The sequence below is a fragment of the Triticum urartu genome, chromosome 2A, assembly GCF_056163025.1.
Source record: "Triticum urartu cultivar PI428250 chromosome 2A, HENAU_Tu73, whole genome shotgun sequence".
NCBI classification, from domain to species: Eukaryota; Viridiplantae; Streptophyta; class Magnoliopsida; order Poales; family Poaceae; genus Triticum; species Triticum urartu.
In genome coordinates, this window is record NC_141874.1 from 619,439,137 (window position 1) to 619,510,656 (window position 71,520).

Below are 71,520 nucleotides of genomic sequence, written 5' to 3' on the forward strand. Positions count from 1 at the left end.
TACACATCAACAATCATACCATAGGCTAGCTTCTAGGGTTTAGCCTCCTCGATCTCGTGGTAGATCTACTCTTGTACTACCCATATCATCAATATTAATCAAGCAGGACGTAGGGTTTTACCTCCATCGAGAGGGCCCGAACCTGGGTAAAACTTCGTGTCCCTTGCCTCCTGTTACCATCTGGCCTAGACGCAAAGTTCGGGACCCCCTACCCGAGATCCGCCGGTTTTGACACCGACAAACGGTCTATATGTGATTAACTTTTCAGAGCGACCCACTAAGACCGCGACATGCCTAATGGCTAAAGTTGATGTGGGATGGCTTTGGCATCGCCGTTTAGCCCATGTCAATATGAGATCTTTGCAAAGTCTTCTCAAGGGGGACCATGTCCGTGGACTAACGAATGCTAGTTTTGCTAAAGATCGTGCTTGCAGTGCTTGTATCGAAGGAAGGCTACATGAGAAGGCTCACCCCCCCCACGACTATCATTTACTCAAAGAGGCCTTTGGAGCTCCTTCACTTGGATCTCTTTGGGCCTCCATCCTTTGATAGTCTTGGGGGTAGGAAGTGTTGCATGGTGATTGTGGATGACTACTCAAGATACACTTGGGTGTATTTCTTCAAGAGGAAGAGCGAGACCCAACAAACCGTCATTGACTTTGCAAATGAAGCACAACGTCAACACAATGCAAAGATCTTGACAATAAGAAGTGACAACGGCACCAAGTTCAAGAACTACACCTTGGATGAGTTTCTTAGTGATGAGGGGATCAAGCATCAATATTCCGCACCTTACACCCCTCAACAAAACGGTGTTGCGGAGAGGAAGAACCGGACGTTGATGGATGCGGCAAGGACCATGATGGCGGAGTTCAAGTCTCCATACAACTTTTGGGCCGAAGCCATCAAGACCGCGTGTCATGTGTACAATCGGCTCTACCTCTGCAAGGGCTTGAACAAGACTCCATATGAGATACTCACAGGTAACAAGCCCAACCTTAAGTACTTTCGGGTGTTCGGGTGTAACTGTTTCATTCTCAAGAAAGGTGTTCGGTTGTCTAAATTTGAGGCTAGAGCTTATGAGGGCATATTTGTTGGTTATGCTACAAACTCTCATGCTTCCCGTGTCCTCAATAAATCCACGAGACTTATTGAGGAGACGTGTAACGTGGAGTTTGATGAGAATAACGGCTCCCAAGTGGAGCAAAGTGGCACTTGTGATGTAGGTGATGAAATTTCTCCTCAAGCCATAAGAAGAATGGGTGTTGGTTTTATCCTACCCATTGAGGAACCCCTTGTGGCCGAAGGAGAAGGACAATGCTCCACTCAAGTGGAGCCATCACCAACCCAAGGCCCACACGCTTCCGAAGAACAACGTGAAGGCCCTCACCCTCAAGAACAAGACCAAGGGCAAGATCATGCTCAAGACGGTGTTGACACACCAAGTGATGCCCAAGGTCAAGTTCTCTCCTCCGAGCAAGTTCAAGAACGAGAACATGCTCAAGACGACGCTCAAGATGATCAAGTGACCACTCCTCGTCTCACCCCTAAGGAGGAAATGGAGCATCGTGCCACCAAGGTTGCTTCCAAGCTCTCCACCAAGGATCAACTCATGACGAATGTGCTTGGAAGATTAAGAAAGGGGGTAAGCACTCGTAGACAATTAGCAAACTATTGTGAACATCACGTGTTTGTCTCTTGTGTCGAACCCCACAAGGTCTATGAGGCGCTCGAAGATCCGGATTGGCTCAATGCCATGCATGAAGAACTCAACAACTTCGAGCGCAACAAAGTGTGGAGATTGGTGCCAAGACCGACGGGGAACCACAATGTCATTGGAACCAAGTGGATATTTAAGAACAAGCAAGATGCCCATGGGATTATCATTCGCAACAAGGCTCGTTTGGTAGCACAAGGCTACTCCCAAGTCGAGGGTATCGACTACGGTGAAACCTTTGCTCCCGTTGCTCGTCTTGAATCCATTTGCATGTTGATTGCATATACTTCTCATCATAACTTTAAGTTACAACAAATGGATGTGAAGAGTGCTTTTCTTAATGGTCCTATTAATGAATTTGTTTATGTCAAGCAACCCCCCGGGTTCGAGGATCCCTACTTTCCCGATCATGTGTATCAACTCGATAAGGCACTCTATGGCCTTAAACAAGCCCCACGTGCGTGGTATGACCACCTTACCGAGTTGTTACAAGACCATGGTTTTGAAGTTGGGCTAATCGACCCCACTCTTTTTACTAAGAAGGTCAAAGGGGAGTTTTTTGTGTGCCAATTATATGTTGATGATATTATCTTTGGTTCCCCTAACAAAGCTTTCAATGAGGAATTTGCCGCTCTCATGACCTCAAAGTTCGAGATGTCTTCCATGGGAGAGTTGAAGTTCTTTCTAGGGTTCGAAGTGAAGCAAAGAAGAGAAGGAACCTTAATCAACCAAGCCAAATACACTCAAGACATGCTCCAGAGATTCAAACTAAGTGATGTCAAGCCGGCTTCCACTCCAATGCCCACCAAGTGCCAACTTGACATAGATCCCAATGGTAAAGCGGTGGATCAAAAGGTATATCGCTCCATGATTGGCTCCTTGCTTTACCTTTGTGCATCTAGACCGGATATCATGTTGAGTGTGGGAATTTGTGCACGGTTTCAAGCCGCACCTAAGGAAAGTCACTATGTGGCGGTCAAACGAATCTTTCGATATTTGGCTCATACCCCAAACTTTGGCTTATGGTACCCAAGAGGAGCAAACTTCAAGCTTGTAGGGTATTCGGATTCCTATTGGGCGGGAGACAAAGTGGATAGGAAGTCCACTTCCGGAGGGTGCCAATTCCTTGGTTGCTCTTTGGTAAGTTGGTCTTCCAAAAAGCAAAGTTGTGTGTCTCTCTCGTCCACCGAAGCGGAGTATGTAGCGGCTGGTAGTTGTTGTGCACAACTCTTATGGATGAGGCAAACTTTAAAGGATTACGGTGTCATTTGTGACAAAGTGCCTCTTTGATGTGATAATGAAAGTGCCATCAAGATCTCTCCCAACCCGGTGCAACACTTCAAGACGAAGCATATTGAGATTTGGTATCACTTCATCCGGGATCACATTAGGCGAGGAGAGATCAAGCTCAACTATGTCAACACTCATGATAACCTTGCAGATATTTTCATGAAGCCCTTGGATGAAGCAAGATTTCGCGAGTTCAAGCATGAGCTAAATATCATTGATTCGATCAATGTGACTTGAACCCTTGCACACCCCACCACACTCAATTTGTTGTCTAGTTTAGATGTAGGCATGGACATAGGGGGAGTGTTGTTCTCTCAATGAACTCTCCCTCCCCCCTTTATGCATAAATTGATCAAGTCTCTCACATTAGCCATTGTTGATGGTACTTGTGCTTCAAAGACGAGTTTTGGTCATGGGCCCAAGGTTAAAATCTTCGCGGCGCCATACCTCTTGACTCAAACATAGGTGGCCTCGGCCACCGCCCTCTCTTGAAGAGGTGTGTCTTGGCCTCTTGCTGGTGTGTTCTCTCTTTTTCTTGCCTTTTGTTCTTTTTTTCTCGAGCTAAGCCATGTTGTTTAGTTGTCGTGGCGTGCTGGGCGGTACTACCGCCCCCCAGCATGGTACTACTGCTGCGGGATGGGACCAGGGGGTTATATCAGGGCAGGGGGAGGTTTCTTCTCCCCCATACCCATTCGCTTCGCCCCCTCGTTCTTCTTCCTCTCTCCAGCCACGCATCACCGTGGGAGGGCTCTGGCGGATCTTCGTCTCCGGGGCGTCCCTCTCCATTTCCTTCGGTGGAGTCGATCCCCACCTCGTTCTCTTGCCATGGATTCCGGTATTGCCCCCGTTCCTTCTCTCCTTTCGTCTCGTTTTCAGATCTTGCGTCTTAGGGGCAATGGTGGTTGCATCTCTAGATTTTTGGCTAAATCTAGGCTTGAGTAGGTTGGAGAAGGCAACTAGACTTTCTAGATTAGAGTTTGGTAGGAATATTTTTGAATTTGGCAGGCCGGTAGTGCCGGATCTGACCACGGTAGTAGGGAACTGCGGTTTCCCCGCCTCGAGCGGCACTACTGCTCTCTTTGGAGCGGTACTACCGCTTGGGCGGTACTGCCGCGTGCATGTCGCGGTACTACCGCTGCCTGCCAAGTTCCATCATGTTCCTGCCATACCTTGATCCTTTTTGTTGTGTTTGTTGGCTTATGCTCGTTCTTTCTAGTTGTTTTGCGTGTTCTTGTGTTTGGTTCCAGGTGATGAACATCCTGAGCCTCAAGCTCGCCGTGTCAACCCCGGGCGTGCAATGTCAAAGCACTACCGCACCTCTGAGCCAGCAGGTGGTTCCTCTAGTACTCAACCGCCACCAGCAGGCGCATCCGCAAGTGCTCCACCACCACCTCAGCAGTCGAAGAGATCCGCCAACAAGTCAAAGGGAAAGACTGTGACTGAGATGACTGCCAAGGAGTTTTGGGAAAAGCGTCGCCGCAACCCCTATGAAGCAGACCAAGATCCCACTTTGTTCAACCGCCCGTTCTGGAACCGCTTTCAGTTTGCCATCTATTTTGATGTGATCAAGGCCAAGAAAAATCTCTATGTTGATGTTCGCTCCATCGACACAGATGCCATGGAGAAGGACCCTGAGTACTTTGGCGAAGCCTTTCAGATGTGTTCTCAGCTGAACATCCTCAGGATCATGCAGTTCAACAAGGATTTCGATGCAGATTTGGTGGCTCAATTCTTTGCCACCGTTCATCTTGGAACTGATGCCGACAGGACTCTGACTTGGATGACCAATGGCAAGTTGCTTTTCGTCAAGTGGAAGGCCTTCATGGAGTTACTTGATGTGGAAGATCAAGGGCTTGAGACTCAAGTAGGCTTCCGCCCTCACCGCAATGCTACATCCACTCACAAGCAAGCCCTTTGGGCCTACTGCACTGTGAAGGTTCACCCAGTGACTAAGAAGGAAACCTATGAGCTGTCTACGTATCTAGACATTCTTCATCGTGTCTTCCGTGAGACTCTCTTCCCTCGCATCGGGAATCTGGATATGGTCCACTCCTATCTCGTGGACATGCTTCTTTTCTGCCAGCATGAGAAGGAAGCAAGAGCCTGGACATTTCTCATGTTATGTGGTCTGAACTTCTCTCCGCTGTTTCTGAGCGCAAGTGCCCGATATATGGTCCATTCATCATGAGGCTCATTGAGAAGGCCTGGGCTTGTGTCTATCCCAGAGTGCTGTTGGAAACTGGAGACTTGGTTTCTCATGAGATCAAGCATCTGAGGAAGAAGGACAATTGGGGCACCCCAGCGCCCAAACCCGGGGGTCCATCTACTGCTACTACTGCCATGGAGACCGAGGGTGAGGCTGCAACTGATGATCACGAGGAGGACTTTGGGCCCGCTAGTGGAGAACCTTCTTGGGCAAAGAAGCTTAAATGCAAGATGAAGAAGCTTTTCTGCATGGAGTCTCATGGTCAGTACATGACTCATGTGGCTGAGAAGCAGGCCAGGGTGCGCCACAAGGAGCTCATGCGTCACCTGGGTGCGACCGTTGCCAGCGGTTCTGAGGGACAGATCACTGAAGAGGAGGAATGGATTCACCAGCATTGCCCTTGGACTGATTCAGACGCCGAGCAGTTTCCGACCAACGACGGAGATGCAGATGATCACACTGAGATGTGATGTTCGAGATCCTCAGCTTGCCATCACCTGGAGCCGTAGCAACGCTCTTTGCCCTTTTGGTGTCTCGATGCCAAAGGGGGAGAGAGTTTAGGGATTTGTGTTGTTGCTGTGTTGCGAGTGTGTCTTTGTGTCTTGTGTTTTCTCGTGTGTTTTCTAGTTGTCTTTGCTTGGTTTGGTTTGGTGCCAGTGAGACCTAAGTTCTAGACATATGGTGTGAGACATATGCTCCCTATCACTACCTTATTACTTATGTCTATTCAGTACTGTAGTATCTTATGAGTTGCATGCTTATCCTGTTTTATACCCTTCTCTCATATATCCTGTGCTTAGAATTGTTGGACTATAAAATATAGGGGGAGTGTTGATCCGAATGTGTGTGTCTTGCATTCCAAAGGCTCCACTAACTAGGTGCACACATTCAGGGGGAGCCTGTCTATATTTTGTAGTTCTAAGTATCCTTACTTTTATATTTTTCCTTGTGCAAATCCCTAGTTATCATCAATCCACCAAAAAGGGGGAGATTGTTGAGGCATATCTCTCTCGATGTGGTTTTGGTGATTGATGACAACGTGCTTGCGGACTAATCGTGTGCTTTAAGCATTTCAGAGATTCATCCTTGGCACGAGACGATTTCTTCCCCTCGGAGTGTCATTCAAGACGGTGTAGCTTTTTCGTTTCTCTTTCGGTGGACTAGTTGTGTAGAGGGCACCGTACTATCAAGAGGGGGTCCGCTTTGGTATTGTTTGGGTGGAATCAACACGTACACATCCGCTTCTCACCCTTCGAGCCCTTCCGCTTCGATGGAGAGATCTTCTCTCTGCTTGTGGGCTTTGTCTGGGTCCCAGCGGTAGTACCGTGGTACCCAGTGGTAGTACTGCTGAGGGGTCACAAGCAACAGTACCGCCCCACAGCGGTAGTATCGCCGGTGACTCCGCAGCAGTACTACCGCTGGCTTGCCAGGTTCCTACCGCCTCGACTCGAGGGCTATTTTTCTCGTGTCGGGTTTTGCGGCAGTAGAGGCGGTAGTACCGCTTCTCAGCGATAGTACCGCCCTTACCACCGCGGTAGTACCGCTCTGGGTCCAGGTCCCTGATACGTCTCGAACGTATCTATAATTTTTGATTGCTCCATGCTACTTTATCTACTGTTTTGGACTATATTGGGCTTTATTTTCCACTTTTATATTATTTTTGGGACTAACCTATTAACCGGAGGCCCAGCCCAGAATTGCTGTTTTTTGCCTATTTCAGTATTTCGAGGAAACAGAATATCAAACAGAGTCCAAACGGAATGAAACCTTCGGGAACGTGATCTTCTCACCGAACGTGATCCAGGAGACTTGGACCCTACTCCAAGAAGTTTCCCGGGAGGTCATGAGGGTGGAGGGCGCGCCCCCTGGGCGCGCCCCCCCTGCCTCGTGGGCCCCTCGGAGCTCCACCGACGTGCTCCTTCCTCCTATATATACCTACGTACCCCCATTAGACCAAAGACGGAGCCAAAAACCTAATTCCACCGCCGCAACTTCCTGTATCCACGAGATCCCATCTTGGGGCCTGTTCCGGAGCTCCGCCGGAGAGGACATCCATCACGGAGGGCTTCTACATCAACATCATAGCCCTTCCGATGAAGTGTGAGTAGTTTACTTCAGACCTTCGGGTCCATAGCTAGTAGCTAGATGGCTTCTTCTCTCTTTTTGGATCTCAATACAATGTTCTCCCCCTCTCTCGTGGAGATCTATTCGATGTAATCTTCTTTTTGCGGTGTGTTTGTTGAGACGATGAATTGTGGGTTTATGATCCAACTTATCTATGAATAATATTTGAATCTTCTCTGAATTCTTTTATGTATGATTGAGTTATCTTTGCAAGTCTCTTCGAATTATCCATTTGGTTTGGCCAACTAGATTGGTAGTTCTTGCAATGGGAGAAGTGCTTAGCTTTGGGTTCAATCTTGCGGTGTCCTTACTCAGTGCCAGAAAGAGTTGCAAGGCACATATTGTATTGTTGCCATCGAGGATAACAAGATGGGGTATTTATCATATTGCATGAATTTATTCCTCTACATCATGTCATCTTGCTTAAGGCGTTACTCTGTTTTTAACTTAATACTCTAGATGCATGCTGGATAGCGGTCGATGAGTGGAGTAATAGTAGTAGATGCAGGCAGGAGTCGGTCTACTTGTCACGGACGTGATGCCTATATACATGATCATACCTAGATAACCTCATAACTATGCTCAATTCTATCAATTGCTCAACAGTAATTTGTTCGCCCACCGTAGAATATCTATGCTCTTGAGAGAAGCTACTAGTGAAACCTATGGCCCCCGGGTCTATTCTCATCATATCAATCTCCATTACTTTATTTTTGCTTTTACTTTTTACTTTGCATCTTTATACCAAAAATACCAAAAATATTATTTCTATCAGATCTCACTCTCGTAAGTGACCGTGAAGGGATTGACAACCCCTAAGCGTTGGTTGCGAGTTGCTACCATTTTGTGCAGGTACGAGGGACTTGCGCGTGACCTCCTACTGGATTGATACCTTGGTTCTCAAAAACTGAGGGAAATACTTACGCTACTGTGCTGCATCACCCCCTCCTCTTCGGGGAAAACCAACGCTAGCTCGAGACGTAGCAAGAAGGATTTCCGGCGCCGTTGCCGGGGAGGCCTACGCCAAGTCAAGTCAAGATTTACTCTCCCGTCAACGAGCCATTTCTGGCGCCGTTGCCGGGGAAGCCTATGCAAAAGTCAACATACCAAGTACCCATCACAATCTCTATCTCTCGCATTACATTATTTGACATTTGCCTCTCGTTTCCCTCTCCCCCACTTCACCCTTGCCATTTTATTCGCCCTCCCTTTCCCTTTGCCTTTTGTTTGCTCGTGTGTTAGTTTGCTTGCTTGTTCGTCATGATGGCCTTACCTAATTTTGGTGATCTTCACCTTAAAAGGCTAGAAGATATCGAAAACAATGTCAGGAAGTTTATGGTCTTGCAATTTGAGCATAATAATTTCTTTAGAAACGAGCTTAAGGAACAAAAGAGTTTTATGAGTTATATGAATAAAGAGCTAGATGATATGTCCAAAGAATTTGATGGTGTAAGAGCCCAAATTGCTCATCTTGAAAAAATGACCGCTGAAATTTCGGATATGCAAGCCACCTTAGTCAATAAGATGGCCGCTAAACCGAATAACTATGAGAATCAAGATGAAGATCTGAAAGTTATTGATGTGTCCCCTATTAAATCTTTGTTTTGCAATATGAATCTTGATGAATCTGATTATGATCTTCCCTTACCTAGAAGGCGTTCTAAGAATTCTGAGTTTTTAGATCCTGATGAGGAAATTGATAAAAAAGGGATTAAAAAAATAAAAATCTAGATATTGCTAAACCCACTATTTTGGATCTCAAGGAATTTAACTATGAAAAATGCTCTTTAATTGATTATATTTCCTTGTTGCAATCCGTGTTAAATTCTCCTCATGTTTATAGTCGAAATAAGGCCTTTACCAAACACATTGGTGACGCCTTAATGCAATCTTATGAAGAAAAGCTTGAGTTGAAAGTTTCTATCCCTAGAAAACTCCATGATGAGTGGGAACCTACAATTAAGATTAAAATTAAAAATTACGAGTTTCATGCTTTGTGTGATTTGGGTGCTAGTGTCTCTACTATCCCCAAAGCTTTGTGTGATTTGCTAGATTTCCGTGACTTTGATGATTGCTCTCTAAACTTGCATCTTGCGGATTCCACTATTAAAAAGGCTATGGGAAGAATTAATGATGTTCTTATTGTTGCAAATAGGAATTATGTTCCTGTAGATTTTATCGTTCTTGATATAGATTGCAATCCTTCATGTCCTATTATTCTTGGTAGACCTTTCCTTAGAACGATTGGTGCAATTATTGATATGAAGGAAGGGAATATTAAATTTCAATTTCCCTTAAAGAAGGGCATGGAACACTTTCCTAGAAAGAAAATAAAATTACCATATGAATCTACCATGAGATCCACTTATGGATTGCCTACCAAAGATGGCAATACCTAGATCTATCCTTGCTTTTATGCCTAGCTAGGGGCGTTAAACGATAGCGCTTGTTGGGAGGCAACCCAATTTTATTTTGTGTTTTTTGTTTTTGGTTCTGTTTAGGAATAAATAATCCATCTAGATTCTGTTTAGATGTGGTTTTATCTTTTAATTAGTGTTTGTGCCAAGTTAAACCTATTAGATCTTCTTGGAAGATAGTTATTTGATCTTGCTGTAATTTCCAGAATCTTTGCGCTCAGTTCCCGAATTTTCAAAAATCACCAGAACGTTATAAAATAGTGATTCCAATTGCTGATAATCAATAAACAAATTTCCCAGGTCTTCTAATTTTTGTAGAATTTTTTGGGTTCCAGAAGTTTGCGTTAGTAACAGATTACTACAGACTGTTCTGTTTTTGACAGATTCTGTTTTGCGTGTGTTGTTTGCTTATTTTGATGAATCTATGGCTAGTAAAATAGTTTATAAATCATAGAGAAGTTGGAATACAGTAGGTTTAACACCAATACAAATAAAGAACAAGTTCACTACAGTACCTTAAAGTAGTCTTTTGTTTTCTTTCTCTAACGGAGCTCACGAGATTTCTATTGAGTTTTGTGTTGTGAAGTTTTCAAGTTTTGGGTGAATTCTTTTGATGGATTATGGAACAAGGAGTGGCAAGAGCCTAAGCTTGGTGATGCCCATGTCACCCCCAAGATAATCCAATGACACCAAAAAGTCAAAGCTTGGGGATGCCCCGGAAGGCATCCCCTCTTTTGTCCACTTCCATCGGTAATTTACTTGGAGCTATATTTTTATTCACCACATGATATGTGTTTTGCTTGGAGCGTCTTGTATTATTTGTGTCTTTGCTTGTTAGTCTACCACAATCATCCTTGTTGTACACACCTTTTGAGAGAGCCATGTATGAATTGAAATTTGTTAGAATACTCTATGTGCTTCACTTATATCTTTTGAGCTTGATAGTTTACTCTATGTGCTTCACTTATATCTTTTTGAGCGTGATAAATTTTGCTCTAGTGCTTCACTTAGAGCACGGTGGTGGTTTGTTTTAAAGAAACTTGATCTCTCATGCTTCACTTAGATTATTTTGAGAGTCGTTAATAGCATGGTAATTTGCTTAATGTTAATATACTTGGTATTCAAGATATGTGAAACTTTCTTTTTAGTGGGTTGAATACTAAGATAAGTTTGATGCTTGATAATTGTTTTGAGATATGGAGGTGATAATATCATAGTCGTGCTAGTTGAGTAGTTGTGAATTTGAGAAATATTTGTGTTGAAGTTAGCAAGTCCCGTAGCATGCATGTATGGTTAAAGTTGTGTAACAAATTTGAAGCATGAAGTGTACCTGGCTTATGCATCCTTATGAGTGGCGGTCGGGGACGAGCGATGGTCTTTTCCTACCAATCTATCCCCCTAGGAGCATGCGCGTAGTACTTGATTTTTGATGACTTCTAAATTTTTGCAATAAGTATATGAGTTCTTTTGACTAATGTTGAGTCCATGGATTATACGCACTTTTACCTTTCCGCCATTTGCTCGGAACCATGCATTGCCCTTTCTCACATTGAGAGTTGGTGCAAACTTCGCCCGTGCATCCAAACCCCGTGATATGATACACTCTTTCACACATAAACCTCCCTATATCTTCCTCAAAACAGCCACCATACCTACCTATCATGGCATTTCCATAGCCATTCCGAGATATATTGCCATGCAACTTCCATCATCATCATCATGACATGCTTTACTTTTGTCATATTGCCATTGCATGATCTTGTAGTTGACATCGTATTTGTGGCAAAGCCACCATGCATTATTTTTCATACATGTCACTCTTGATTCATTGCACCATCCCGGTACACCGCCGGAGGCATTCATATAGAGTCATATCTTGTTCTAGTATCGAGTTGTAATCATTATGTTGTAATCAATAGAAGTGTGATGATCATCATTATTAGAGCATTGCCCAATCAAAAAAAATAGAGAGAAAGGCCAAAAAGAAAAAAAGAAAGGCCCCAAAAAAGAGAAAATAAAAAGGGCAATGCTACTATCTCTTTTTTCCACACTTGTGCTTCAAAGTAGCACCTTGTTCTTCATGTAGTGAGTCTCATATATTGTGCTTCAAAGTAGCACCATGATTTTCATATAGTGAGTCTCATAAGTTGTCTTGTTCATACTAGTGGGAATTTTTCATTATAGAACTTGGCTTGTATATTCCAACGATGGGCTTCCTCAAAATGCCCTAGGTCTTCATGAGCAAGCAAGTTGGATGCACACCCACTAGTTTTCTTTTGTTGAGCATTCTTAGCTCTAGTGCATCCGTTGCATGGCAATCCCTACTCCTTGCATTAACATCAATTGATGGGCATCTCCATAGCTCATTGATTAGCCTCGTTGATGTGAGACTTTCTCCTTTTTTGTCTTCTCCACACAATCCCCATCATCATATTCTATACCACCCATAGTGCTATGTCCATGGCTCGCGCTCATGTATTGCGTGAAGGTTGAAAAAGTTTGAGATTATTTGAGTATGAAACAATTGCTTGGCTTGTCATCGGGGGTATAGAAGTTGGGAACATCTTTGTGTGACGAAAATGAAGCATAGCCTAACTATATGATTTTGTAGGGATGAACTTCCTTTGGCCATGTTATTTTGAGATGACATAATTGTTTGATTAGTATGCTTGAAGTATTATCATTTTTTATGTCAATATGAACTTTTGTCTTGAACCTTTCGGATCTGAATATTCATACCATGATTAAGAAGATTTACATTGAAATTATGCCAAAGTATCACTCCGCATCAAAATTTCTCTTTTTATCATTTACCTACTCGAGGACGAGCAGGAATTAAGCTTGGGGATGCCTGATACGTCTCCAACGTATCTATAATTTTTGATTGCTCCATGCTACTTTATCTACTGTTTTGGACTATATTGGGCTTTATTTTCCACTTTTATATTATTTTTGGGACTAACCTATTAACCGGAGGCCCAGCCCAGAATTGCTGTTTTTTTGCCTATTTCAGTATTTCGAGGAAACAGAATATCAAACGGAGTCCAAACGGAATGAAACCTTCGGGAACGTGATCTTCTCACCGAACGTGATCCAGGAGACTTGGACCCTACTCCAAGAAGTTTCCAGGGAGGTCACGAGGGTGGAGGGCGCGCCCCCTGCCTCGTGGGCCCCTCGGAGCTCCACCGACGTGCTCCTTCCTCCTATATATACCTACGTACCCCCATTAGACCAAAGACGGAGCCAAAAACCTAATTCCACCGCCGCAACTTCCTGTATCCACGAGATCCCATCTTGGGGCCTGTTCCGGAGCTTCGCCGGAGAGGGCATCCATCACGGAGGGCTTCTACATCAACATCATAGCCCTTCCGATGAAGTGTGAGTAGTTTACTTCAGACCTTCAGGTCCATAGCTAGTAGCTAGATGGCTTCTTCTCTCTTTTTGGATCTCAATACAATGTTCTCCCCCTCTCTCGTGGAGATCTATTCGATGTAATCTTCTTTTTGCGGTGTGTTTGTTGAGATCGATGAATTGTGGGTTTATGATCCAACTTATCTATGAATAATATTTGAATCTTCTCTGAATTCTGTTATGTATGATTGAGTTATCTTTGCAAGTCTCTTCGAATTATCCGTTTGGTTTGGCCAACTAGATTGGTAGTTCTTGCAATGAGAGAAGTGCTTAGCTTTGGGTTCAATCTTGCGGTGTCCTTACTCAGTGACAGAAAGAGTTGCAAGGCACGTATTGTATTGTTGCCATCGAGGATAACAAGATGGGGTATTTATCATATTGCATGAATTTATTCTTCTACATCATGTCATCTTGCTTAAGGCGTTACTCTGTTTTTAACTTAATACTCTAGATGCATGCTGGATAGCGGTCGATGAGTGGAGTAATAGTAGTAGATGCAGGCAGGAGTCGGTCTACTTGTCATGGACGTGATGCCTATATACATGATCATACCTAGATAACCTCATAACTATGCTCAATTCTATCAATTGCTCAACAGTAATTTGTTCACCCACCGTAGAATATCTATGCTCTTGAGAGAAGCCACTAGTGAAACCTATGGCCCCCGGGTCTATTCTCATCATATCAATCTCCATTACTTTATTTTTGCTTTTACTTTTTACTTTGCATCTTTATACCAAAAATACCAAAAGTATCATTTCTATCAGATCTCACTCTCGTAAGTGACCGTGAAGGGATTGACAACCCCTAAGCGTTGGTTGCGAGTTGCTACCGTTTTGTGCAAGTACGAGGGACTTGCGCGTGACCTCATACTGGATTGATACCTTGGTTCTCAAAAACTGAGGGAAATACTTACGCTACTGTGCTGCATCACCCCCTCCTCTTCGGGGAAAACCAACGCTAGCTCGAGACGTAGCAGTCCCTGCTTCTCTCCTTTGCGCGACAGTACCGCTAGGTGGAACGGCAGTACCGTTGGCTCAGCGGTAGTACCGCCCACTCAAGCGGTAGTACCGCCCACTCAAGCGGTAGTACCGCCCTATGCGGGGCTGTTTAGTGGGGCAACGGTTGGATTGTTGCCCCCACTATAAAAGGGGGCCCCCTTCTTCCCCGTTGACTTACCTCTTCCCCCTCAAGCTCCATTAATGCTCCAAGCTCCATTTTTGCCCGATCTATCTCTCTAGCCAATCAAACTTATTGATTTGCTCGGGAGTGGTTGAGAAGGCCCCGATCTACACTTCCACCAAGAGATTTTTGATTCCCCCACCTATCCCTAGCGGATCTTGTTACTCTTGGGTGTTTGAGCACCCTAGACGGTCGAGGTCACCATGGAGCCATAGTCCATTGTGGTGAAGCTTCGTGGTATTGTTGGGAGCCTCCGATTAAGTTGTGGAGATTGCCCCAACCTTGTTTGTAAAGGTCCGGTCGCCGGAATCACGGCATCTCGCATTGTGTGAGGGCGTGAGGAGAATACGGTGGCCCTAGTGGCTTCTTGGGGAGCATTGTGCCTCCACACCGCTCTAACGGAGACGTACTTCCCCTCAAAAGGAAGGAACTTCGGTAACACATCCTCGTCTTCACCGGATCCACTCTTGGTTATCTCTTACCTTTACTTGTGCAAGCTCTTTAGTGTTACTTCTCTTGCTTGCTTGCTTGCTTGTTGTTGTTGCATCATATAGGTTGTTCACCTAGTTGCACATCTAGACAACCTACTTTGATGCAAAGTTTAATTTGGTAAAGAAAAGTTAAAAATTGTTAGTTGCCTATTCACCCCCCTCTAGTCAACCATATCGATCCTTTCACCTTCATCTTGTTCAAGCTGAAAGATCCTCTTCTTCCTGTGTTTGCCATTGGCGATCATGTGGAAGAATTGAGTGTTCGCGTCCCCCTAGACCACTCTTCCGACTTTGGCCCGCAGAGCCCACTTTAATTCTTCTTCACGAAGAAGTTCTTTCAGCCTCATCTCAGCGTCAAGCTTGGCATGGAGCTCTACGGCTGGCAGAATCGTGGTTTCTGCTTTTACATCTAAGGAGTGAATAGGGTTGAGGAGCCGTTCCTTTTCAACCTTATAAACCCCGCTAAGATGCTTAGCCCACCCACGTAGGAAACTTCTCAGGTGTCTAATTTTATTCTGCCAGCGCTCAAGCGCAGTTCTACCTCCTACATCCTTAGCCCACTCTCTGGCTACGAAATCAAGGAAGCCTTTTCTCTCAAACCAAGCCATCTCAAACGAGAATAAGTTCTTGTTTCTCGGGTGGGAGGCCTCACCAGAATCCAGAAATAAAGGCGTGTGGTCAGAAATACCCCGAGAGAGAGCCTGAACTGTGACGAAGGGAAACTTCTGTTCCCATTCTACACTTGCCAGAACACGATCCAGCTTTTCAAACATTGGAATCGGCATCGCATTGGCCCAGGTAAATTTTATGCCCGAAAGCTCTATCTCTCTCAGATCGAAACTTTCAATGATGATATTGAACATGAATGACCATATACCGTCAAAATTATCATTGATCTTCTCCTCTCGCCTCCTTATAATGTTGAAATCACCTCCCACCAGGATAGGCAGTTGCTTAGAGCCGCAAATCCTAACCAGATCCGCCAAGAACTCCGGTTTTTGTTCGGGCTGTGCCGCACCATATACCGCCACCAAAGCCCAGTTAAACCCATCTGCCTTCGACCTCACCCTAAACTTAACCGCAAAATCTCTTGTTTGCCATTAGCTTAATTCCCGACCACAACCCCTTCCTTCATGAGAGCTCCTAATTACCATAGAGAGTTCACTGTTCACTTTTTTCAAAAAAGGAAAAGGTTCACAAAGATAAAATAAAAGTTCAACAAATTTGAAAAAAAAGGTTCACAACAATGAGAAAAATTCATGATTTGTTTTTAAACAATTGCCACTTGGAAAAGTTTCACGAAAATGAAAAAGGAAATCACGAATTTGAGAAAAAAATTCACAAGATTCGAAATAAATATTTGAAAAAATTCATGGATTTGAAAAGACTTCAGAAAAAACTGAAACATGTTCATGAATTTGTGGAAAGTTCATTTATTTGATAAAAACGAAAAAAAGAGAAAACAAAAACGAAGTGAAAAAACCTACAAGACATGTACTGAGGAATAACCAGAAAAAAAACCGCCCAGAAAAACTGTCAGAATAATCGTGAGAAGCTTCCCAAAGGAACCAGTGAAAACTTAACTACATGGGCTGGCCCATTCAGATATAGTGTTGTGGAGGGGTGTGCGCCATTTTGTAGAAAACTACTATAACTAACGCTTAACGCGACAAATAGGACTTGGGCTCCTTCACGGTTTGCATGGACATGTTTTGTCTAATGCGTAAAAGTGTAGGGCTCCTTTAATTTTTATAAGATTGTGACACGATAGAATGTTTACTATGGGTGTTATTTAATTTATAGGAATGTAATAGTTAGGACTTAGGAATCATTTCTATTGGATATCCTTTATTGCATTTCAAAGGAATTTGCATGAAGTCTTAGCTCTTGGAAATTTTATAAGCTAAGGAATGTAATAGATGCAACAATGCAGCGTTGCAGGCTTGCAACTGTGCAGCGCCAATGGCGGTTGCCGCCGCGCTAGGGTTAGAAATTAAACACACCCCCAAAAGAATATGTTTGTTTGCCATTAGCTTAATTTCCAGCCACAACCCTTTCCTTCACGAGAGTTCCTAATTGGCACCAGATGAGATAACTCGCATTTCACCCACAACCCCTTCCTTCACGAGAGCTCCTAATTGGCGCCAGATGAGATAACGGGCGCTCCAGCCACAACCCCTTCCTTCACGAGAGCTCCTAATTGGCCCGGGATAAGATAACTGGCGCTCCCGCACATGGTCATATCGGCCGCGTCAACTACATTTTGTTATAAATCGGTTAACTAGTGGACCTGTAGCCGTTGACATGCCGATCAATGATCATTGACTATTGACCATTGACCATAGAGGGTTGACTGTTGATTTTTCAAAAAAGAAAAATGATCACAATAATAAAGAAGTTTAACAAATTTGAAAAATGTTTAGAAGATTTTGAAAGAAGGTTCACAACATTGAAAAAAGTTGATCATTTTTTTAAAAAGGTTCATGACTTCGAAAAGGTTCTCAAAAATGAAATTCAAGAATTTGAGGGAACAATCACGAGATTTTTTAAAAAATCATAATTTGGAAAACCGTCACACAAAATGAAAAAATGGTCACGAATTTGATAAAAGTTAATTAAGTCAAAAAAATGAAAAACAAAAAAATAAGAAAAAATAAGAGAGAAAACAGAACCGAAAAAAAACAAAAGTGAGAAAACTTACAAAACTTGTACCGGGGAATATCCAAAAGAAAAACCGCCTAGAAACAACAACAGAACAATCATGAAAAGCTTCCCAAAAAACCAGTGAAAATATACCTATATGGGTGCGCGCCGGTTTACAAAAAGCACTATAACCGACTAAGGGGACAAATAGGAGTTGTACTCCTTCACGGTTTGCATGGGCTTGTTTTGTCTAATGCGTGAAAGTTTAGGGCTGCTTTAATTTTTATAAGATTGTGACACGATAGAATGTTTACTATGGGTGTTATTTAATTTATAGGAATGTAATAGTTAGGAATCATTTCTATTGGTTTTCCTTTATTGCATTTCAAAGGAATTTGCATGAAGTCTTAGCTCTTGGAAATTTTATAAGCCAATGAATGTAATGGATGCAGCGGTGTAGTGTTGCAGGCTTGCAACTGTGCAACGCAATGGCGGCTGCCGCCGCGCTAGGGTTAGAAATTAAACACGCCCCCAAAAGAATCTGTTTGTTTGCCATTAGCTATTTTCCAGCCACAACTATTTGCTTCACGAGAGTTCCTAATTGGCGCCAGATGAGATAACTAGCGCTGCAGCCACAACCCCTTCCTTCACTAGAGCTCCTAATTGGCGCCAGATGAGATAACTGGCGCTCCAGCCACAACCCCTTCCTTCACGAGAGCTCCTAATTGGCACGAGATAAGATAATTGGCGCTCACGCGCACGGTCATATCGGCTGGCTCAACTGCATTTTGTTGTAAATCGGTTAACCGGTGGACCTGCAGCCGTTGGCAGGGTGATTAGTGATCGTTGGCCGTTGACCACAGAGGATTGACTGTTGATTTTTTTCAAAAAAGAAAATAGTTCACAATAATAAAGAAGTTTAACAAATTTGAAAAACGTTTAGAAAATTTGGAAAGAAGGTTCACAACATTGTAAAAAGTTGACGATTCTTTTAAAAAGGTTCACGACTTGGTAAAGGTTCGCAAAAATGAAAATCAAGAATTTCAAGGAAAAATCACAAGATTTTTTTGAAAAAGTCATAATTTGAAAAACCTTAACATAAAATGAAAAAAAAATCACGAATTTGATAAAAGTTCATTAAGTAAAAAAATGAAAAACGAAAAAAGAAGAAAAAAGAAGAGAGAAAACAGAACCGAAAAATAAAACAAAGTGAGAAAACTTGCAAAACCCGTATCAGGGAATATCCAGAAGAAAACCCGCCTAGAAACTACATCAGAACAATCATGAAAAGCTTTCCAAAAAATCCAGTGAAAAAAATGCTTATATGGATGTGCGCCGGTTTACAAAAAGCACTACAACCGACGTTTAAGGTGACAACTAGGAGTTGTACTCCTTCACGGTTTACATGGGCTTGTTTTATCTAATGCTTGAAAGTTTAGGGCTCTTGTACTTTTTATAAGATTATGATCCATAGAATGTTTGCTTTGGATGTTATTTAATTTATAGGAGTGTAATAGTTAGGAATGATTTCTACCAGATTTTCTTTATTGTATTTCAAAGGAGTTGCGCATGAAGCCTAAGCTCTCGAAAATTTTATAAGCCAAGGAATGTAATGGATGCATTCGTGCAGTGTTGCAGGCGCCAATGGCCGCCGCCGCCGCACTAGGGTTAGAAATTAAACGCACACCCAAAAAAAATCTGTTTGTTTGCCACTAGCTTAATTCCTAGCCACAATCCCTTCTTCACAAGAGCTTCTAATTGGGGCCAGATAAGATAACTGGCGCTCCAGTCACAACCCCTTGCTTCACGAGAGCTTCTATTTGGCGCCATATTAGATAACTGTCACTCACACGTAGGACTATATTGGCCGGCCCAACTGCATTTTGTTTTAAATTGGTTAACTGGTGGACCTGCGACTGTTGACGAAGCGATCATCGATCATTGACCGTTGACAATAGATAGTTGACCATTGACATTTTCAAAAAAGGAAAGGTTCACAAAAGTAAAAAAGTTTAACATTTCGAAAAAAGGTTTAGGAAATTTGGAAAAAAAGTGTCACAACATTGAAAAAAGTTCACCACTTGGAAACGGTTCGCAAAAATGAAAAAAAACACAAATTTGAGGAAAAAATCACAGGATTTGAATTTTTTGTATTTATAAAAAAAATTCACATTTTTTAAAAATGTTCACAAATTTGTAAAAGTTCATTAAGTCGATAAAAATGGAAAACAAAAAGAAGATAGAAAACAGAAACGAAAAATAAAACAAAGTGAGAAAACCTGCAAAACCCGTACGGGTGAATATCCAGGAGAAAAATCGCCTAGAAAAAAGTCTGAACAATCATGAAAAGCTTTCCAAAAAACCAGTGAAAAAAATACCTACATGGGTTGGTCTATTTAGACACACAGTGTTGTGGATGGGTGTGCGCCGGTTTGCAAAAAGCACTATAACCTACGCTGGCGACAAATAGGAGTTGGATTTCTTCACGGTTTGCATAGGCTTGTTTTGTCTAATGCATGAAAGTTTAGGGCTCCTTTAATTTTTATAAGATTGTGATACGATAGAATGTTTACTCTGGGTGTTATTTAATTTATAGGAATGTAATAGTTAGGAATCATTTCTACTGGATTTCCTTGTTGTATTTCAAAGTAATTTTGCATGAAGTCTAAGCTCTTGGAAATTTCTAAGCTGAGGATGTAATAGACGCAGCGGTGCAGTGTTGCAGACTTGCAGCAGGGCAGGCGCCAATGGCGGTTGCCGCCGCCGCCAGGGTTAATTAGGGCAAGGGGGGGAGGGGGGCAAGAGCGAAGCGATTTTGGGAGCGACCAGAGTGCGATGCGAGGCTTCGAGATTTTTCTCGGTGTCGGACGCGATGAGTTGGGCCTTGATTTTTGGCCAGCAAGGCACAATCACTCAGCCGCATACCGTCGGCTATTGAAACATCGGTTAGTGTGTGTATTTCAGATTTTTAAGAGTGGAAACCAAACCCTAACCCGAAGACTGAACACGTAGGAAATGAAAACCGAACCGAAGACCCATAACCGAATCAACCGACAATTGGGTTAATTGTCGGGTCTACGCCAAATGCCCTGGGTGAGTGACACTAGCCATGTCTAGTTCTTCTTTGTAGTTCTCAACAAAGTCAAGTCTACGCTGTCTGGTCGCATATGTTTGTGTTTTGACACTAATCTTTATATAACTCTACAACCTCTACATTAGGTCGACGATCGCCTACAACGAAGTCAAAATCATTTGCTTAAGATTTAGGGATGGCGATGACGCTTTACTAGGAGAGGAGTGACGACGATGACACTTGTGTGATGTCTCGACGATGCCCTCTTTAAAGAGGTACTCCCTCCGTTCCGAATTACTTGTCTTAGATTTGTCTAGATACGGAGGTATCTAGCATCTAGATACCTCCGTATCTAGACAAATCTAAGACAAGTAATTCGGAACGGAGGGAGTATATGCGTGGGTATCCTGTGTGTGCCGCTAAGTGATTATGTAACTAAGCAATTCTCTTTTGCTTAATTGTGGAATGAAATTAATCTTTGGCTTCCGTTTTGAAAAGAAAATATATTCTCGCTAGGCGTCTGTGCCCGCTGAACTGGCTGTCTGGCAGCAGCATTTTTGTTAATTAACACAGGAGATTTCGTCGGTCATCCGCGTCGCCGCGATTACTCCACCCCACCGACCACGGCCAGCCCAATCGGCGATCACCACGTGCAAATCATCCCTCCTTTTCCACCCGAACAGTCCACCCACGGCGCACTACAACTCGAGACAGCACAGCTTCCTCACCAGTCATCACCCAGATCCCAAACAGCCAGTCGGATCCACCCCAGCCCCGCTTCCCAACTCCCCTGCTCTCGCCATGGAGGGGCTCATCAAGGGTTTGGCCAAAGCGGCGATCGGCGCCTTGGAAGGCGACGGCGGCCGGCGGGAGCGGGACGAAGACCGCGACGAGGCGCCGAGCAGGCACCGCCCCGCGCGGGACGCCGAGGAGGTGGAGGACGATGAGGAGGGCCGCGAGCAGCGGGACCGCTCGACGTGGGCCGAGGTGCGCGCCGGCTGTTCGCTCAATTGTGAATGAAGCCGAAGCTTGGCGCGGAATGGCTGGTCGGTCTGGTAAAGCCTGATGGTTTTGGTTGGTTCTGGCAGGTGGTCTCCGAGAAGAAGGGCGGCGAGCCCGAGGAGGCGCGCCGGGGTTCTCGGCCCTCCAGGCGGGTGAGTGGCCTGTTCACTTCGTGTTAGTTTGTGTGATCAGCAGCTGTTGATTTTTTGTCATTGCATTCAGGAGGAGAGGAGGGAGGATGAGGGCTGGGAGAGGACGGGGGGCCGGAAGCAGCAGCAGCAGCAGCATCCATCTGCGCATGGTGCATCTCACAGCCAGGTTGTCCAGATGATCTGGGTGCTTTCATTTCCCATTGATTGAATTTCCATGTTGGGTTGCTGTGTGCTGATTTGGGTTTGTTTTTGTAGTACCAAGGCGAGGACAGGAGTGATGGTGGTAGCCGGCCACCGCAGCAGCAGGCGCCAGCATACAGGAGGCAACAACAGGTTTGATTCTGCTCCGTTTTGTTACATGAAAACTGTGGGTAATTGACCTGCTGTTCAGTCATATACCTACCGATATTGTAGTGTCTGTGCTATAACTGTATCTTAGAGCTTTTCAGTATCAGTCTGAAGTTGGGATGGATTTCTTAATAAGCCGACTCTTTAATTTTTGGATTTTAGGAGGAGGGAGAAGAGAAGAATGACGAAGGTTGGCAAACTGTAGGGGAGAAAAAACAGCATGGAAGACCACAACAGGTTTGTGCATAGCAACCTAAATTAGAGTTAATAGTTGGTTGCAAATACCAGATAAATTTATATGTTTTAGGTAGTGTCTATAGGCCAATATTTTCTCGGAATATAATCAGTGTTATCCAACACTTACATCAAGGATCAAACACCATTTCACTACTATTAACACACTGAATGAAGTAATTACTTTTTACATAATATGATTTCTTAAAGGATCTTTGCCACTAACTTTTCCTTTCCATGTTGCTATCTTTGAACCATTTAGTATCTGAAAGCACCGGAGATTATAATTTGAGCCAATCAGTATTCAAAAGAAAAGAAAAAAGAACTGATCATAGCTCGATACCTGGAAACTTTGATCTATTTGTCTGGGCATTTTTTTGTTGACTTTACGTTTTAAGGTATTACCTTCATGTATATATGAACTAAACTGGTAGAATTCCTTTGGTAAGATGTCATGGTGGTACTATATTAATATATTGTGAAGCTTCCTGGTCCTATTTGAACTCTGAGCTCCTACATAACTTGTTGATGCAGTCTGAAGCATGGAATGCATACAAAAGGCCACCATCTGAACAAGAGTACTCTGAAGATGTTGGTCAGATCCACCATGGCCTAAATGTAGAGCCTACCAGGGAGGAGCTCAATAGCTTGACGGAAGCATGTAGCCGGTTGTGGGAGCTTGATATGAACCGTCTTGTTCCTGGTAAGGACTACAGAATTGAATGTGGAGAGGGAAAGAAGGTTTATCAGAAGGATGATATGGCATCTGAAAACCTATTCAGCTGGCTAGGCGATGATGTGCTCACCAAGCCCACCTACTCTCGCTTCTGCGCGCTTCTTGACAATTACAACCCACACCAAGGGTACAAAGAAGTTGTTACTCAGCAGGACAAGCACGAAGAAGCAGCATTTATTGAAGAGATTGCCCGGACGGCGCCGATTAAGTACTTGCACCGGTATTTAGTGCTGAAGGGAGTCGTATCCCAAGACTATGATGACTTCAAGGCAATGCTGACATCCCTTTGGTTTAATTTGTATGGAAGATGTGGCAACTCTAGCTGCTCTTCTGCATTTGAGCATGTGTTTGTTGGTGAGATAAAGGAACAGAGACAAGGAGAGACCGAGGTCTCAGGATTCCATAACTGGATTCAGGTAAGTCCATGTAATGCTTCAGCAGTCTCGTATCGTTGTATGAAAATACATCTGACTGCAGCTACATGACTAATTTGCAGTTTTATCTGGAAGAAGCCAAGGGAAATGTGGACTACCAAGGTTACATATTCCCAAGACGGCGTGGGGAATCGGTGAGTATATAGTCTCAACATTCATAAGATGTACATGTATATAATGTAAGTAATGCATCTAACATGTTCCATTCTCGTTTTCACAGCCTGATTCGGAGACACAGTTACTGACCGTTCAGTTTGAGTGGCATGGTGTGCTGAAATCAGTATCAAGCTCTTTGATTGGTGTTAGCCCTGAGTTCGAGCTGGCACTCTACACACTGTGCTTCTTTATGGGCGGGGAGGATAACCGCGTTGATATCGGCCCGTACACAGTGAACGTCAAGTGCTACCGTATGGGTAACAACAAGATTGGATCAGTCTTTCCCATTGCTGAGAACTGAATTGTGTGATGGCTCATGACCTGCTTCTGCAGGTTTGTAATTCTTGGATTTTAATTTCTCTTCACTTCTGTGAAATTTACACTGTTGCTTAAGAAAAAGAACCACCGTTCGCTCTGTTGTTACAATGCCACACTTAATACCATATATTACGAGGATGCTGATGCTGACTGAGATGCGATTTAACTTTCTGTGTCATGAGCTTTGTTGAAAACAAAAACATACCCCCTCCGTCCCATAATGTAAGACATTTTTACAAGCTATAGAACGTTTCTTGGGGTTTTAACAAGTTTATTCTAAGTTAGTTTTTGGAAATATAGTTAATCAGTTGAGGGTATAATAGACTAGTCAGAAGCGAGTACAAGGGGGCATGGACCAAATAGGGTGGGAATTGCTGTCATTAATCATTATAGATAACCTAGCAAAGAAAAACCATTCTGGCCTTTACAGCTCAGGTGCTGACCTGCCCGCTTCAGCTCCCTGTTCTCTGTTCCTCCTGTAGCTAGATGTTCACTTGAGAAAATCGGCATCCTTCCTATATAAGTTCCAATTAGTGTGCTTCCTTTGCCAACAGAAGTAAAAATAAAAAAATAAAAAAATGTGCTTCCAGTATTCCAAAGACTACTATCCAAATGAAACAGTAGGCGCCATTTTCATGTATACAAATTACTGGCTCACGTGAGGCCGACAAAAGAAAGGCATAACTACATTTCATGCTTTTCAACCTTTTTGTACCACCACCAGCTCTTCAAACTTTACTCATCAATCACCAGCTATAGCATTGAAGAAAACTAAATTTCTAAACCATATACAATCATACATCAAAAATAGAACAACAAGAAAACAAAATCCGTCAAAATCAAGAGCTCAACGATGGCACGGTACACGTCCGAGGAGCAGCTGCCCTCATGAGCATCAACCTTCTCCTTGCATGAGCATTTGCATTCTCACCTAGGGCAGCCAAATGAAGCATCCGCCGCCTTGCCGACACCGCAGCCTCATCCTCCATGGGTGGTGTCGTTGGTGCCTCATGAAGAAGCGAGCTTTCTTCCAGTGAACGGACATCCTGACCATCCAGTTCCTTGTGCTGCATTGCCAGCTTCAGCCTCTCGACCACCTCCACCATTGCGGGGCGGTCCTTTGCATACTTTGCAAGGCAGCTGTTGGCCAGCTTGGCGATCTCTCTTGCTCCTCTCATGGAGTATCTCCCTTCAAGCCTTGTGTCGATGATCTTGCCGAACTGTTCGCTGTCGGCTGGGTGCCGCCTCACCCACTCCAGGAGCTTCTGTTCGTTCTTGGGGCGTTTTTTCTCTACCGAGCGTCGAGCGGTGAGGATTTCATACATTACCACTCCGAAGCTCCAGACGTCGCTCTTGGTGGTGAGATGCCCTGTCTGGACATAGTCTGGAGCTGCGTAGCCGTAGGTTCCCATTACCTGAATTTGCGAAGGTAATGAGTGTCCGAGGACTATACATATGAAACATTTAGAATGCCATGTGGTGTGGCTATGCAACCCAAGGAAATTGATCCGGTTACTGTAGCGAAGTTTGCACATACCACTGTAGATACATGGGTTTGACCTTCGGATGGCCCCTCCCTTGCTAATCCAAAGTCTGAAAGTTTGGGTCTGAACTCCTCATCCAACAGTATGTTTGCAGCCTTGAAATCGCGGTATATAATCTACAGATATCGAAAGATCATCATGAGTATAACGATTCAGGCTGTGATGATAATTGGACAATCTGCTTTTTCCATGCAGTAGTTCATAATTCAGTTCTGATGCCATGATCTGATGAGAGCTGCTGGTGTAGAAACTGTCTGCCTACTCTTCTCTTGCTCAAAATAAGCAAACTCAGTCACAGATAAAAAAAAAGCTTCACCAAAGCCTAAGAGGGTGATGGGCACTGGAAGGCAGATTGGTTTTACCTACCTGAAGCTCAAGGCCCTCGTGGAGATACAGTAACCCTTCAGCAGCACCCAATGCTACCTGCAACCTGACGTCCCATGGGAGGACAGGGTGCTCTGGGTTGAACAGGTGGTCGTCCAGGGTCTTGTTGGGCATGAACTCATAGACCAGAAGCCTCTGCGGCCCTTGATCGGTCTGCGTTGCGCAGTAGCCGACGAGCTTGACGAGGTTCGGGTGCTCGACGATGCCGAGGAATTGGACCTCGGCCAGCCATTCCTTGTGTCCCTGAACAAGAGAGCCAGGCGATCAGATCAGATGGTGTAGTCCGGATTCCGGAGACAGTTGAATTCTTTAGTGATGGAATTGCATCGCAGTTTCGGTACCTGGCCGCCGTTGGGGTTGAGCTTCTTGACGGCGACCGCCGTGCCGTGGGGGTTCCCGCCGGGGAGGCGGAGGGCGCCCCTGTAGACGCACCCGAAGCCGCCCATGCCGACCATGAGCAGCGGGCTGAAGTTGGCCGTGGCGCCACGGAGCTCGCTGAGGCCAAACTCCAGCAGGCTTTGCGCGCCCCTTTCCCCGTACAGCTCCGGGATGCTCCGTGCGGAGGAGCCCAAGGACTTGCTCGACGCCGGCCGCGCGCCTGAGCCGTCGGATGTGCTCGTAGCAGTCGCGCTGCAGGCTGGCGATGCGGTCGAGGCAGCGGCGGCATAGTAGGAGGCTGTGGCTGCCGCCTTGGAAGCCGGCGCCGACGCCTCCGGCCGTCTCTTGCGCCTCCATTTGTCCCAGAATAGGCATAGGCAGCCCATTTCTTGGAGGAAGCTGGCGAAATTCTGCTCGATCGTAGTGGTTTGTAGCCTACCCCGAATCACAAAGAGAAACACCAAGATATTTGGCGATAAAAAAAAGGAATTTTGTCGTCTCCTAATAATTCTTACGCTTCTCGTAGCATCTCTGGAAACAACACAACGGACGGACCAATCGATCAAGAAGTTAAGGCCCTGTTCGGTACCGCTCCACAACTTCGAGAGCGGAGTTGGCGGAGCTGCAGTTCAAAACGGCAAAGTTGTAATTTCCCTGCTTCGCAGATTTCGGGAGTGAATGATTATCGAATAAGGCTTAAGTTTCTGATACTCCGATAGAAAGTCCGGAGATGAGAAAACAAAAAACTGACAGAGGGAAGAAACCAAAAACCAAAAACTGAATCGGAAGAGATTCAAGAAATGCCTCCAAGTGGCTGAATTTCGATACGCACCAACAAATCAAGAGCTGTACCACACCTAAGCAAAATACGAAGTACTTCAACGTCGCCATTATATGTCTGGCTAGCACCCCAATCAAGCAGCACAGTGGCACACAGTCACGCGGTTTTGCAAGTCGCGGTTGGACCGTTCAAACTATACGGCCTTCATGGGTACATGCACTGATAGAGGACGACGAGAAGCGCGGCCACCTTCTCTCTCCGTAGGGTAGCGATATGTACCAGCGGTTCGCCACTTCTTCGCACTCTGCAAGGCACAGTTCGTTCACGCCACAACTTGTCCCGGCTGCCAAGAAATGTTATCCTTCTGCACCTTGACCGAGACCCGTCGATGTCTACCAGGCCTCGTGAGCTATTCGCGCGTTGAATTTGGCTTCAAAGTGTTGACCTTGCATGCCTGAGATGGCTGGTCGCTCTGTTAGGTAGAAAAACACGCGAGACTCAGAGTTCAACAGAGGTTTTGGTCTTAGCTGGAAAATATCTTATGTTCCATCAACAAACAACCACCAAGGGCAATACAAAAGCCAAACGGTAATGCTATACACCGAACGTTCCTATGAAGGATAGCATTTAAGAACGTTTCTCGCGGCAATTTATGTTGCGGGAGCGTTGCTACTGGGGTCCAAGCAAAAAGGAAACATATTTTTAACCTCGCTAGGAATTTCATCTCCCTAAACAAGACTTTAGATCCCTGCTTTACTGCCAAGTCATTCTCGTCGTTCTTGACTGCTTGGGCTAGGGACCGGATGTCTGTCTCCATGTCTAGTCCAGTGTGATGCTCAAATTTTGTCCCGCCTATAGGGCCCCGATTCCCGTGGAAAGTTTCGATTCATAGGTCATAGCACAACATACCATAGTGCAATTCTCCCACGGTTCTGCATCATCTTCTCCTGTCGGATGGCTTTGGGGCATTGCCGCTTGCCTCTCCTTCGCTCTCCCGCCCCTCGTTTGTTTATCATGGATGTTGTCATCCTCGTTGTTGTACGACTCGTGCCCCCCACCCCCTCTAGTTTGTGCTCGTCCATTCCTCCGTTCTCCTTCTGTGGCCTGTGTGGCTGCTGGTCTGATGGCGCTGGGCATGGTCTCATTGTTCGGTGACATCGTGCTGACTATTTACACTTGCGCGAGTGTTGTTGACTCATGGCTGGTGGCGGATTCATCCTTGGGTTGATTGTGCTTCAATTGTTGTCATCTTTGGAGTCATGTTTGAGTTGTGTTGTTGTTGACTGGTGTTTTGCTATCTTGCCATGCACAACACTCTTGTTCTAGTCTAGGATGAGTTTGTTGCCTATTACTCGTGAATTCTTGGGTTAGTAATGCTTAGTCGTTTGGTTCTCTAGATGGCTCGTGCCTCTATGGCGATGTATGGGTTGTGCATGTGTATCCTCTTCTTTTTTTAATGCAATTACTACATCCAACTCTCCTGCATTGTTAAGAAAGAATAGAGGTAATAGAAAATTTACCCTATCCTCAAGATGCAAAAGGGATGCAAACTTTTCTAGGGCATGCAAGTTTTTATAGGCGGTTCATTCTCTAAACTACCAAAACCACTCACTAAACTTTTGCCTAAAGACTTCCCATATTATTTTTGCGAGGAATGTGTATTGACTTATGAAAATCTGAGGGATGCCTTGATCACTACGCCGATCATCCAACCTCCTAAGTGGGATGAACCCTTTGAGATAATGTGTGATGCTAGCAATTATGCTATTGGAGTGGTTTTAGGACAACTGAATAAGAAGAAACTTAATGTCATCTATTATGCTAGCAAGAGTTTGGATGATGATCAGAAGCATTTAGCTACTACTGAAAAAGAATTACTTGCTATTGTATTTGCCTATGATATGTTTAGATTGGGTGGCCGGGAAAGGTTCTGGGTTGGCGGTGGCTGGTCGAACTGGCGCAGGGAGCGGTGGTGGTGGCGTCGGAAGGGGTAGTGGTGGCGCTCGCGGATGGGAATAAATATTGCTGGAGATTAAGGACTGGGCGGGGGAACAACGGTAGCACCGGAACCTGAAAGGGGTAGTGGTGGCGGCTTCAGAGAGAAGCATAGATGATGGTAGATTTTTTTTTTGAAAAAAGTTCATTTTACTACCCTGAAAAAACATGGTGGTTCACATAACCCCCTGATGTTTTTTTCTGCTCCTTTACCCCCCTCAACTATCTCATACCAGTCAAAAATCATCTTATGTGGATTTCCTCAATAGTTTGCTGACGTGGACGAGGTCAAAGCGGTATTTGATCAGTGGGGCCCTCACGTCAGGTGACCCATCGATGCTCTCGGCAGCGCCGTAGGTGGTTGCGGTGGCGTGGCTGACCGGAGAACCAGCTATGGGCGCGGAATGGAGGTGGAGGCCGATGGTGGGGTGGCTGGACGACGGGGGGTGCTGCAGGAGGCCCGGTGGTCGCCAGCTTCAAGCTCCTGGTCGGAGCAGAAGCGGTGAAGTGGCTGGCGGCGGAGCAGCGCTGGGCGTGGAGGGATTCAGCGGCGGCGCAACGACGCGGTGGTGCTCAAACACAGTCATGCATAGAGGAGGCCGGGTCTGCAGTCATGGCGGCTGCAGAGGTCATGGCCTCCCGTCGATCAGAGGCGGCCGACCATGGGCGTGGAGGCAGCAGTAAGGGCCTGCGGGCTAGCAGGGAGACGACGTGGGTGAGCAGGGCGACGCCTGGGTGGCAGGGTCGGTGGGCCAACGGAGTAGGGAGGCGTTTCGGCGGTGGGCCGCGAGCAGGCGAGCGGAGGCACGTGCGGGCGGCGCGGAGCCAGCTTCCCGTGGGAAAAGGAAGAAGGAGCGGGGGAACCGGATGCAGTGGCGGTGGCGCTTCGCGGACGGTGGCGGCCAGGGTTGGCATGACCGGGAGTTCGCCCCAGATCGGGTTGGACGCGCCTCCTATTTCCGGCAGCGTTGCCACAAAAAATGGGAGGATGCAGCAGATTGACAACAGTGACAGGTGATTAAGTCAATGATTCAGTCCGCATTTGAGCTTTTTGGGGCACGACAACCGATGAAGATCATTCCCCGATGGTGCGGGCTCAGGATGAAGCGCGGTGGGTTCTTGTTTGTTGCGTGCACGACGAGCACCGAGAGTGAGAGAGAGAGAGAGAGAGTTTCAGAGGCAGCATCGGCGGTGGTGGGTCAAGGAGGCAACAACGGCGGCGGCGGGTCTCGGGAGCAGCAGCGGCGGTCGGTCACGAAGGCGGCGGCAGCGGCAGACCAAGACCCCATCTTCCCCTTTCTTCTCTCATTCTCTGTAGCGGTGCCGGAGAAATCTGCATCATAACCACCCCACTGGTCAACAAACCTCTTTGACCCAGTCCACGTCAGCAAACCACCTGAGAAACCCACCAACAATGATTTTTGAACGGTATTGGTTAGATTAGGGGGTTAAGTGAACCAAAACAAAGATGAGGGGGTTATGCGAACAACCCACTTTCTTCAGGGAAGTAAAATGGACTTTTTTCATTTGGGGGGGAGGGTGATACGTCTCCATCGTATCTACTTTTCCAAACACTTTTGACCTTGTTTTGGACTCTAACTTGCATGATTTGAATGGAACTAACCCGGACTGACGCTGTTTTCAGCAGAATTGTCATGTTATTATTTTTGTGCAGAAATAAGAGTTCTCGGAATGACTTGAAAATCAACGGAGACACATTTTGGAATAAATAAAAATACTGGCGAAAGAATCAACACCAGGGGGCCCACACCCTGTCCACGAGGGTGTAGGGCGCCCCCTGCCTCGTGGGCCCCCTGAGGCTCCACCGACGTCAACTCCAACTCTATATATTCACGTCCGAGGAGAAAAAAACCAGGAAGAAGGATTCATCACATTTTACGATACGGAGCCGCCGCCAAGCCCTAATCTCTCTCGGGAGGGCTGATCTGGAGTCCGTTCGGAGCTCCGGAGAGGGGAATCCGTCGCCATCGTCATCATCAACCTTCCTCCATCACCAATTTCATGATGCTCACCGCCGTGCGTGAGTAATTCCATCGTAGGCTTGCTGGACGGTGATGGGTTGGATGAGATTTATCATGTAATCGAGTTAGTTTTGTTAGGGTTTGATCCCTAGTATCCATTATGTTCTGAGATTGATGTTGCTGTGACTTTGCTATGCTTAATGCTTGTCACTAGGGCCCGGGTGCCATGATTTCAGATTTGAACCTATTATGTTTTCATGAATATATGTGAGATCTTAATCCTATTTTGCAAGTCAATAGTCACCTACTATGTGTTATGATCCGGTAACCCCGAAGTGACAATAATTGGGACCACTCCCGATGATGACCATAGTTTGAGGAGTTCATGTATTCACTAAGTGTTAATGCTTTGTTTCGGTACTCTATTTAAAGGAGGCCTTAATGTCCCTTAGTTCCCAATAGGACCCTGCTGTCACGGGAGGGTAGGACAAAAGATGTCATGCAAGTTCTTTTCCATAAGCACGTATGACTATATTTGGAATACATGCCTATATTACATTGATGAACTGGAGCTAGTTCTGTGTCACCCTATGTTATAACTGTTGCATGAGGAATCGCATCCGACATAATTATCCATCACTGATCCATTGCCTACGAGCTTTTCACATATTGATCTCTGCTTAGTTACTTTTCTGTTGCCACTGTTACAATCACTACAAAAACTACTACTGTTACTTTTGCCACCATTACCGCTGCTTCCATATTACTTTGCTACTAAATACTTTCCCGCAGATATTAAGTCTTTCAGGCGGGGTTGAATTGACAACTCAACTGTTAATAGTTGAGAATATTCTTTGACTCCCCTTGTGTCGAATCAATAAATTTGGGTTGAATACTCTACCCTCGAAAACTGTTGCGATCCCCTATACTTGTGAGTTATCAAGACTATTTTCTGGCGCCATTGCCGGGGAGCATAGCTCTATTCTTTGAGTCACTTGGGATTTATATCTGTTAATCACTATAAGGAACTTGAAAGATGAAAGAACCAAGATTTTCCCCTCAACTACGAGGGGAGGTAAGGAACTGCCATCTAGCTCTGCACTTGATTCACCTTCTGTTTTGAGTAAACTTGCGACACCTACTCCTGCTATTGATTCTGATATGTTGCATGTTATTGATGATGCCACTTCTTCTATGCATGATGCTTATGATGAAACTACTTCTATGCTTGATAATACTGTGCCATTAGGTGAATTTCTTGATGAACAACTTGCTAGGGTTAGAGAGAATGAAATTATTGAAATTGATAATATTGATTAAAGTGATGATAAAGATTCCCCCCTAGATATGAATTGCCTGATGTGCCTGAGGGTTATGTTATGGATGAAGAAACTGCTAGAGATCTTTTAGCTTGCAAAGATAGATATGATCTTAAGAAATTGTTAGCTAAGCTGAAAGAAAAATCTTTGCATGCTAGAATGAAATATGACCCTTGTCGTGGAAACGTCACGGCAGATGTCCTAGTGTGAGGACTTAGTCATGGAGCCATCGCGTTGTGGCTAGCTTAAAGGGGTTAAACAGGATAAAGGACACGGGAGTTTATACTGATTCGACCCCTTACAATGAAGGTAAAAGCCTAATCCAGTTTGTAGTTGGTATTGCTAGGGTTTCGATGACCGGGAAGCGAATATGCTTGACCCGGCTCTCGATCTCTTGTTTTTCTGTCCCTAAACCGTCGCCGGGTCGTCCCTTTATATACACAGGTTGACGCCCGGCGGTTTGAAGAGTTCCGGACGGCACATAACGTGTCCGGCTCGGTGTCTACCTTTTCTTATCTTACAACACAAGTTATACACCCTATGGCGGTTTACATCTACGGGCCCTAATCCGTCCTTGGGCCTTCTTGTTAAATCTCCTTCGTAAAGCGCCGCATTCCTTGTCCTCATGGGCTTCGATATGAACAACTAGCTGTGAGTATAATCTGGCCCCTCCTGGGCGGTTTATACTCAATAGTTATATCCCCAACATTAGGCCCCAGATTGATTTGAACTTGTTCATGTTAATTTTCAGTACTTAGAAAAATTCCTTCTTCAACACTTCCCCGAAAATCTTATAAACCGCCGTGACGTCATCTCCAAGACCATGGTAATCTGCCGTGACGTCATCTGCCATTAACTTTTACACAGAACCCAAATCTTTTAATGTATCTCCTTTAATGAACCTCCGAAAATTGAGGCGTTTGTATGTCTACAGATCCATTTTTCGACCTCCTCGATTCCCACGCCTACCACTTATCCATTCACCTTATAAATAGAGCGGGGGGTCATTTTCACTTTTCCCCTCGTGCCTCTTCGTCTCATCGTCTTCCTCGCGTCGCCCCAGCGCTTCGAACTCCGCCGCCACCGTCGGACCTCGCCTCTGCTTCGACCTTGGCCGCTGCATCACCCTGAACACACCAGAGACTTGCGGCGCCTCTCCGCTGTTCCCTCAGCACAAGTAAGCCTTCCTTTCCACCACCGTAGATCTATCTTTAGGGTTTGGGCGTTCATCGGTGTTCATCCCTGCGCGGTAGTTCTTTTGATTCAAACCTTGATGTTCAATCTGTATAGCGATGGCCATAGTCTTTATTTTTCATCAGTGCATCTTGTTTAAGCAAAAACTCCAATCTGAACCTTTATCCACTGCTTCGGTATCCATATTTAGGTCTGCATATACTTTCATTTTCTAGCCCGTGGTAGATCCAAAATTATAATGTCACCCTGTGAAACCTGTTTTCCATTACTTAGTTATCTCAAATATGTACCTTCAATATCAATGTAGGCGGTTTAACTTTAGAAAATGATAATCTGCCAGGTACCATTAGTCCCCTCTTAAACCATCAATCGCTTATCTTTGTACTTCTGACAATACCAATATCCGATTTAACAATTTTGCATGCTTTAATACTTTCCATCTCTTAACATGCAACGCTTTATGCTTGTCAACCATGAATCTTAAACCGACACAAACCTTCCTTCTGGTTGTCAAAGAAATGGCCAAGTCCTTTTATGCTTGCAACTGGGTTCTGTCCCAGATTACGGAAGACGATCTGAACAGGTGTGTTATAACTGGCGCTTTACCCAAATAGAGTGAAATCCATTGGAGAGCTCCCGGTCCAGAAAATCCTCCTACCCCAAGGTTGGTGAAGTAGTCGTGTTTGTTGATCATCTGAGCCGTGGTTTTAAACCTCCCGGATCAAAAAAATTCCGTGATGTGCTTGCTAGCTTCCAACTCCACCCTCAAGACATTGGACCCAACTATGTGTCCAATATTTGTAATTTTCAAGTGTTTTGCGAGGCTTATCTGCAAGAAGAACCGACCGCTGAACTGTTCAGAGATTTCTTCTACTTAAACCGTCGTACTGAATTTACAGATGGGCCAAATACTGAACTTGGCGGGGTTTCCATTCAGGAAAGGAAAGATGTCAGCTTCCCTCACGCCAAGCATCATAGCCACCCAAAATACTGGAATCAGACTTGGTTCTATTGCCGAGATACGTCTCCAGATGACAAGAATCCTCTGCTGGGTTATCGTGCTCACCGGCTTACCAATTGACACCCATTTCCTCAAAGGCTGACTGTGAAAGATCGGGCCAAATACTCACCACAGCTTTCAAAGCTCAGGGCCTTTGTGGCCAATGGTTTAACATGCATTGATTTTGTTCGCTGCTGGATATCTTGGGGCATTTGCCCTTTAAGCCGTCGCCCCGGTTTAATGTGTGAGTATACAGGGGATTTGACAGACCCTCAACAGCACACCAACATTCAACTAACTGACGCTGAAATCACTGAAGCTGTCAAGAAGATACTGGATGAACCGATGGCTGTCTGCGGTAAAACAGGGCTTAGTCCTTTCTGCGCTTCCAATAAACCGCCATCAGTAAGAATCGCATAACTCTTGTTTTAATCCGTTCCCCCTTTTTTTATTTCCTTATAACTTTTGTCAATCTTTTCCAAGGTGATGATCCGTTCTGGAAGAAGAAGCCGCAGGATAAACTGGCCAAGACACCTCGCCGCAAGACCAAAGTCATCAAAAGGTCTGCCAAGAAGAAAACCGTCGAGTCTGCCGAGCCGAACATCGATGACGATCCTGATAACCCGTAATCAGAGGTAGAACTTGATTTTCTTGGTTCCTTTTTCATACACCTCATTGACAATGACCATTATCATTGATGTAGAGGTAATTATTCTTTCCTCCGGTTTAGACCCTCTGCCAACACAAAAAACCCGTCAAGCAAACCGGAAAGTAAGATTTTCAGACCCTCTTCCTTATCTGGATCCAAACTTTCTTTTGAAGAAACAACAACACGAAGCTTGCCGCACAACCCGGCATAGTGGCCAGGTGGTTACTTCGTCCGGTTTACCGAACACGCCGGTTCGTAAACGTCGACCAGAGGTTTCACCTATTCCTGGCCCATATTATCCCAAGGCAGGTTATTTCTGACAACCTCTTAACCCGTCTGATTCCGACTATCAGGGAACATCTCATTCATCTTCTGGCGAGTCAACAGGGACATAGCTTCCACCCCTTAAAACTGTTCCCGGGTGAGCATACTAAACTAACCCTTTATACCCTGCACCTACTTAATATACTAACCTTTATGTCCATTCATTTTAGAGCCAAAGCCAGACCCAGCAAAAAGGCTAAGTTGAATAAACCGGCTGATGATGACACGGCAGCTGACCCGGAAAAGACTCTAGAACCGTTTGAGCCAAATACTGATGCTGTCCTTGACGATCCACGAGTACAAGATCATGACACCTTTGTTGAGCAAGTGGAAATTGTTCCGACAGCTCATGATGATAAACCGCCGAGCCCAACCAAAGCCGCTGATGATAAAACGGATGATGTTGTCGTTACTGGCGTCAGCTATACGGCCCCAGGCAACCCCACTGCTCTGTCAAAACATAGCGCCAAGGAAGAATTTTCTGCTATAGACAAGGGCAAGTGGAAGGCAGATCTGGAAAGTTATGCCCATCTCGGCGCCCAAGACATCCACTCTGGGTTTTTAAACCAGCTATACACCAGCCGTGATTATGAAGTCGGGTTATTGAACATGATGAAAGAGCGATATGAGGTAACCACTGTTGACTTCTGCATAATTACTCTTCCCTTATAACCAGTTTAGTACCCCCAACTCCAGTAGTCCCCAAGGGCCGGTTTATAGTACCAATATGAACCGGGACTTTGTAGAAAATGCTTCAATTTTCCCTATGTAGGCCCTAAGGGCCGGTTTTATCTTTTCAAGATGAACCGGGTCTTTTTACTACAAGACTCAACATTCATGTATAAATCTGTGTAAACCGATGAACCACCAAGCTCTTTGATGGCAGCAAAATCCATAGTCTTTAACTTTGAGCAAATATGCATTAGTACCCAAGTGCCAAGTATATGACTTGTCATATGCTTGGGACTTTGTAATAATTTTGGAGAAGAAGCGATAGCCATTAGCCCCCAAGTGCCAAGTGTATGACTTGTCATGTGCTTGGGACTTCAAATGTATGCTACCAACTGACAAATTGCACACCTCTTGCAGGCTGAACTTAGCAAAAAATGAAACCCAAGTCGCTGATCTTCAAGAAAACATCAAAACTCAACAAGCCGAGACTTCCAAGGACAAAGAAGAGCTGACCAACGCTTTAGTAGCTATGGAAAAACTGAAGGAGAATTTTAAGAGTGAGTGGGCAGGCTGGGATACAGAGAAAGCCACTCTGCTGAAAAGAGCTGAGGACGCTGAAGCGGCCCTTAATCCGGTCATAGAGGAACTAACTGGCTTAAAGCGGCAGATAAATTCCATGACTACTGCTGTCTTTGGTGAGTAATCGTCTTCACAAACTGTAACCATGTATTATCAAATAAACTGCCGATTTACCAATTGTGTCAATGCAGGGAGTCGTGTTGCTCATCTGGGCTCTGACATGCGTCAAAGTCTGAAAGTTGTGTGTACCCTTATAGAACAGCCATATACCGGTGTACAACAGGTCATCTGCACAACTTCTCATAATAAACCGCCCCCAACTTTGATCAAGGATACATTGGTAAGGCTAGCTGTAATGCCTACCCGGATTGAGGAGATGAAGAAATCAGCTGCCAGGGCGGGTGCTCTTACCGCATTGACGCGAGCCAAGGCCTGGATCTCTGATCTTAACCCGGCCGATCTTGGAAACGGCTATCCCAACATCAACGAGGATGGGTCAAATTTTAATAATGATGACCTCAGAGCTTTGACAAGGGAGATGCGCCCACTAGCTAGCAAATTGGCTGAAGAAACTGATCTATCACATTATCAGGCGATTTATGATGCCAATAACAAGAAGGTTAATCCACCAAGTTGCAACGCTCCGGATCTTATTCCGCCAATCCATAAGCATACTTATGCTCCTGATGTTGACCCCTCCTCACTTATAAGCGATGAAGCTGTATTCACAGCCTTAACTAGGATCGATTGGTCAACCAATGACTTCCAGCCACTGGGTAGAGAAGAGGAGGGTGAACCGGCGCAGGATGATCCACAACCTTCAAGCTAGCCCGATCAAGATTCATAAACCGGTAGCCGGTTTAGCTTCTTCCCTCTGCAAAACTTGCTTAAAACAATTGTTCTTATGGGCAATAAACCGCCTTGTAATAGGCTAGTTTAAACGCTTGGTCTGCTATGCCATCGTGCATATTTACTTTGCATGACATTGTTAATCCGCCATGTTAACATATGCTATGTCTGCGTATGATACTTTAGCCCTATGACATCTGCTCCTGCAATTAATAAAATAAGCAATGTCCCAGCAGTGTATCGCTGGACGGGTTATCCTGCCCAATAACATACTCCCTCCATTCCTAAATATAGGGTGTATAGTTTTTGGCACGGAAATTAAAGAATGCACATGGAGGGAAAATTTCACAAGTTTTGGGCAAGACTACACCTGACTAATTGACATGAGAAAATAGAGGAGCTTGCCCCATGTAAGGAAATGTAAACAAATCCCTTAAAAAGTTATCCAAATGAGTGGTGCAAGGCAATACACCTTATATTTTGAACTTTTTCTCAAAAATCTATACACCTTATATCAAGGAACAGAGAGAGTAGTTTGTAACCATGGCTAGGCATAAAAATAACCATATGTAATGTAAAATATACCATACCTGTGATATTTTACCACACTGCTGGTTTAGCAAACCGGTATAATAAGGGTGATAACCCATAACTTGAATACTGTTAATCATCATCTGTTTGCCGGTTTATGAACGGGCCTAGGCCGGATCAATACATACCGGACAGTGGTTTTCCACTTGTTGGTTACTTATAATCAAAGGCCAGGCCAGGCTAATAAGCGTAGATAAGTTATACTCATAAAGCATTATAAACTGAAAAAATCAAGAAAGATTTTAAATAGTCATAATTGTGGTATTGCACTGATCAAGAGGGTTTAAGCTATGGTTCGAATACGACCAAAGCCCCCAAATGATTTCCCTGGTGGCCTTATGCCTATCAAGAGGTGTAGCTATGGTTCGAATACGACCAAGCCCCCAAGTGATTTCCCTGGTGGCCTTATGCCTATCAAGAGGTGTAGCTATGGTTCGAATACGACCAAGCCCCCAAGTGATTTCCCCGGTGGCCTCATGCCTACCAAGAGGTGTAGCTATGGTTAGAATACGACCAAGCCCCCAAGTGATTTCCCTGGTGGCCTTACGCCAATCAAGAGGTGTAGCTATGGTTCGAATACGACCAAGCCCCCAAGTGATTTCCCTGGTGGCCTTACGCCAATCAAGATGTGTAGCTATGGTTCGAATATGACCAAGCCCCCAAGTGATTATGTGGGATGTGCCCAAGGGGCACCTATGTTTGAGTTGTGCTATGCAACAGACTCTCTTTGGTCCCTTTAATCCGGGCATTAAGCCTCCAAGTAGATCAGAGCTATGCTCTGTAATGCCCCGAGACCGTTGCGCTAGGTGTCCTCCAGTTATTTGCTGTTGTTGCCTTGTCATTTGTTTGCGTGTCATGCATTTCATATCATGTCGTCATGTGCATCGCATTTGCATACGTGTTCGTCTCATGCATCCGAGCATTTTCCCTGTTGTTTGTTTTGCAATCCGGCACTCCTATGTCCTCCGGCGTCCCCTTTGCCTCTTTTTGTGTGCGGGTGTTAAACGTTCTCGGATTGGACCGAGATTTGCCAAGCGGCCTTGGTTTACTACCGGTAGACCGCATGTCAAGTTTCGTGCCATTTGGACTTTGTTTGATACTCCAACGGTTAACCGAGGAACCATAAAGGCCTCGTGTGTGTTGCAGCCCAACACCCCTCCAAAGTGGCCCAAAACCCATCCAAACCCCTCCATCCTCTCGGTTGTTCGATTACAATCGCGTGATCGAAAACCGCACCTCATTTGGACTCTCCTAACTCCCTCTACTTATATATATGTGTGCCTCCCCGAAAATTCGCGGATCAAACCCTAGTCCTCTTCCTCCTCCGCGCGCCGGACATGTCCACTCCGCCACCGGACATGTCCGCCGGTCACCTCACGCCGACCAATCGTAGGTCGCCACGTCGCCCCGCCGCCGCTCTCCTCCAACCCCCGTGCGCCACCTCACCCGCCGGCCCTCTCTCTCTCCTCCACACCGCGCAGGCCCGGGAGGCCCAGATCCGGCCCTCCCGGCCCGATCCGCGCCCCGCCGCCTGGCCGGTCCGCGCCGCCTGGAGCTCCGCCACCGTGCCGCCTGGAGCCGTGCATCGCCGCCCGCCATGCGCCTCACCGCGCCGGCCGCCGCGCGCCTGCTTCGCTCGCCTCGCGCCGCCGCCTCGTTCGCCGCGCGCCTGCCTCGCTCGCCTCGCCACCGCCGCTTTTCTCGCCGGTCTCCTCGCCGGAATCTCGTCGGCGACCGCTCCAAGCTCGCCGGAGTTCGTCGTCGGATCCGCCGCCCCGGATCGGGACCAGATCCACCAGCCCTTCGAACCAAACGGCACCTCCCCACGTCCCGGATATCCTCATCCTGCGTTGACTTTTCGCGGAGGTAAAATTCCACTAAGTCCCCGAAGTTTCCAGATTCATGTGCCCATGTTCATCATGCCATAACTTCCTGTGTGATGCTCCGTTTTGCGTGCTTGAGATATCAAATTGTTCGTCTGGATGTCCTCTTCATTTCATTCCATTGCACCATGCTTGTTTGAGTCCATCTTGATGCCTAAAATGCTGTTGCAAGAGTGCTAAGTAATGTTAGTTTCTGTTTCTTAACAGATTTTGGACATTTGTCATTTTTGCCATGTTTAATGTGTGCCTCCTATGAACTTGAGCCCTACATGTGTTTTGGGCTATGCCATGCCATACTTACAGGGGTGTATGCCATGTATTTTTGTGATCAATGTGGTGACTAGCACAAGCATGCAAAGTAGCTGTCGTGGTGTTGCTGATTTCAGGGACTTAGAATTCTTCTAAGTCTGTCTGTTGTTATTTTTATGCCATGTATTCATGTTGCCACAGAGTGATCCATGCCTATTTTGAGCATGTTCAGTAAGGATGATTTTGAGATATTGTTATGCTCTATCCATACATGTCTTTGCTTGCATTTATGGAGTGCCCTAGCATGACTCAATCTTGCTTTACTTTTGCTATAAAATGTTCCTGGCAGATTGTGTACGTGTTAATCAATTTTGCCGAGGTTGTTGTAGTTGATCCATGCTTGCTATTAGTTTGTTCTTGCCATGGTTAGCTTATTGATCATGTCTTCTTGCTGGGTGTATGCTTAGCTTGTCATGCAATGCCTTGTGGTGAGTGCATCGAGCTCGCAAACATGCCTACATAACTCTGTTCTTGCCATGTCTAGTTTTCTGCGAAGTCTGAATCTGTTAACAAAACTTGCTATGTTTACATGGTTGCCATTGCATTGGCTGATCCCTTTTGGCTTATGGCCAGTAAGGGACTTTTGTTATATGCTTTGAGTAGTTTCATGCAATGCCTTGCTTTGCCATGATATGTTCCTATAGCATGTTGTTATCTTGCTCTAAACATTGCTTCCTGATGTTAAATCCTGACATGTTATTTTCACCAAGTCTGAGAACCTGATATCTTTTGCATTTTTGCCATGCTTGTTTGAACCTACTGTTGTGTGATTTAGCCGTAGCTCAGTATTCATCTTTTGTCAAGCATCTTGAGTGGATTACTGCCATGTGCTTTGTTGTTATGTTAGAGCGCAGTAGCTTAGTTTTTTGTTGCATTTTAGATGACATCGTGCTGTTAATCGCAGTTTAGTGCCATTATTGTTTTGCTTGCCATTTGCAAACCGTGCATCCGATTCCGGTGATCTTTATATCGATTTCGACCGAAATCAACTCATCTTTCAAGCGGCACTCTTGGTTTTTCAAGTTGAGGCCTGGTTGAATCTTTACCTTCCGAAGCACGCATATGCATTGCATATCACATCCCGCATATCATGCCATGTTTTGCATCATGTTGCTTGCGCATTGCATCGTGGTTGATTGTGTCTCCCTTTGCTTGTGTTCTTGCTTTGGGTAGAGCCGGGATACAAGTTCGTGTTCGAGGAACCCGTTGAGTACGCTTACGAGGATCAAGCTTACGTTAACTCGGAGAACTTTGCAGGCAAGATGACCATACCTTCGAAATCACTTCTATCTTTGCTTGCTAGTTGCTCGCTCTATTGCTATGCCTATGCCGCAATACCTACCACTTGCTATATCATTCCTCCCATATTGCCATGTCAAACCTCTAACCCACCTTGTCCTAGCAAACTGTTGTTTGGCTATGTTACCGCTTTGCTCAGCCCCTCTTATAGCTTGCTAGTTGCAGGTGAAGTTGAAGTTTGTTCCATGTTGGAACATGGATATTTGTTGGGATATCACAATATGTCTTATTTAATTAATGCATCTATATACTTGGTAAAGGGTGGAAGGCTCGGCCTTATGCCTGGTGTTTTGTTCCACTCTTGCCGCCCTAGTTTCCGTCATACCGGTGTTATGTTCCTTGATTTTGCGTTCCTTACGCGGTTGGGTTATTATGGGAACCCCTTGATAGTTCACTTTGAATAAAACTCCTCCAGCAAGGCCCTACCTTGGTTTTACCATTTGCCACCTAAGCCTTTTTCCCTTGTGTTCTGCAGACTCAAGGGTCATCTTTATTTTAACCCCCCCGGGCCAGTGCTCCTCTGAGTGTTGGTCCAACCTGTCAGCTGCCGGTGGCCACCAGGGGCAACTCTGGGCTGGCCTACCGGAACCTTGGACAATCCGGTGTGCCCTGAGAACGAGATATGTGCAGCTCCTATCGGGATTTGTCGGCACATTCGGGCGGCTTTGCTGGTCTTGTTTTACCATTGTCGAGATGTCTTATAACCGGGATCCCGAGTCTGATCGGGCCGTCCTAGGAGAAGGAATATCCTTTGTTGACCGTGAGAGCTTGTGATGGGCTAAGTTGGGACACCCCTGCAGGGATTTGAACTTTCGAAAGTCATGCCCGCGGTTATGGGCAGATAGGAATTTGTTAATGTCCGGTTGTAGAAAACTTAAAACTTATCTTTTAAAATGCATCAACCGCGTGTGTAGCCGTGATGGTCTCTTCTCGGCGGGGTCCGGGAAGTGAACACGGTGTTGGAGTTATGCTTGAACGTAAGTAGTTCTAGGATCACTTCTTGACCATAGATTCTCGAACGTGCTTTGCCTTCTCTTCTCGCTCTCTTTTGTGTAAGTTAGCCACCATATATGCTAGTGCTTGCTGCAGCTCCACCTCATACCTTTTCCCTACCCATAAGCTTAAATAGTCTTGATCACGAGGGTGTGAGATTGCTGAGTCCCCGTGACTCACAGATTACTTCCAAAACCAGATGCAGGTGCCGATGATACCATTCCAGGAGATGCGACTGAACTCAAGTGAGAGTTCGATGAGGACTCAGGACGATACTACGTTTCCTTTCCAGACGATCAGTAGTGGAGCCCAGTTGGGGCGATCGGGGATCTTTTGCATTAGGGGTTGTCTTTCTTTATTTGGTTCCGTAGTCGGATCTTGATTGTATCTGGATGATGTAATGTTATATTCATGTATTGTGTGAAGTGGCGATTGTAAGCCAACTCTGTACCTCTTTCTTATTCAGTACATGGGATGTGTAAAGATTACCCCTCTTGCGACATGCCTACAATGCGGTTATGCCTCTAAGTCGTGCTCCGACACGTGGGCGATATAGCCGCATCGTGGGTGTTACATGCTCATATAAAGTTGTAATATTGGCTTGATAGCCGGATTACCAAGGTAATCAGAGCTGTGCTCTTATAACATGGGCTTGATAGCCGGATTACCTTGGTAACCAGAGCTGTGCTCTTATAATATGGGCTTGATAGCCGGATTACCAAAGTAACCAGAAACTCATGTAAGAAAACGACAAAAGCCCCGCTTTAGCAAGGATGTCGGTTTATTATATCAATCATAATATATATACATTGTATAAATATGTACATAAGGAGAGCCTGTGGCTCAAGTGTAGTATGGTCTAAGCTGAGCAATATTCCAGGGCCGGCGGGTCTCCTCCTCCGACGTGCGTGAGTCCTTGTGGTCTCGAACATCGATAAGGTAATATGACCCGTTGTGTCGTGGAATTGTCACGACAGATGTCCTAGCAAAAGGACTTAGTCGTAGGGCCATCACAACTAGGAAGCTTAAAGGGGTTAATCGGGACAAAGGACACGAGAGGTTTATACTGGTTCGGCCCCTTACGGTGAAGGTAAGGCCTAGTCCAGTTGATGTTGTATTGCTTGGTTTCGATGACCAAGGAGCGAATCCGCTAGCTTGGCTATCGATCTGTTGTTTCTTGTCCTAAGCCGCCGCTGGGTCATCCCCTTATATACACGGGTTGACGCCTGGCGGCCTACAAAGTCCCGGCCGGCTCATAAAACGTGTCCGGCTCGGTGACTTCTTTTTATATGCCTTTCTTTACAAGTCTTTCTTTACATATGGCGGTTTACAATATTGGGCCTTAAGCCGATCTAGGCTTAGGCCTTCTACAATTCTTAATAAACTATCACCTTGAATATTACTGGGCTTCTCTTAATAGCCCGCCATTAGGGTTGACCCGACCCCTCCTGGGCGGGTCATACCTAAAAGTTATATTCCCAACATTAGGACCCAGGTTGATTTGAACCTCGTTCTTGTCAACCTTCAACATTTAGACGAAATCCATCTTCCTTTGTCTGTAAAAGCTCTTGTAACCCGCCATGACGTCATCTTCAGAAAATATGAAAATCTACCATGACGTCATCTCCAACAGGTCTTTATCCTTAAATGTCTTCCGAGAATCGAGGCGTCCATTTATCTGGATAATCATTATTTGGGTCTTCCTCGATTTTTGCGTGTGCCTGTTCGCTTATCCCCTTATAAATAGGCACGACCAGGTCTTTCCTCACTCTTCCCTTTCTTCATCTTCTTCCTCTCACAACCCTACTGCTGCTCGAGCCTCGCCGCCGTCGCAGAGCACCTCGTCTTCCTCGACCTCGGCTGCTGCATCAACCTGAATCGATCGAGAGAACGGCGGCGACCCTCCGCAGAAGATCCGTGGCTGTAAGTGTTCACCTTCCTGCTCCTTAGATCCGCATTAGGGTTTCTAGGTTTCTGTGTGTTCTTCATAGTTCATCACAGTTTCTTCGTAGTTCCTCCTCCGCAGCCTCTTCTGATCCAAAAAGGAACACATAACTCGTGCGGTAGTTGTTTTGCATCCATTTTTGATACTAGTAGATCCCTTTTTCCCGTACAGAGGCCTCATTATAACTCACGAACTCATCTGTACTAGATTTTTAGGTCTAGAATATTTTCTTTTCGGAACGGCCATTTGATCCAAAATAATAGTGACAACTTGGTGAACTTCTTTGTGTCAACACTTAGCCAATTCTGTTTCTGGCATCCTTCAAATATCTTTAGTCATGGCGGCTTATCACGCCGGCTCACTTTTCCTTTATATGTCATTAGCTCTTATTTTAAGACGCCATTACTTATTTGTACCATCATCATTTAACTTCTAATTTTATCATTGAATTGAACCGGCACATTACTTTCTTTTCAGTCTATCCTTTCATCATGCCGTCCAAAGCGCCAACAGTCTGCAACTGGGTCCCTTCCACAGTTACTGAGGACACCTTGAAGGAATTTGTCACCATAGGATTTTTTCCACAGAAAAACGTTATGTCTTATCGTGCTCCTGACCCGGACGAAGAACGGCATCAGCCCAAAGACGGTGAAGTTATCGTTTTCACTGATCACATGAACCGGGGCTTCTCACCACCCGGCTCAAAGTTCTTCCGAGATGTTCTGCATTTTTTCAAGCTTCGCCCACAAGACATTGGACCCAACTCTATATCCAATATCTGCAATTTTCAAGTTCTTTGTGAGGTATATCTTCAAGAAGAACCGACCGTGGAACTCTTCAGAGAATACTTTTATCTGAACCGCCAGAACGAATGCACCAACAACCTTAGTTTGGAGCTTGGTGGAATCTCAATTCAGCACCGACAGGGCGCCGTCTTTCCCTTAATAGTCTTACCGAGCCATCCCAAAGATTGGAATCAGACCTAGTTCTACTACTAAGATACGTCACCAGCCAATGAAAAACCACTGCCGGGTTATCACCCGAAGCGTATGGATTCCAAGTTTGTGCTCCATGATAAGCTTACCGCTACTGAACGCAAGAAGCTTATTCCATCTATTAAAAGGATTCAAGCTTTATTGGGGAATGGCTTAACTGGAGTTGACATGATCCATTGCTGGGTCGCATGGCGGGTCATCCCTCTAAGCCGCCGATCCAAGTTAATGTATGAGTATGGCGGAGGCCCAAATGACTCTCTGCGTTATAGCTCTGTTTAATTGACTGAAGAAGACGTTGCTGCAATGTCAACCATCCTTGTGAACGGCAAATACGAGGACTGCAGTAAGGTTGGGTTAAACCCCTTCTGCAAACTTAACCCGACACCAGAGGTGAAAACCCCTGACCTCTCTCTTTTTGTGTTTTCCTCAGTAGTTTAAATACTTGCATGACCTTTTAACATGTTTATTTGTTTTCAGGCCAAATCTGACTTTTGGAAGGCCAAGTATGATCATGAAGCTGCCAAGAAGGCTAGAGTCGCTGCCATAACCGCCAGGAGAACGACCCGGAAGTCCAAGAAGAAGAAGACTGCATCTGACATGTACCATCTGGATGATGTCTCTGAGTCAGAGGTAGACCTTGACTCCATTGGCCAATTTTTCAACTATCTTATTGACACTGACTATTGCCAGGACGACACGAGGGCTAGCCAGGCCGTGGAAGAAGAGGTAACTATTTCCTCCAACTCAACCCCTTTGCCAAGACAGAAACTTTGACTGGTAACCCGGAAAGTAAGGTTTTCACACCCTTTGGCTTATTTGGACCCTCATTTTCTTTTGAAAAAGCAGCAACATAGAGCCGTCGTCAGGCCCGGACTAATGATGATGATGAACCACCTTCCAACTTACAAAAAACTCCTCGAAAACGCCAGAATGAGGTTTCTTCCACCTTTTTCCTTTGTTTTTATCCATGAATCTATTTACTTATATTCTTTAACTTTATTTTACCTCTGCAGGAGGTTTCTCGCTCTTCTGGCGACTCATCTGAGACTCAATTTCCAGCTTTCAAAACTGCTCTTGGGTAAGGAAAAATCATCTTTCCTCTGTATCTTTAAAACTGCATCATTACACTAACTGTCTCATAAAATCTTTCTTAGTGGTCAAGCCAAATCCAAGAAGGCCAAGGTGATTAAGCCGACAGAAGACCCGAAAGTTCCTGCACCTGAGCCGGCCATGCCAACTCCCTCTCAAACTGAAGCACCAGAAGACCCAGCTGTTCATACTCAATTGGACCCTCCTGAGTTGTCAGCCGATGAGGCCACCCTTAATCCGACCATTACTGAACCATCTAGCTCAGCTAAACCGCCAACAACTTCTGATACTGATGTTTTGATTACCGGTAGCTGGTTTGTTGAACCGGGGAACCCCACTGTATTAGCCCGGCATACTTCTAAGCAAGAGGCCTTAGAGAGGCAGAAAGTGCGGTTTGATATCTCCCATTACACTCACCTCAATATCAATGATGTACTGTCCGTCTATCTCAGTCATGTGCACTCTAGCCGTGACTCAGAAATCGAGATGGTCAAACAATTGCAGCTAAAATATGAGGTATGTTCTCCGGTTTACTTATACTCTGCCAGCCCCCAAGTCTTGAGATGATGAACTTGAATGATCTCTAGACTTTATGATATAAGTTGATACTTTGTCTCTAGGTTTTTCGAAAGTCCAATAGAGTAGCATAAACTTCACCTGTAGTCCCCAAGGTCCGGCTTAATTTATCATAAATGAACCGGTACTTAATTGCATAACTGTCTTTTACTAGTCCCAATAAGTATTGTGATCCGGCTCAATCTTGAAAAACTTTCTGAACATCATGCATTAGCCCCCAAGTGCCAAGTGTTGTTACTTTGTAAAACCCTTGGGACTGTGAATGTTTTGTAGAACACCTTATCTAAATTGGGCTCTCAATTGACGGATGCCAAGTCCCGGTTGGTGGAGTAGGAGACAGAGATAAAGACCACTGACTCTAAACTCCAATTGAGCCTCTCTGAATCTGAGAAATTGAAGACCAGCTTAGCTGCAAAAAAGAAATCCTGGGCCGAAGAAAAGACGCTGCTGATACAACGCGCTAAGACAGCTGAGGCGACTCTTGAGGAGGTTACTACAGAGCTCACTGGTTTAAAAAACAATGTGTCTCAAATGGTCTCCGCCATCTTCGGTGAGTTATTTGCATAAGTCACTTATACTTTATTTTTACCAAGAATGTAAACCGCTTGCTTAACCTTTGTTAAAATACTTACAGGTCCGTGGAGTAACAACCTGAGACAGGACAGTGTGACAAAGCTGAAGGCGGTTTATACCTTGGTGGAACAACTTTATACGGGGGCTCAACGGGCGCTTGCTGCTATCTCTCCTGCCAACCAAGGACCCAACCGCCTAAGTGATGTTTTGAAGAAGTTATCGATCTTACCCGCCAGGTTTCAAGAGGTCAAACGATCCTGTGCCAGAGCCGGAGCCCTGACTGCCTTGAGTCGCTCCAAAGCCTGGGTGCCGGATTTAGACTCGGTAAACGTGGCTAAGGGGTACCCTACCGTGAAGGAAGACGGGACTCCATTTGAGCAAGATGAATTTATTGCCTGTGTGAGGGGAGTTCGTCCTCAAGCTACCATTCTTGGAGAGGAGACCAACATCGACAAATATCAGCCGGGTTTTGATATGGAGAATAAGAAGATGACGACTCCCTCTTATAAGGTGACAGATCTTATCCCACCGGTTCGCCAACACACTTTTGCCCCGAAAGTCAACCCAATCAGCCTGATTGACGATGAAGCAGAGTTCATTGCTCTGAACGGCTTTGACTGGTCCAATCCCAGCTTCCAACTAGTAGAGGGAGGTGAACCGGCGAGGGGAGAGTCATAACCATCTTTTGGGCTCTCAAAGCCTTGTAATATATTAGTTTGAAAACTGCATGTTTTGCCTATGCTATCGTGCATAAAATGTTGCATATGAATCTTTGCCAATGATGTCAATATATATATGCAACACATCCGTGATTACATCTGCAATGTTTTAACTCTGTTCCTGTAAAAAATGAAAGACTGGCCTGGCGGTTTAGCACCGGACGGGTCAAAACACCTGGTATATGACTTATGAAATTATCATAGTGGAAAAAACAGAACTAGATGTAAGATAAACAAGGCTGAAAAAACCTTTGATGAACGAAAAAACATAGAGAAAACATGTTCATGAATGACACTGTCATACCTATGTTCTTTGAATCTGGACTGCCGGTTTACATGACCCGGATGATGAGGTTGATAACCCAATCTTTTGTAGAAGTTAATACTTCCATATGTCTGACGACTGTTATGCCTTGGCAACTCATTGTCAAATAACTGGGCCGGTTAATTTGAAACCATACCGACAGTTAGATTTGAGATGATAAAAAACAGTAAGACTGTCGGAGTAAATAACCATGGGTAGCCTAGCCGGCTCCCCCTGGCCCTTCTGAAAAAGTTACGAGCCGATCCCGCCCTCAAGAATCCAAGACATGGGGCCGCCTTCCCCTTGCCGGCTGTCTCCCAGGACGGCTATCGGAAGGCAACCCGACTTTAGCCCTCATGAAGAAAGCCGCGGGAGGGCCGGCTTCGAGAAGGCCGACTCCAGGAAGCCGGCTCCCACAAAGCGGTCAAGATCGTACCCTCAAAGTCTGCATCCATATAACGGCGATGTGATGGGGCGTGGCTACAGTAAAGCCTTCCACCCCCGAATCCCGGAGCACGCCTGGCACAGTGCGCTGTACGGGTGGCCATGACCCGTCCGGCGCGGCACTGTTGCCACGTTGACCCTGATGTCATCCACGACGGGCTGCCAGCGCGGCCCACGGGCGGTGGGCCCCTTCAGGCGGAGAGACACACGAAGGCGGCCAGGCCTCCCCCAGTCGGCCCAAGATAGAGCCGGCTCCCAACAGCCGGCTTGTCACCTCCCTCGAAGGAGACGCCCCATTAAGGAGACAAGACACGGTGAGGCTACAGCGATCACCCGCCGGACGGCGGCACTGTAGCCACTCCCACCTCGGCGAAGCCCTCGTCACCAGGATTGAGCAACAGTAACCAGCCGCCGACAAGGCCCTGGACAGTGGGGCCTGCCTGTCGACCAAGGAGCCGGCAGCCGGCGGGACCCAGCAGCCGGCGGGCCCCAGCAGCCGGCGCAGAAGCCGGCGAGTGTAGACACAGACGGCTGGGCCCCACGCCCAGCCGGATTACCATTGTATCCCCGGGGGGTAGGCCTATATAAACCCCCCGGGACACCCATGCAAAGGGTTGATCCCTGCTAGTTTTAGACACCACATAGGGAGGAGAAGAGAGCGAGCGGTGCCCTTCTTCCTCCTCTCGCCAAACAGCTCACGGAGCATCGTGTAGCTACTTGTTCATCTAGTGATCATGCGGAGACCCCGCAGAGCAGCAGTAGGGGTGTTATCTCCATGGAGAGCCCCGAAGCTGGGTAAGATTCGCCGGCGTGCATGTCTTCGCCTCATCCCGCTTCCAGGCACCGGCGACGTCTTATTGGCTCCCACAATGATAAGCCACCCGTTGGCATATGTCGCACCTACCACCTGACATTTGGCGCCCACCGTGGGGCCAGGTGCACTGTCGTCCGGAGACCTGTTCTGGACGGGAACCCTCTTCCTCCCCCGCGAGCGTAGCCAGCCCGGCACGCCTGACGGCGCTTGCCACGACGCGCTGCATGGCGTCACCAACGTCTGCGCGGTGAGCGGCCTCGCCGATCTCCTTGACAAGACCCTCATCTCCGACGAGCTCGCCTCCGACGCGGGCACCGACCACCTCGTCAACCTCCTCGGCCAGCTCCACGTCTCCGACGAGCCTGCTATGGACTTGGAGTCGGTTGGCTCCACCAACCCGATGCCTGTCTACTCCGACACGGCCTCACTCGACACTTTCCCCACCGACGTCACGATCTACAACGACCCGCTTCCCCGAGCCGATGGCGGCGACGCTGTCACCACCGAGGTGATGGTCATCGGCCACGGCGGCGCTTCTGACGAGAGCGCCCGCGACGCCCCGCACACGGCGATCCACGACTTGTCCATCCCCCTCCCGGCCGATGCTGACGTTGAAGCACTGGAGGCTCGCCGCCTCGCCCTCCTCGCGGAGGGCCGGAAGTTGGTTTTCCATGAGACGCCTCGCTGAGGCCCACCGACGCGAAGCCGACCGCGCCGCTATTGGCATGCCGCCCCTAGGCGGGCCTAGCCAGGCCGGCGCTGTCAAACAGTGGGGCGCTGTCGTCGCCGACACGTTAGGAGTCGACCGCCCAGTCTACGCCACTCCACTCAAGAACCTGTGCGCCGCCCAGGCGGCCGTAGACGAGCTAGCCGGACTGGGGGCCGAAGAACTCCCCCACATGACCCGACGCATCCAGCAGCTAATCGATGCAGCCGCGCAGCGGCACAAAGCCGACGCCCGCGCGGAAAGCCCTCCCCCGCGCCGATATCACGGCGCGACGTCCCGAACGCCGACTACGGGTAAAACCCACGCGCGGCGCGAGAAAGAGCCGGCTGCCAGCCGAAGCCGAACCCGAATCTCCATCGAGCGAGACGCAGAAGGTCACCCCCGGGCCGTGGAGTGGCGGGGCAACCCGCCTCCGCCTCGGCCCCGTGGAGAGAGATATCCCACCCCACCGCCTGTTGCGCATCCGACTCTCAGTGGCCGGCTAGGTCGCCGCGAAGGAGTCAGCGAGAACGACGCCCGCCATCGGATCGACCGCCTGGCGCGATCCCTGGCGCTGGAAGAAGACAATGTCGGCCCGCCTTGCTTCGGCCCCCGCATCCGCGACAAGCCTTTCCCCAAAGGGTTCTCGCTCCCAAGAGACACGCCCAAGTACAACGGCTCTGTGAAGCCGGAAGATTGGTTAATCGACTACTCCGCGGCGGTTAGCATAGCAAACGGCAACAGGCGCGTTGCCGTGAAGTACGTGCCCCTCATGCTGCAAGGCACGGCGCGGACCTGGCTCAACAGCCTCAAGCCATACAACATCAACAGCTGGCTAGATTTCACAGAAGCCTTCATCCGCAACTTCACCAGCACCTACAAGCGGGCTCCCAAGCCCAGACAGCTCTCCTTGTGCGTACAAGGCCCCGCCGAGTCTACTCACGACTACCTCACGCGTTGGGCCGAGCTCCGCAACTCTTGCGAAGGGGTGCACGAGGTGCAAGCCATAGAATACTTCACTGCCGGGTGCCGAGAAGGCACCCTCCTCAAGCACAAGCTCCTCTGCGACGAGCCGACTACCCTCGACGAGCTTCTGGTCATAGCGGACAAGTACGGCACCGCTGACTCCTCAATGAAGACCGAACTCCGGGTAGACGCGTCCGGGAAGGTACTCAACCCGGCGCCCAAGACGCCGGCTGGGGACTCCGGCCGACGCCCACACCAGAACGACCACAAGCGCAAGGGCCCCATGCCGCCTTCCGCCAGTCGGTAGGTGGCCACAGTCGAAGACGAGCGGCCCGAAGGGTGGCCCGCGCCCAAGAAACCCAAGGGCGGCAGGCCGGCTTGGCAGCCGGCCTTCTCCTACGAGCAAACTCTCGACGCCCCGTGCAAGTTCCACAGCGGCGCGAAGCCGTCCAACCACACGACCCGGAAGTGCCACTGGCTCACCCGAATCTCCAAAGGCGAAGGGCTTGCGCCGCCTCCGCCTGCCGGTCCGCCGCCTCCGGCTCCGCAGCCGCCGACCGCTTGGCCGCAGTCGGAGCCGTGCACGATGAGTTCCCCGACGAGCATGCCGCCTATGTCATCTTTACAAGCCAGCCCGAAGACCGGCGTAGCAAACGCCGAGAGCACCAGGAAGTCAGCATGGTCGCTGCCAACCCCGTCGAGCACATGCACTGGTCAGAAAAACCTATCAGCTGGAGCCGGGCCGACCACCCAGAGATGATGCCATCTCCCGGCTCTTATGCGTTGGTTCTGGATGCCACCCTTGCAACGGACAGACGCGCCGCCCATTTCTCCCGCATGCTGATAGACGGCGGGAGCAGCATCAACATCCTGTACCGTGACACCCTGGAGAAGCTGAACGTCAAGGCAAAGCAACTCATGCCTACTCGGACTGTGTTCCATGGCATTGTACCCGGCCTGTCATGCGCCCCCATTGGCAAGATCAAGATTGATGTACTCTTTGGGGACAAGGAGCATTTCCACCGAGAAGCGATCTGGTTTGAAGTGGTGGACCTGGAGAGCCCCTACCATGCATTGCTTGGCCGACCTGCCTTGGCCAGGTTCATGGCAGTTCCCCACTATGCTTACCTCAAGATGAAGATGCCGAGCACCAAGGGCGTCATCACCATAGCCGGCGATTAGAAGAAATCTTCCGAGTGCGCAGCAGCCAGCAGCCGGCTGGCTGAGTCCCTTGTGATTGCCGAAGAAAAGAAGATGTTGGACCGAGTCGTGGCCATGGCCGGCAAATAGTCGGCCTTGTCCCCCGATCCCAAGGAGTATGATGCTCAAGGATCTTTCCAGCCGGCCAAGGAGACGAAGAAGATACCTCTTGACCCCGAGCACCCAAAGAGGTTTGCCGTCATCGGGGCGAACCTAAAAGCAAATAGGAAGGCGAGCTCGCTGATTTCCTCCGTGAGAGTCGGGACATCTTTGCATGGTCCCCCAAGGACATGCCGGGTGTTCCGAAGGAATTCGCCGAGCACAAACTACACGTCCGAGAAGACGCAAAACCATTCAAACAACCCCTCCGCCGACTGTCGGAGGAGAAGAGAAGGATTGTAGGAGAAGAGATAGCCCGTCTTCTGGCGGCCGGCTTCATTATGGAAGTTTTCTTTCCAGAATGGCTCGCTAACCCGGTCCTCGTGTTAAAGAAGAATAACAAGTGGCGCATGTGCATAGACTACACGAGCCTCAACAAGGCCTGCCCCAAAGATCCCTTTGCCCTGCCAAGGATTGATCAAGTGATAGACTCCAGGGCCGGATGCGAGCTGTTGAGTTTCTTGGATGCTTACTCAAGGTACCACCAGATAAAGCTAGATCCGGCAGACCGCCTGAAGACCGCCTTCATCACGCCATTCGGAGCCTTTTGCTACCTGACTATGACATTCGGCTTGAGAAATGCCAGTGCCACTTTTCAGCGTTGCATGCAGAAGTGCCTCCTCAAGGAGCTCGGCAGAAACGCCCACGTCTACGTAGACGACATTGTGGTGAAGACGGAGAAGCGCGGCACCTTGCTGGAAGACCTCAAGGAAACATTTGAGAACCTACGCCGGTTCCAAATCAAGCTCAACCCCGAGAAATGCATGTTCGGAGTGCCAGCCGGCCAGCTCCTAGGCTTCCTGGTCTCCGAACGCGGTATCGAATGCAACCCAGTAAAGATCAAGGCCATTGAGAGAATGGCGATTCCCACCAAACTTCGAGACGTCCAGAAGTTCACTGGATTCTTGGCCTCCCTGAACCGCTTCATCAGCCGGCTTGGAGAGAAAGCTCTCCCCCTCTACCGCCTCATGAAGAAGACCACTCACTTCGAGTGGAATGACCAAGCCGACCAAGCTTTTCACGAGCTGAAGAAGATGCTGGCCACGCCGCCTGTCCTGGCGGCGCCGACTGAGAAAGAGCCCATGCTCCTCTACATTGCCGCAACCAGCCGGGTGGTCAGCACCGTCATCGTAGTCCAACGCCCAGAAGAGGACCGAGCCCAGCCGGTCCAGAGGCCGGTGCACTATTTGAGCGAGGTGCTGTCTACCTCGAAGCAGAACTACCCGCACTACCAGAAGATGTGCTATGGCGCGTACTTTGCCGCCAAGAAGCTGAAGCCCTACTTCCAAGAGCATCCCATCATGGTCGTATGCACCGCCCCGCTGGCCGAGATCATAGGCAGCCGGGATGCATCCGGCCGGGTGGCGAAATGGGCCATCGAGCTGGCCCCTTACACGATCTTCTACCAGCCTCGCACCGCCATCAAGTCCCAAGCATTGGCTGACTTCCTCGTCGACTGGGCCGAGACCCAGTACCTGCCGCCAGCTCCCGACTCCACTCATTGGCGCATGCACTTCGATGGGTCCAAGATGCGCACCGGCTTGGGAGCCGGCGTCATCCTCACCTCTCCCAAAGGCGACAAGCTCAGATACACGCTGCAAATTCACTTTGCCGCCTCCAACAACGTGGCCAAGTACGAGGCGCTCATACACGGGCTCCGGCTTGCCAAAGAGCTCGGCATTCGCCGGATCCTATGTTATGGCGACTCGGACTTGGTGGTCCAGCAATCATCCGGCGACTGGGATGCTAAGGACGCAAATATGGCAAGCTACCGCTTCCTCGTTCAGCAGATCAGTGGGTATTTTGAAGGATGCGAGTTCCTCCACGTACCACGAGCCGACAACGAGCCAGCTGGTGCCCTGGCTCGAATAGGCTCCACTCGGCAAGCAATACCAACCGGTGTCTCTCTACAACGCTTCCTCAAGCCATCTATCAAGCCGTCTCCAGAGTCCGATTCCATCTTCGTACCGCCTGACCCCGATACAGCCGGGACCGGCTCGAAGAACCAAGAAGGTGACCCGGGGACTTCGATAGTCGGCCAGGGGACATCAGCAGGCGGCTCGGGGACTTCCGTAGTTACGCCCGACCCGGGGACTGCCACACCCGGCTCGGGGACTGCGGTAGTCGGCCCGAAGACTGCACCAACTCAACAGGCGGCTGCCGACTCCAACATTTCACCACCCAGCCCGCCCGCCCTGGTCGTAGTAGCCGCATTGGCAATAGAAGAAGTCGCAGCTCCATCATGGGCTCAGCCCATCCTCAACTTCCTAATAAACCAAGATCTACCGGCTGACGAAACAGAGGCAAGACAAGTCCAACGCCGAGCCGGAGCATACACAATCATCAACAGAGAGCTCGTCAAACGCAGTGTCACTCGAGTCCTCCAGCGATGCGTCGAGCAAGAGAAGGGCATTGCAATCCTCAGAGACATCCACCAAGGAGAATGCGGCCACCATGCGGCCTCAAGATCACTCGTCGCCAAAGCCTTCCGCCATGGTTTCTTTTGGCCGACTGCTTTGGATGGCGCCAAGGGGTTAGTTAAACATTGCAAAGGATGCCAACTCTTCAGCTCCAAGCAACACATGCCGGCTTCAGCACTCAAGATCATTCCCCTCACTTGGCCCTTCGCCGTTTGGGGACTGGACATGGTGGGCCCATTCAAGACGGCGCACGGCGGCATGACACATCTGCTTGTCGCCGTGGACAAATTCACCAAATGGATTGAGGCAAAGCCGATCAAGAAGCTGAATGGGTCGACTGCCGTGACATTTATTGCAGATATAACAACTCGGTACAGCGTGCCACACAGCATCATCACCGACAATGGCACGAATTTCGCCAAGGGAGCCTTGGCACGTTTCTGCGTGACGCAAGGCATCCGGTTGGACTTAGCGTCCGTTGCCCACCCGCAGTCAAACGGCCAGGTCGAGCGAGCCAACGGCCTCATCCTTTCCGGCATCAAGCCCCGACTGGTCGTACCACTGGAGCGTTCAGCCGACTGTTGGCTCGATGAGCTGCCGGCCGTCCTCTGGAGTCTACGCACTACCCCAAACAAGTCAACCGGCTTCACTCCTTTCTTCCTTGTGTATGGTGCCGAGGCGGTCATCCCAACTGACATCGAGTTTGACTCGCCTCGGGTAACCATGTACACAGAAGCGGAGGCCAAGGAAGCACGGGAAGATGACGTCGACCTGCTGGAAGAAGGCCGGCTGTTAACCCTCAGCCGGTCTGCCATCTATCAGCAGGGCCTGCGCCGCTACCACAGCCATAAGGTCAAGCCAAGATCCTTCCAAGAGGGCGATCTTGTGCTCCGGCTGATCCAGCGAACAGCCGGCCAGCACAAGCTCTCGGCCCCTTGGGAGGGCCCCTTCGTCATCAGCAGAGCTTTAGGCAACGACTCCTACTACCTGATCGATGCGCAGAAGCCGAAGGCACGAAAGAGAGACGACTTCGGCAAGGAGTCGGAACGACCATGGAACGCCAACCTCCTCCGAAGATTTTACAGTTGAAATGCAGTATGTATCACGCTAACTTTTATACTAAGTACGAGACAATAGGCCCCCCGAGGAGAGCTCGGGGACTGCCATCTTTTATCTATGGATGAAGAGTATCATGCTTATGACCTTGTCATTACATTCACTTTTTCCGTCCGGCACCGGGTTCGACTAGTCGGCCCGGGGACTGGCCGCCTGGAGTTATATTAGAAGTCCTACCCGCAGTCAGACAAGTAGTGTGCCGGCTCCCAAGCCTTCTCTTGCCAAAAGTCGCAGATCGAAGAACTGGCTGTCCGGATGGCAAGAGTTAAAGGCAGGAAAGGACGCCCACACGAAAAACGGCTAGGGACTAACGGACTAATATAACAAAAGCCGGTTTTTATCCCACCACCGACCGACTACCAGAGTAGCCGGCCGGCCGGCTTCCATTCAACTCGCTTCAATCTAAGAAAGCTCGAGTACTTGCCTTCCCAAAAGGGGAAGGCGGCAAAGGAAACAGCCTAAGGATAAAAAGCATACACGAATGGAAACCAAACACGCACACAATAATATTTACATAAAATACCTTCAAAAGGCCAGCATTCAACATAGTTCGAATACACCCCCAGTGGGTGGAACTGCGCAAGTTTAATAAAATTGTTCAAAAGGCAACAAGCAGGAAAAAACAAGGACGGCAGATTAAGCCAAGGGAGCGACTGGCGAGTCGGGCAGGTCGGTGGAGACGGCAGTGCCGGCTGGAGGAGTGGCCGGCTGGCGAACCTCGGCATGATCACCGCCTCCCGCAGAGGGCGCGCTAGCACGCGCCTTGTTGCTGGAGGCACGATCAGGCTGAGGCTGGCTGGCTGCTTCACTGGTCGGCTCAACGTCTTCGCCTTCCTCTCCTTCGTCGTCTTCGCCTTCATCGCTGGAGGCGATCTCCTCTGCCGAGTCTTCACCCGCTGCCGGGTCCAGCCTGAACCACTCCTCCGGCTGGGTAACACCGTCGTCATTAATTTCAGAAGCGAAGACGCTGATGTCAGTACACTCGGCGATCGTCGAAGCGCGCTGAGCGATAGCCGGCCGCACCTCCTCTATCTCTTCGTCGGCCTCCAGCCGCCAGGTGTGCAGCTGGTCCAGGTTCAGCCCCGGATACCAGGCTCGGACGAACTCCAGCGCCCGCCCAGCTCCAAGCCGGGCTGCCGATGCCTTCCAGGCCTCGAAGCGGCCAACCGCAACCTCCAGCCAGTCGGTAGTCCGACTCGGGGTGCAGGGAATCGTCTCGCTTGGCCAGAGGGCGGCCAACACCTGCGCCCCGGTGCGCTGGAGGCGACGGAGCATACGGTGAGCCGGCTGCAGCCGGGCTTGGACCGCCAAGAGTTGCTCCTCAAGCGTCCGGCTCGCGTCCGGCGCGATTTCAGCCCCCGCCTGCTGGCGCGCCTCACGATGGGCCTCGATGGTTTGGGTGGCGAAGACGGAGTAGCCGGGAAAGTAGGCTGCACAGAGAACAAGAAGCAGCACAAGTCAGAACACAAATCAGGGATCAAGGGGCAGGCAAGGAGTGAAGAAGGCGGCTTACCATCAATCAGATCCTCGATACGACTGAAGCCCTCGCTCAGTGCCTGCTTCGCTTCAGCCCAGCCCGCCGCTTCGGTCTCGAACTCGGCCTTCAGGGCGTCCTCGCTGTCCTGCGCCTTCTTCAGGGCCGCCTTGTGGCTCTCCTCCTGGTCGGCCAACTTCTTGGCCAGGCGGTCACGCTCCAGGACCAAGGCGTTGTACTCGGCTTCCTTGGCGCGAAGGGCGGCCTGGGCCCCGCTGAGCTGCCCCCTCAAGTCGGCATTGGCTCCTGCAAGCATGAAGACAAAGGAAAAATTAATAAGGAAGAAGTCGTCAAGGAAGATCCGACCCGGCTGCTCAGCAGTCGGCCTGAATCTCGGGGACTACACCCGGTGGGTGCGCTGACGCGCCCCCACAGGAGATGAACAAGACAAAGCACGCACTCCGGCTGCTAGTCAGGTCCTCGGTTCTCCGGCCCAGCTCCTGAGCCTGGGAGTTGAAGGCGGCTGCGCGGAGGTTATGATACTCCTGGAAGATTATACAGGAGGCGAGGATAAGTTAAGTTGTCAGGACCTAGTAAGTTCCAAGCCGCCTGCGCAGCAGCCGACTCGGAACTCGGGGACTACACCCAGTGGGTGCGCTGACGCGCCCCCACGGAAGAAATCAAAAGAGCAAAATAACCAAGGCCAGAAGACTCACCCGGATGACGGCCCGCGTCACGAGGAACTCTTGGGTGTATCACTGCAGCGAGGTGGCCTGAGCTTGAAGCCGGTTCCGGACCTCCCGGCCCGCCGCGTTCAGCTCACCCGTCCCCCCGCTGGGAGTCCACTCGGATGTGCTGGCGCTGGCCGCCTCCAGGGCCTTCGCCGTCTGGCTAGCGCCCGCAGCTCGGTGCGGTTCCGGCGCGGAGGCGCCACCCCCTGCGCACCGGTGCAATGCTGGCTGCACCTCGAGGCCGGCCCCTGCCTCCGGCTCGCCCCCGGACGGCTGCTCTGGCGCCGCAGCTGATTGGCCACTTTGTCCTGCTCCAGTCGGCGCCGTCTGCGGCGCCCCCTCCACGAAGATCACGTGGTCCTTCCTCCTCTCCATCACCGGCGGGCCTTGGTCGACCTCCTCCGACGGGGGCACGGGAATGTCGGGGGCCACGGCGCGGAGGGGAACGACGAGCAGCGGAGGCTGGTTGTGCGAGGCCTCCGCCTCCGTATCCGCGGCTGCCGCCTCCGCCCGGGCCTTGGCCGCCGCATCGGCCTGCTCCTTCATCGCCTGGGCGGTCCTTCGCTCAGCCGCCTCCCTCTCCTCCCGCGCCTCCCGTGCGTTCCGCTCCGTGGCCTCCCTAAGGTCGGCGCGGGGATCCATGCGACGGGAGCCAGAAGACCCTCCAGTCGGCCCGACTACGGAGCCGCCAGGACCCCGCTCAAGGGAAAGCGGTGCCCTGTCCGGCGAATAAAGAAAGGTTTAGATGAGCTTCGGTCGAAAAAGACAACAAAAAAATATATGCAAGACATTCGACGACTTACGCCGAGATCGCCTGCGGCTGTTTCACCGCCTTGCGAAAGCGGGCCGCCTTCACGGCCGCCTCATCCCGCTTGGCCGCCGCCGTAGAAGCCTTGGATTTCTTCGGCCGGCTGCCGAAGAAGGTCGACGTGGCCCGACGCTTCTGCGCGCCGCCACGGGCAGCCGACGCGGCAGACGGGCCCGTGCCTTGATGATCAAGCGCCGGCTGGCGGTGCGGGGCGGCTTCGACCTCGTCGTCGTCCGGCCAGTCTTCGAAGCCGGCCCCGAGCCCCGCGCCTCCGGCCTCGTCGCCTTCCCCCATGATGGCGTCTTCCATGGCGGCCGCTCCCAGGTCCGGATCGTCGGCGTCGTCCACCGTGCGGTCGGGGAGGAGTCGGCGCTCTACCCCTGCGGCCCTGGCCGTCGGCGGAAGAAGAGGATTCTGCTAAAGGCAAACCAACTGATTAGAGGTCGGCTATCATGAGGCCGGCTACAAAAAGGAAGAAAAGAAGAAAAAACTTACGGCAGGCGGAGGGTTGGCGCGGGAATACGGCTCCTTGCCGTATCGCCAATCCTCGGCGAGCTTGTAGTTGGAGATGTAGTTCACCATGTAAGACACTTCTGCATGAGGCATCTCCCTGGTGCTCAGCCGGCACGGGTCGAAGCGGCCGCTCATTTGGCAAATCATGTGAGGCCAGCCTTGGAGCTGAAGTACCCGGCGCTCCACGAAGGCGGCCACCAAGTCGGCTCCGGTCAGGCCCTTCGACTGGATCATCACCCGAAGCCGGGAGACAGCTGCGTTCCCGGCCTGGGACAACGACCTGGCCCGGTAGCTCCACGAAGGTTGCCTCCCAGCCGGCGGGCCGGCTACGTAAGCCGGCAGGTTGACGTAGTCGCCTTGCTGGGCGACGTTCTTCACGTAAAAGTAGGACTTCTGCTAGAGCTTCACCGACTAGATCAGCGGGATGGGCGGGAACGGATTGTTCTCGCCCGTCCGCCTCATGGCAATGAAGGCTCCGCAGGGGGCGGGCACGCCCGCGACGACGGTGTCGAGCTTGCTCTGGAAGAATCCCCCCAGAGCTCGAGCGTGGGGAGAACCCCAAGAAAGCCCTCGCACAGGGTGACGAAAGCCGACAGCAGCATCACCGCGTTGGGCGTGAGGTGATGCGGCTGGAGGTGGTAGAATTCAAGGAAGGCTCGAAGGAATCTGCTCGCCGGGAGGCCGAAGCCACGCAGGCAGTGCGAGCGGAAGATCACCCGCTCGCCCTCCTCCGGTGTCGGCGAAATCTCCCTTGCCAGCGCTTGACGAACCCGTACGAAGTTCTCGCCCGGCAGGCGCCGCGTCCGGCGGAGGAACTCGACGTGGTCCTCATGGACGTTGGAGCCATCCCACGAGGTCGACAGCGCCATGGGAGCGACGCGGCGAGGAGCAAGACGATGCGACAGCGGAGACGCGCACGACCCCGCTACGGCGGGACCAAAGGAACTGAGAAGTCCGACAGCGGAACGGCACGGCAAAGGGTTGCTGCGGCGGCGGAAAGAAGAAGAAGGAAGGCGAGAAGGGGCGGAGCGAGGGAGAGCGTGCGAGCCTCTGACGCTCCCCCTCCTCCCCCTACTTATAGACCCGCGCGGCGGAGCCGAGGAGGCGTGGCGTGGGGGAACGTGGGGATCAACTGCGCCCACTCCCCCACGTCCCGCGATTATTGCGCCCTGATGGCGTAATAAAACCGCCGCGGGAAGGCAAGCGGTCCGCGTGGGCCGCAGAAGATCCGCGCTCGGGCCGAGGCCTAGGAGTGGCATGCCCGGGCCTGCGGCAGCGTCCCATCCCGCGCGTGCACTGGCAGGATCTCCTTGCCACGTGGCTCGTGGGATGGCGTGCGGTCAGCTCGCAGGCCGACCCGCGTACCCGCCAACGAGAAACGGGGCTTCCCGAAGACGACGCGCACAAGCATAGCCGGCCCCTCAGGATAGGAAGCTGACCATGCTTTTCGTCCTTTTGTCAGCCTCGAAGCTCGATCAGCTTCGGGGACTACTGTCGGAGTAAATAACCATGGGTAGCCTAGCCGGCTCCCCCTGGCCCTTCTGGAAAAATTACGAGCCGATCCGGCCCTCAAGAATCCAAGACATGGGGCCGCCTTCCCCTTGCCAGCTGTCTCCCAGGCCAGCTATCGGAAGGCAACCCGACTTTAGCCCTCATGAAGAAAGCCGTGGGAGGGCCGGCTTCGAGAAGCCGACCGCGAGAAGGCCGACTCCAAGAAGCCGGCTCCCACAAAGCGGTCAAGATCGTACCCTCAAAGTCTGCATCCACATAACGATGATGTGACGGGGCGTGGCTACAGTAAAGCCTGCCACCCCCGAATCCCGGAGCACGCCTGGCACAGTGCGCCGTACGGGTGGCCATGACCCGTCCGGCGCGGCACTGTTGCCACGTTGACCCTGATGTCATCCACGACGGGCTGCCAGCGCGGCCCACGGGCGGTGGGCCCCTTCGGGCAGAGAGACACCTGAAGGTGGCCAGGCCTCCCCCAGTCGGCCCAAGACAGAGCCGTCTCCCCACAGCCGGCTTGCCACCTCCCTCGAAGGAGACGCCCCATTAAGGAGACAAGACGCGGTGAGGCTACAGCGATCACCCGCCGGACGGCGGCACTGTAGCCACGCCCACCTCGGCGAAGCCCTCGTCACCAGGATTGAGCAACAGTAACCAGCCGCCGACAAGGCCCTGAACAGTGGGGCCTGCCTGTAGACCAAGGAGCCGGCAGCCGGCGGGACCCACCAGCCGGCGGGCCCCAGCAGCCGGCGCAGAAGCCGGCGAGTGTAGACACAGACGGCTGGGCCCCACTCCCAGCCGGATTACCATTGTATCCCCGGGGGGTAGGCCTATATAAACCCCCCGGGACACCCATGCAAAGGGTTGATCCCTGCTAGTTTTAGACACCACATAGGGAGGAGAAGAGAGCGAGCAGTGCCCTTCTTCCTCCTCTCGCCAAACAGCTCACGGAGCATCGTGTAGCTACTTGTTCATCTAGTGATCATGCGGAGACCCCGCAGAGCAGCAGTAGGGGTGTTATCTCCACGGAGAGCTCCGAAGCTGGGTAAGATTCGTCGGCGTGCATGTCTTCGCCTCATCCCGCTTCCAGGCACCGGCGATGTCTTATTGGCTCCCACAATGATAAGCCACCCGTTGGCATATGTCGCACCTACCACCCGACAAAGACAAAACACTAGGCTTCAAACAATGTAAATCAAAACATTTAAATAAAAATTGGAGGCTTCTGATTCGAATACGATCAGTAAACCAGACCAAAGGGATTAAGCTAAGATTTGAATACGACCATATAGCCCCCAGTGGATTTGGCGTTGCACCGATCAAGAGGGTACTGACAGCTATGTTCTCTTTGGTTCGAATACGACCTATGTTTGAATAGGAAGCCCCCAAATGACCTTGAGAGGTTTTTAATGACCCTGATTCGAATACGATCCAAGTCGGACCCAAAAGGGGTTAAGCTATGATTCAGATACGATCAAGAAGCCCCCTAGTGAGTTTGGCTTTGAGCCGATCAAGAGGGTTACGACAACTATGTTCTCTTTGGCTCGAATATGACCTATGTTTGTACAGGAAGCCCCCAAGTGACCATGAGGTTTACAGTTAGATTCGAATACGATCATGAGCCGGACCAAAAGGGTTAAGCTAGATTCGGATACGATCAGCCCCCTTTTGGTCATTTTAAATATTGAAATTAATAAAGATATATGATCATTGAAAGGGAGAATGACAGAGGTCCTGCTTTATTACTTATCATAATATATACAACGTCAAAGTATGTACATGACGAGAGCCGGTGGCTTAAGTATAGTATGGCCAAAGCTGAGCAATGTTCCACGACCGATGGGTCTCCTCCTCCGACTTACGTGAGTCTTTGTGCTCTCGAACGTCAATGAGGTAATATGACCCATTATTTAAGTTCTTGTTGACCACAAAGGGTCCTTCCCAAGGCGGGGATAGTTTGTGTGCATCAGACAAATCCTAGATGTGCCAGAGCACCAGGTCACCTTCTTGAAAGGTTCTGGACTTAACCAAGCGGCTGTGATAACGACGCAGGTCCTGTTGATAAACTGCTGATCGAGCCGCCGCCAAATCTCTCTCCTCATCTAACAAGTCAAGTGCATCCTGTCGGGCTTGTTCATTATCAGCTTCAATGTAAGCTGCCACACGAGGCGAGTCATGACGGATGTCACTAGGCAGAACTGCTTCTGCTCCATAAACCATGAAGAAAGGTGTATAACCTGTAGACCTGTTAGGAGTGGTATTGATACTCCACAACACTGAATCTAACTCCTCTACCCAACAACCTGGTGTTCGTTGTAAAGGAACCATAAGTCGGGGTTTGAGAGCTTTTAAAATTTCCTGATTTGCTCTCTCAGCTTGACCATTAGATTGGGGGTGAGCTACTGAAGAAACATCAAGCCGGATATGCTCACGTTGACAAAACTCCTCCATAGCACCTTGGGACAAATTAGTGCCATTATCAGTTATAATGCTGTGTGGAAAACCAAAGCGAAAAATCACCTTTTTCATGAACTGAACCGCCGTGTCTGCATCACACTTGCTCACTGGCTCTGCCTCAACCCATTTTGTGAATTTTTCAACTGCCACCAAAAGATGTGTCTTTTTTATCTTTGGACCTTTTGAAAGGCCCAACCATGTCAAGCCCCCAGACTGCAAACAGCCAAGTGATTGGAATCATCCGCAACTCTTGAGCTGGTATGTGCGCTCGTCGTGCAAATTTTTGACATCCATCACACCTACTGACCAGCTCCTCCGCATCAGCGTGAGCCGTTAGCCAATAAAAACCATGATGAAAAGCTTTGGCCACAAGAGACTTTGACCCGGTGTGATGACCACAATCCCCTTCATGGATCTCACGAAGAATTTCTTGACCTTCTTCAGGAGAAACACAAACGTTGAAACGCTCCAGTGACGCTGCGATGATACAACTCACTGTCAGAAATTGTCATTGACTTGGACCGCTGATGTCTACTACACAACCTTCTTCTTCTAGACGTTGTTGGGCCTCCAAGTGCAGAGGTTTGTAGGACAGTAGCAAATTTCCCACAAGTGGATGACCTAAGGTTTATCAATCCGTAGGAGGCGTAGGATGAAGATGGTCTCTCTCAAGCAACCCTGCAACCAAATAACAAAGAGTCTCTTGTGTCCCCAACACACCCAATACAATGGTAAATTGTATAGGTGCACTAGTTAGGCGAGGAAATGGTGATACAAGTGGTATATGGATAGTAGATAAAGGTATTTGTAATCTGAAAATATAAAAACAGCAAGGTAGCAAGTGATAAAAGTGAGCATAAACGGTATTGCAATGATAGGAAACAAGGCCTAGGGTTCATACTTTCACTAGTGTAAGTTCCCTCAACAATAATAACATAATTGGATCATATAACTATCCCTCAACATGCAACAAAGAGTCACTCCAAAGTCACTAATAGCGGAGAACGAACGAAGAGATTATGGTAGGGTACGAAACCACCTCAAAGTTATTCTTTCCAATCAATCCGTTGGGCTATTCCTATAAGTGTCACAAACAGCCCTAGAGTTCGTACTAGAATAACACCTTAAGACACAAATCAACCAAAACCCTAATGTCACCTAGATACTCCAATGTCATCTCAAGTATCCGTGGGTATGATTATACGATATGCATCACACAATCTCAGATTCATCTATTCAACCAACACATAGAACCTCAAAGAGTGCCCCAAAGTTTCTACCAGAGAATCATGACGAAAACGTGTGCCAACCCCTATGCATAGGTTCATGGGCGGAGCCCGCAAGTTGATCACCAAAACATACATCAAGTGAATCACGTGGCATCCCATTGTCACCGCTGATACGCACGGCAAGACATACATCAAGTGTTTTCAAATATTTAAAGACTCAATCCGATAAGATAACTGTGAAGGGGAAACTCAATCCATTACAAGAGACTAGACGGGGAGGAGAAACATAAGATCCAACTATAATAGCAAAGCTCGCGATACATCAAGATTGTATCACCTCAAGAACACGAGAGAGAGAGAGAGATCAAACACATAGCTACTGGTACATACCCTCAGCCCCGAGGGAGAACTACTCCCTCCTCGTCATGGAGAGCACCGGGATGATGAAGATGACCACTGGAGAGGGATTGCCCCCTCCGGCAGGGTGCCAGAACAGGTCTAGATTGGCTTTCAGTGGCTACAGAGGCTTTTAGCGGCGGAACTCCCGATCTATTGTGCTCTCGGATGTTTTTAGGGTATATGGAGATATATGGGCGGAAGAAGTACGTCACGGGGGCCACGAGGGGCCCACGAGGGTGGAGGGTGCACCCAGGGGGGTGGGTGCCCCCCTACCTCCTGGCCTCCTCGAAGCTTCCCTTAGGTGCACTTCAAGTCTTCTGGGCTTCTTTCATTCCAAAAATGGGTTCCGTGAAGTTTCAGGTCAATTGGACTCCGTTTGGTTTTCCTTTTCTTCGAAACCCTAAAGCAAGGTAAAAACAGAAAGTGGCACTGGGCTCTGGGTTAATAGGTTAGTCCCAAAAATGATATAAAAGTGTATAATAAAGCCCATAAACATCCAAAACAGTAGATAATATAGCATGGAGCAATCAAAAATTATAGATATGTTGGAGACGTATCAACCGCTGGGTTATCTGTCGGGCCAGGGTCTCGTCCTCTGGAAACTCGCCCCGGGTCATGTAAGCCAAGAACGGTACTGTCCAATCTGGAATGACATGAAGAGCCGCCACCAACTATGCCTCCGGGTCAGGAATGGCCAAATCTTCCTCTATAGGCAACTTAACAGACGGGTTATGTAAAACATCTAAAAAGGTGTTAGGTGGCACTGGCTTACGCTGAGATCCCAACCGGCTTAAGGCATCGTCCGCTTCATTCTTTCTACGGTTAATGTGTTCCACTTGATAACCCTTAAAATGCCCTGCAATAGCATCGACCTCGCGGCGATAAGCCGCCATGAGAGGATCCTTGGAATCCCACTTGCCTGACACCTGCTGAGCCACCAAATCTGAGTCGCCAAGGCACCGTACCCGGCTCAGACTCATCTCTTTAGCCATTCGAAGACCATGGAGCAAGGCTTCATATTCTACTGCGTTGTTAGTACAAGGAAACATCAACCACAACACATAACAAAACTTGTCACCTCGAGGAGAAGTTAAAACAACTCCAGCCCCTGAGCCTTCCAACTGTCTGGACCCATCAAAATGAATCGTCCAATATGTGTTGTCTGGCTTTTCTTCAGGTGTCTGTGACTCTGTCCAGTCGTTAATGAAATCGACCAGCGCTTGATATTTGATCGCAATACGTGGCACATACTTTAAACCATGAGACCCAATTTCAATGGCCCACTTGGCGACTCGTCCTGCGGCTTATCTATTTTGAATAATATCTCCTAACGGAGCGGAGCTAACCACAGTGATAGGGTGACCCTGAAAGTAATGCTTGAGCTTCTGGCTTGCCATGAATACCCCATAAACAAGCTTCTGCCAATGTGGATACCGTTGCTTAGATTCAATGGGCACCTCACTGACATAGTAAACCGGCCGCTGAACCGGATGTTCCTTGCCAATTTCCTTGCGCTCCACCACAATAGCCACACTGACAGCACGTGAGTTAGCAGCCACATATAACAACAATGGCTCCTTCTCAACAGGAGCAGCAAGAACCAGCGGCTCAGCGAGCAGTCTCTTCAGATCCTCAAAGGCAGAGTTGGCAGCGTCACTCCAGACAAAGTCATCTGCTTTTTTCATCATTTGATACAATGGCATAGCCTTCTCACCCAACCGTCTTATAAACCGGCTTAAAGTTGTAACACGGCCCGCCAGGCGCTGAACGTCATTGATGCACACCGGTTTAGCCAAAGATGTGATTGCCTTAATTTTCTCTGGGTTAGCCTCAATGCCTCTGTTAGACACCAAAAAACCCAAGAGTTTGCCAGCTGGGACTCCAAAAACACACTTGGCCGGGTTAAGCATCATCTTGTAGACCCGAAGGTTATCAAAGGTCTCCTTTAGTTCAGTTACCAAGGTTTCTTTCTCTCTGGATTTCACCACTATATCATCCACATAAGCATGAACATTACGCCCAATCTGATTATGAAGGCAATTCTGCACACATCGTTGATAAGTCGCCTGGGCACTCTTAAGCCCAAAAGGCATAGATACATAGCAGAAGGCTCCAAACGGAGTGATGAAAGTTGTCTTCTCCTGGTCCTTTACTGCCATCTTGATCTGATGATAACCCAAATAGGCATCCAAAAAAATCAAACGCTCGCAACCCGCCGTAGCATCAATGATCTGATCAATACAAGGGAGAGCAAAAGGGTCAGCCGGACAAGCCTTGTTTAAATCGGTGTAATCCACACACATACGCCAGGTGCCGTTCTTTTTTAGTACAAGCATTGGGTTAGCCAACCACTCCGGGTGAAAAACTTCAACAATGAACCCGGCCGCCAAGAGCTGGGCCACCTTTTCTCCAATAGCCCTGCACCTTTCCTCATTAAACCGTCGAAGAAACTGCCTGACTGGCTTAAATTTCGGATCAATATTGAGAGTGTGCTCAGCGAGTTCTCTCGGGACACCCGGCATGTCAGAAGGCTTCCATGCAAAGATGTCCCGATTCTCACAGATGAACTCGATGAGCGCGCTTTCCTATTTTGGATCCAAGTTAGCATTGATAATGAACTGTTTGGATGAGTCGCCAGGCACGAAATCAACCATCTTGGTGTCATTAGCTGATTTGAATTTCAACACCAGTTCATGCTCCGTAGTTGGCTTCTTCAAAGACGTCATGTCTGCCGTGTCAACATTATCTTTATAAAACTTTAATTCCTCTGTTGCACAAACAGACTCAGCATAAGCAGCATCACCTTCTTCACATTCCAGGGCTATTTTCTGGCTTCCATGTACTGTGATGGTGCCTTTATAATCCGGCATCTTGAGCTGCAGATATACATAACACGGTCGAGCCATGAACTTGGCATAAGCCGGCCGTCCAAACAGGGCATGATATGGGCTTTTGATTTTAACCACTTCAAAGTTAACTTCTCAGCCCTAGAATCGTATTCATCCCCAAAGGCTACTTCCAGCTCAATCTTACCAACTGGGTATGCCGACTTACCAGGTACCACACCATGAAAAATAGTGTTGGATTGTTTAAGACTCTTGTCAGTCAACCCCATGCGATGAAACGTCTCATAATAGAGGATGTTGATGCTACTGCCTCCGTCCATGAGCACCTTAGTAAACTTATATCCACCAACTTGAGGCGCCACTAACAAAGCCAAGTGACCCGGATTATCAACCCGGGGAGGGTGATCCTCCCTACTCACACAATAGGCTATTCTGACCATCTCAAATAGCGTGGAACCGTTGGCCCAACAGCGTTTACAGCCCTCTTATGAAGTTTATGGTCCCTCTTGCATAAACTAGTAGTAAATACGTGGTACTGCCCACTGTTCAGCTGTTTTGGGTTACTCTGATACCCGGACTGCTGCTGCTGTTGCTGCTGATTACCTTGGCCGGATTGCTGATTATAACCACCTTGGTTACCCGGATGGCCCTGGCCATGAAAACCACCTTCGCCTGAGCCGGCGCCCGGGCCATGAAAGCCGCCACCGCCTGAACCGCCGCCAGGTCCGTGGTTACCATCGAACATGTTGGAATTTTTAAATGCCTTCATGATCGTACAGTCCTTCCATAGATGGGTAGCTGGCTTCTCCCGGGTGTCGTGTCTCGGACAGGGTTCATTCAGTAGTTTCTCAAGGGTGGGACCTGACCCGCCTGACCGAGGAGGTGGCCTCCCCTTGCTCCATTGGTTGTTGCCCTGTGTACTGGCATTAGCCACAAACTCGTCAACCTTACGTTTATTACCTCCTTGATTCGCCGGGTTATGATGGTAACCCTTGCCATTGCCGTTCTTTTTCCCTTCCATACCTTCTCTTCATCAGACGCGGGATCCTTAGTACTATCTGAATCAACATATTTGACTAGAGCCGCCATCAACTGGCCCATGTCATGACAATAACGCTTGAGCCGCCCCAGCTTCTGCTTTAGAGGTTCAAAATGGCAATTTTTCTCCAACATTAAGACCGCAGAGCTAGCATCCATCTTATCAGATGAATGTATTATCTCCTTGACCTGGCGCACCCAATGGGTCGTGGACTCACCTTCCTCTTGCTTACAGTTAGTCAAGTCCACGATTGACATAGGTTGCTTACATGTGTCCTTGAAGTTCTGAATGAACCGGGATTTTAACTCCACCCATGAGCCGATGGAGTTGGGTGGCAACCCTTTCAACCAAGTGCAAGCTGTTCCATCCAACATCATAGTGAAATATTTAGCCATTGCTGCATCGCTGACCTCCAATAGTTCCATTGCCATCTCATAACTTTCAATCCATGCCCCAGGCTGCAAGTCGGCCCTGTAATTAGGCACCTTACGCGACCCCTTAAAATCCTTTGGCAAGCGCTCATTACGTAGAGCCGGCACCAGACAAGGGACACCTCTGTCCTTGTGGCCACTGCTGCCTCAACAGAGGTTGCTGGATAAACCGGAAAAGCTTGATGAGCCGCCTGCTCAGCTGCCAGTTGAACCGCCCGCTCAGCCTCCTGACGGATCATCTCCCGATCCACCAAGTTAAAGGTCCCATCCTGCATCAGGTCATGCCTGCGCGGTTGGTTACGGCATTGGGCATTGCTTGACATAGCCGCTGAGTCCATATGCCTGCTATAGCTCGGGCTCCGGCTTGGGCGAGGGGTTGAATGGATTCTGTCTTGACTATAAGAGTACGCATCTTGCTGTGCCAGGGCTGTCTGAAGAAGTTCTCTGACCCTTCGTGTTTCGATCGCCGTTGGAGAGTCGCCTTCCATTGGGAGAGCCGCCAGACAGGCCGACACAGCAATTAAATTCTCCAAAGGGTTAGAGAAGTGACCCGGTGGTACTGGCGTGTAATGAGGCGGAGCAGTATTCACACGAGGTGGTTCCATGGCCCTCGGCTGAACCGGCGCCCCCGTCTCGGGTGTTGTGATCCGGTTTACCTCCGGCGGGTTGCTAGGACCGGCCCCGGGTGTGTGGAAAAGGTTCCTAGGATCATAAGTCAGAGGCAGACGTGACTGAGTTTTCTGGTGTCTTCTCCTCATGACCTCGTTTGACGCGTTCAGATCCATCGAGAGCCGGAAAGTTTCCTCTTGAAGCCGCCGAGCACGAGCATCCAAAGCCGCCCGCTCTGCAACCATCTTGACATCTTCTGCTGCTAAATTTTCCTTGGCCTGTGCCACCTCTTCACGTAGTTGTGCCACCTCCGCGTCATGCTGAGCCTTATCCGCCAGCTCAACCACAGCAGTCAACAGAGCCGTCATCTTATCCATGAGGTCCATTAGTACCTGAGCCCGGGGGCGCGTGGGGTCTCCTGACCTGGCTGCTACCGACCCGGTGGTTATTGCTGCCGCAGCCGTAGAATTCTGCTCGGGTTGAGTGCCAGCCATGAAGACTCCGGCTCGATTCGTCGGCTCAGAGGGGTCCGGAATACTGCTGCCATCGGAACAGCCCCCAAGCACGCCATCTTGTAGCTGATACAAAGAATCTGTCGCACCTATGGACGACGCACCGTCAGAACAGATGGCCGTCTCACCACCATCTACTGATCCTTCATAGAATTCCCCTCCGTGGATGCAACCCACGAAGGCCCGCCGCACGGCGGGTTGAGCCCTGGCAGGTCTTGCACGCTGAGCCGTCTCGATGAGGTTGGTGCAGACGTCCGGCTCAGGGCCTGACTCGCCGATCC

The 71,520-nt window shown here is 48.7% G+C and overlaps 2 protein-coding genes across 2 annotated transcripts; one reads left to right on the forward strand and one right to left on the reverse strand.

Moving 5' to 3' along the window:
• Positions 1-21,221: 21,221 nt before the first annotated feature.
• Positions 21,222-24,088, forward strand: LOC125539237 (uncharacterized). The gene is made up of 8 exons (XM_048702638.2): positions 21,222-21,541; positions 21,643-21,708; positions 21,779-21,874; positions 21,964-22,041; positions 22,219-22,293; positions 22,825-23,442; positions 23,523-23,594; positions 23,681-24,088. Exons 1-8 carry the CDS (start codon positions 21,356-21,358, stop codon positions 23,915-23,917), a joined length of 1,428 nt encoding a protein of 475 aa, XP_048558595.1. The 5' UTR covers positions 21,222-21,355; the 3' UTR covers positions 23,918-24,088.
• A 417-nt stretch (positions 24,089-24,505) lies between these two features.
• LOC125539238 (putative serine/threonine-protein kinase PBL19) lies at positions 24,506-26,796 on the reverse strand. Its single transcript, XM_048702639.2, has 4 exons — positions 26,204-26,796; positions 25,845-26,105; positions 25,472-25,594; positions 24,506-25,349 (listed from the first exon to the last, which is right to left on the reverse strand). The coding sequence occupies exons 1-4, from the start codon at positions 26,624-26,626 to the stop codon at positions 24,774-24,776; spliced, it is 1,383 nt and encodes a 460-aa protein (XP_048558596.2). The 5' UTR covers positions 26,627-26,796; the 3' UTR covers positions 24,506-24,773.
• Positions 26,797-71,520: the final 44,724 nt, after the last annotated feature.

Bases quoted from the DNA above. Each gene is read 5' to 3' on its own strand.
- LOC125539238 (XM_048702639.2), bottom strand. From the start codon at position 26,626: ATGGGCTGCCTATGCCTATTCTGGGACAAATGGAGGCGCAAGAGACGG. The intron at 25,595-25,844 runs GTAGGTAAAACC...CGATATCTGTAG, and splicing joins ACGAGGGCCTTGAGCTTCAG to ATTATATACCGCGATTTCAA. The intron at 25,350-25,471 runs GTATGTGCAAAC...TCGCAAATTCAG, and splicing joins AAACCCATGTATCTACAGTG to GTAATGGGAACCTACGGCTA.
- LOC125539237 (XM_048702638.2), top strand. From the start codon at position 21,356: ATGGAGGGGCTCATCAAGGGTTTGGCCAAAGCGGCGATCGGCGCCTTG. The intron at 21,709-21,778 runs GTGAGTGGCCTG...CATTGCATTCAG, and splicing joins GTTCTCGGCCCTCCAGGCGG to GAGGAGAGGAGGGAGGATGA. The intron at 23,595-23,680 runs GTGAGTATATAG...TCGTTTTCACAG, and splicing joins CAAGACGGCGTGGGGAATCG to CCTGATTCGGAGACACAGTT.